At 34.7% G+C, this 64195-nt stretch overlaps 4 protein-coding genes and 1 long non-coding RNA gene across 7 annotated transcripts; 3 read left to right on the forward strand and 2 right to left on the reverse strand.

Annotated features, from left to right (window-relative positions):
• The first annotated feature begins 8157 nt into the window (after positions 1-8157).
• LOC112016751 (beta-glucosidase 11-like) lies at positions 8158-9354 on the forward strand. The gene is made up of 4 exons (XM_024049245.1): positions 8158-8218; positions 8354-8428; positions 8518-8605; positions 9129-9354. Exons 1-4 carry the CDS (start codon positions 8158-8160, stop codon positions 9352-9354), a joined length of 450 nt encoding a protein of 149 aa, XP_023905013.1.
• Positions 9355-19860: 10506 nt separating this feature from the next.
• Positions 19861-24360, forward strand: LOC136067628 (G-type lectin S-receptor-like serine/threonine-protein kinase At4g27290). 3 transcript variants are annotated; one of them, XM_065773780.1, is made up of 7 exons: positions 19861-21429; positions 21567-21680; positions 22692-22852; positions 22953-23163; positions 23290-23527; positions 23602-23752; positions 23834-24360. In XM_065773780.1, the coding sequence occupies exons 1-7, from the start codon at positions 20133-20135 to the stop codon at positions 24125-24127; spliced, it is 2466 nt and encodes an 821-aa protein (XP_065629852.1). In that variant the 5' UTR covers positions 19861-20132; the 3' UTR covers positions 24128-24360. The 3 variants fall into 3 exon arrangements, with proteins under 3 accessions (XP_065629852.1, XP_065629850.1, XP_065629851.1); XM_065773778.1 differs by having other exon boundaries at positions 19863-21429; positions 21555-21680; XM_065773779.1 differs by having other exon boundaries at positions 19864-21429; positions 21555-21680; positions 22695-22852.
• Positions 24361-44991: 20631 nt separating this feature from the next.
• On the reverse strand, positions 44992-46581 carry LOC136067643 (uncharacterized). The gene has a single exon (XM_065773810.1). It carries the CDS (start codon positions 46579-46581, stop codon positions 44992-44994), a length of 1590 nt encoding a protein of 529 aa, XP_065629882.1.
• An 87-nt stretch (positions 46582-46668) lies between these two features.
• On the reverse strand, positions 46669-48336 carry LOC112012875 (uncharacterized). The gene has a single exon (XM_065773811.1). It carries the CDS (start codon positions 48334-48336, stop codon positions 46669-46671), a length of 1668 nt encoding a protein of 555 aa, XP_065629883.1.
• Positions 48337-50569: 2233 nt separating this feature from the next.
• Positions 50570-53606, forward strand: LOC112012870 (uncharacterized). Its single transcript, XR_002883032.2, has 2 exons — positions 50570-50764; positions 52718-53606. It is a non-coding gene; the product is annotated as an uncharacterized LOC112012870 (long non-coding RNA).
• Positions 53607-64195: the final 10589 nt, after the last annotated feature.

Genomic DNA, 64195 nt, shown 5'->3' on the forward strand with positions numbered 1-64195 from the left:
GAATCAACCTCCAAGTTAGTCTCAATGAGAGCTAAGTAAATGTATTCTTATTATCCCTTCTGTTACAATCATTTCAGTCTTTATACTAGTTATTGTCTTACTGTTGGTACACCTTATTACAGCACACACTCCAACTAACAATGTACAATACTTTGATGCTTGCTCTAACTGATTTGCTCTAACTGATTTTGTACAAGTACCTGCTTGCTCTAACTGATTTGCTCTAACTGATTTTGTACAAATACCTACTGCACACAATTATCACAGCTATGATGTCTTGTACCTAACAGGATCACTGGTCTGCCAATGTTTACAAGGATTCAAAGCCTAAATTACCGGGAAAATGGAGCTTAATGGACTGGTCTCAAGGTTGTGTACGCAATAAACCTCTGAGCTGCCATAAAGATGGATTTCTCAAATTTGTTGATTTGAAATGGCCAGATACTACGTATTCTTGGGTGAATCAAAGTATGAGCCTCAATGAATGCAGGGCCAAGTGCTTGAACAACCGTTCATGTATGGCTTATACAAACTCAGATATCAGAGGAAGTGGTAGTGGCTGTGCCATGTGGTTTGGTGATCTAATGGATATTAGACAGTTTCCTTCTAGTGGGCAAGATCTATACATCAGAATGCCGGCTTCAGAGCTAGGTATGAAGTTAATTTTGTAATAAACTTCTTATTGAAGCTACTTATTTATTGTTTCCATTACACATTTCATTCTGATTTGATTTTGTTTCAGTTTCATATCCATTAGCTCTAGTTTAACTACATTTTTCTTTGCTGTGTCAATTTCAACCATGAAGGGGCAAGTCATGTTCATAAGATAAAGAGAGCAGTGGTAGTTGCTGCCACCCTTGCTGCAGTTTGTGGAATGATCTTAGTTGGCCTTTACATTTGCAGAAGCAGAACAAACTTAAAAGGTAAAATAACTTTACCCTGCAAACAATTGCATACATATGGTAGTACTCTCCTATGGAATCACTTGATAGGCCTTTTGCTTTTAAACAGGATCTCTTTGTCAATATGCGAAATCTACTTATTTCCATTTGATAATACAAAATTTGGAACAAGGATTGGTATGAGGTATACTACAATCATGTTAAATGTTTCAGTGCACTCCAAAAGAATTTCACAGACTAAACAGTGTCATTAGACTAAGCAAACTTTGGACAATTTTTTGGGTTCTAATTTCGTGTCAGAAGCAAATACACACAAACAAGAAATAAAAGCATTCACACAATACAATATTTGACATGGTTTGGCCTTTTTCATGCATACACTCATTTGTATATCAACCAAAATCCATTGTTAATGACATGGGACACAACAACACTTAATTTAACCACACACAAAAACTAATATGCTCTCACAAACAACACTCACAATTCCAAAGCTCTAATTCTTCCAATTATGCTCTCCCACTCCAGAAATAGATATATTTTTAACTCATATACTCTTCAAAAAAACTCATTCCAAGATCTTCAAAGACTCTTCTTCTCTCCCCATGTAAGAGAACCTAATGGACAAATGACACCAAACCCTTAATATATATGACTCCCACTCTGATTCCTCATTGGGTAAGGAATAGAATGTTACTTCTTTGCCGAGCAATACCAATTTCTTGAACCACTAATTACTTGTCAAAAAAGGTAATTCCTTATCTGCCATAGTCTAGCCACTCCTAAATGCAAATGACCTTACCATTAGGATGCCCTTGACCTATTCATGCCACGCACGCACAACTTTGGACACCGTTCCTTGGCCATGCAAAGATATTTATTATAGTACTACCCTAAGAAAATGTTTAAATACTAACTATGTCAATGTTTAAGATTCAGAAAACTAAAGTGAGAAAAACTTTGGGATATACAACTCACGTGCACTTGCTTCACGCTCTAGTGGCATTGTGCCAAAGTTTTAAAAACCAAATTGTTCAAAGAATTAGAAAAGGAAAAGGTCCAAGGTTTGAGTTTGGTCGAATCTTAATGATATATAATTTACTAGTTAATTAAAATACAAATAATTGTGTTATATTTGTTAAAATTATCAAAATTGACTGAAAAATATCTAAAGAAATTTAAACAACTTTCAAATGAATTTTAGCGATTTTTATTAGGTTAATAGAAAATAATAAAGCTAAAAAAAAAAAAAATTGTTTGGTAGTCCTTTAAGAATAAAGCAGTTTCATCTAAAATAAGTCCATTTATAAATAGATTCATAAATATCACGTTGAAATACAAAAGCACAATTCTTCAATCACAAATAAATTTAGTTAATACAAATTCAATGGTACTAATATATTGAGAGAGAGAGAGAGGTTATATAATAAAATAAAAACCTTTTAATCCTGTAAGAGAACAATAAATATAATAGTTATTCAATTAAAGTCACAAAAAAAACAACTGCCTTATGGTACGTGACACTAATTTAAGGGCAGATGCCTGAGGTTTGAATCCCCACAGCGTGTGCCCTTTGTAAGTTTTCTTAGAAAATTGTTACTACCTTGAACAAGTTGAACTATGTACGGTTCAACGGTGGTTAGGGTGGTTCACTGATTTTGTTTGGTATGCAAGGTTTCTATATATATATATATATATGTGTGTGTGTGTGAGTGTTTGTGAGATGGGTTCAAGTTACATCAGGTGTAACTTCATAAGAGTTACACATTTTATAGACCATTGATTACTATTAGATTTAAAGGTCAAAAAACACTCATAGTAATGTCATTATTACTCCCTAGAAATTAGTGATTTAGGTATTAACTCTTATTATTAAAGAAAAAGAAACTACAGCATTGGTTCGACTCCATTGAATGATAAAAACTTGCAACTCTTTGTTTCTTGAGAGAATCCTAGTAGTTTTATAAAATCTTGTGATCCATAGTTCAAAACCACATAGCATTTCTTCTAGTTAGTTGACTGTAGATCAAATATTCAAGGAGACACCTTAATTGGAGCGCACCAAAAGGTTCTAGTTAATTTAAACAGACCTGCCATTCATGAGCGAAACCATATAGGAAGAAACTCAAAGTTTTAAAGCTAATGTGAGTAGCACCAGTGAATTATCGATTTGGAATGTAGAGTCTCGGTAGAATGGTTTTTTTCAAGACTACAAAACACATTCTTTTCTAGTTGATAGCCTTAGTGGGAGTAGGTTAGTCATATAGGCCCTTTTCCTTTAAAGAGTTATCCATAGGTTTTCCACTTCAGAATCATATTATGTGTCTTATGCATTTATTGTTTTGCTTTATGACATGATCACTTATTCTTCTTTGGTTATTGATATTGACGTTTTGGATCACCTAATTAATTTATTTGATTTGAAATCAAATAATAATTATGTTGTATAATTAACTAGTTGATCTAGACGGAACTTAACAAGTGCCATACTCTTATTTCTTATGTATAATGTGAAGCTCATCTTGATCTTAGCAGAGAAAATGGAGAATAATGTGATGATAGAGGATCACTGGTCTGCCAATGTTTACAAGGATTCAAAGCCTAAATTACCGGGAAAATGGAGCTTAATGGACTGGTCTCAAGGTTGTGTACGCAATAAACCTCTGAGCTGCCATAAAGATGGATTTCTCAAATTTGTTGATTTGAAATGGCCAGATACTACGTATTCTTGGGTGAATCAAAGTATGAGCCTCAATGAATGCAGGGCCAAGTGCTTGAACAACCGTTCATGTATGGCTTATACAAACTCAGATATCAGAGGAAGTGGTAGTGGCTGTGCCATGTGGTTTGGTGATCTAATGGATATTAGACAGTTTCCTTCTAGTGGGCAAGATCTATACATCAGAATGCCGGCTTCAGAGCTAGGTATGAAGTTAATTTTGTAATAAACTTCTTATTGAAGCTACTTATTTATTGTTTCCATTACACATTTCATTCTGATTTGATTTTGTTTCAGTTTCATATCCATTAGCTCTAGTTTAACTACATTTTTCTTTGCTGTGTCAATTTCAACCATGAAGGGGCAAGTCATGTTCATAAGATAAAGAGAGCAGTGGTAGTTGCTGCCACCCTTGCTGCAGTTTGTGGAATGATCTTAGTTGGCCTTTACATTTGCAGAAGCAGAACAAACTTAAAAGGTAAAATAACTTTACCCTGCAAACAATTGCATACATATGGTATACCAAGAAGTCTGTGCCTTGCATTTTGATCAACAAATCTTTACATTCACCCTTAGTTCTGATCAATTCCCCATTAGCCACCCTAACCTCCAAAATCCTTGTAGTATCTATAGCCAATTGCAAGGTTTTAACCAACACAAAATCAAGAAAATTATGAGAACTTCCAGTATCCAAAAGTATCACAACCCAATGCCCTTTAATCTGACCCAAAACCCTCATAGTTCCTGGTGAAGGGCTGCCCAACAGAGCATATAAAGTAATATCAGCTTGATCTAACTGAAAGTCTGCATTATCCCCAACTTCAACAACTTCAACTTCATTAACCTCATGCACTTCTTCTATCATGAACAGCTTCAGACCTTTACACTTGTGTCTGGGCTGCCATTTCTCATCACAATAGTAACACAGCCCCTTTTTTCTTCTTTCTTCCATTTGAGTTGAAGTAATCTTTTGTATAGGAACTCTTGCCTTAGACTCATTCTTACTGTCAGATTTTTCCATTGGTTGTTCTTGCCAATTGCTTCTACTAAACTCAGAAAATGGCCTATAGACCTTCTTGCAAGTGGACAAATATTCTTCTTGAATTTTAGCTAACCCAAAGGCAGCATTCAGAGTTCTTGGATTTTGCATCCTCACTGCCAATCTAACTTCATCTCTTAAACCACTCAAAAAACAACTAAGCTTGTGAGATTCAGATAAGTTTCTAATTCTGTTACTTAACATCTCGAATTGGCCCTTGTAAGCAGTCACAGTGGTAATCTGTTTTAACTTGGTTAAAGCTTCCATGGGATCATCATATGATGAAGGTCCAAATCTAACTTGAATGGCCCTGACAAAGGTCTCCCAAGAATCCAAAGATCTTTCACAATCTTGGAACCATATCAATGCCTCATCATCAAGATGATAAGAAGCATTCAAGATCTTTTTTCCTCAGGTATTTCATAGTAACGAAAAAATTGCACAGCCCTAAAGATCCAAGCAGAAGGATCACCACCACTAAATCTGGGAAATTCTAACCTAATAGGCCTAGGAATTAGAGCACCGACCTCAGGTCGTGGATGGCGCATAGGCTGTTGCAGCACCTCTGCTTCAGGACATCGATTTTCTTGGTGATGAGCTGTTCTTTCTCCTTGATTAACTGGTTGCTGTACTGCTGGTAACCTCTCTTCCATCATAGCTTGCATTCCTTTGAAATTGCTATCCAATTGTTCCAATCTTCTTGAAATAATCTCCATGGTAGAAGCATGATCATCCAATCTCTGTTGTACCAGCGAAACAGAGTCACTCAACAAAGAATATCTGGTTTCTTGCACCATGGCTGAACCGGCTCTGATACCAAATGGTAGAGTCCTTAGTAATTCACTCTCTAATTCTCTTACTCACTCAATATGGTAGTTCTTCGAGGGAACTAGTCCTCGACTGATTCTTCGAGGGAATCAACCTCCAAGTTAGTCTCAATGAGAGCTAAGTAAATGTATTCTTATCATTCCTTCTGTTACAATCATTTCAGTCTTTATACTAGTTATTGTCTTACTGTTGGTACACCTTATTACAACACACACTCCAACTAACAATGTACAATACTTTGATGCTTGCTCTAACTGATTTGCTCTAACTGATTTTGTACAAGTACCTGCTTGCTCTAACTGATTTGCTCTAACTGATTTTGTACAAATACCTACTGCACACAATTATCACAGCTATGATGTCTTGTACCTAACAAACTGTCATGTGAGATATCCTGTGGAATTCATTTGGAGACACATCACAGAAAATAACATTTAAAGCTTTACTATTAGCATTGGTTGCCGCAAGAGTTGCCTTATCCCAAGTAGATTTAGCAGTCTTCGGTCTAGTCCAACCTACTTCAACCATATCCCAAATGGTGTCATCAATAGAGCATAGAAATGCCCTCATTCTAACTTTCTAGAAGGCATAATTATTACCATAAAAAAATGGTGGAACATTTAAGGATTGAGACCTATCCATCTCAAAAAGGGTCAAGGATCACACTTAGGTATTTAAGTCACAGCGAGTGTACCCGCTCTGATACCAATTGAAAGTTCAATATGTATATAAAATACCGTTGAACATTTAGACCCCAAATTACAAATTATCAAATCAAGTTTATAATCAAACAATTAATATGCGAAAGATGAACATAAGCCAAACACAGAATAGATAAATAATCTAAGCCAATTATAATCACATCCACAGCAGAAAATAAAAGGCAAAGATAAAGGAAGAGAGATGCAAACACAAGGACAACACGTGATGTGTTATCGAAGAGGAAACCGAAGCTATCGGCGTAAAACCTCTTCGCCGCCCTCCAAACGGTCAATAATCCACTAAAAAATATAGTTGGGATATATGAACAGCAATAGACCCTCCAAGCCTAATCTACCCAGGTACCTAAGCCCTCCAAGCTTCTTGCTTCAACGAGGTTGTGCCGAACCTTTTTCTTTTCTAGCTTATCGGATTCCGCTACTAAACCATAGCATCAACCAATGAATATTGGTTCCTTCCAAACTGCTTCCCTTAGCACCAAATGTACCTTCTCACAGACGTGGGTGTGATGAGAAAAGGATTTGGTCAATGACCTCTCAAAGATGTATCAATGGAAAGGAAGAGAGTAGAGGAATTTGTAGAGTCTTTTAGTGAAGATTGGGGATGAGGCGATCTTGTTTTTCTCTAGGGTTTCTCTTACAAAATTCTCTCTAGAAGCTCTCTCCATTTCGTGGGTATAAGGGTCTATATATAGTGGTGTGTGTTTGGAATACGAAGAGACAGTTTTTGCCAAACAGGATAAGTTGGCGGCTTGGCCTCGTGGCTTGTCCAAGTTGCGAGTTCAAGTCGCGAGGTAACAGCCTGGCCAGCTTGGGACTTTTGTCCTGTAGTGCGACAGCTGGCATGACTTTTCACCTTCCTGCATGTTTCTCACGTGCACAGCATTTGGCGACTTGCAAGCCGCAAGTAAGTTATGAGTCCTAGCCGCGAGTCTTTGCTTCTTTGTACAAAGATGAGCAATTCTTCACACTCTCTTCACACACTACCCTTACATGAATCCCACATAAATACAGGGTTATTAAGTGCTAAATTACAAGTAAATTGGCACGGAATAAAGCCAACAAAATGGTTGATAAATTTCAACCTTACAGGTGCCACGTATACGAGGCTTTAAACTTGTTGGGCATTGGGCCTTGGGACCTTGTGTGCGCATATGAGTTCTATTGGGCTCACAGCCTTGGCCCCAATTAAGCCTTAATACCCTTCCAAAACTCAAAGACCCCAATGATAACATTATGGCACGAACTACAAATGTGATTTCCTGCCGATCAACTCTAACCCGGCTGGGAAGTGCAAATCTCCTTGGAAGGAGGATTTATAGGTGCTCAGTATTGCCTTTGAAAGTAACGCTGCTGGGAAGATCTCTTGAAGTGAGGAGCTAGTTCCAATGCCACTCCCACAACACCCAATTCCCAACTAGACATCCACTTAACAATAATAACATTGGACCACCTATACCAATAACCATAAGAGTAATCATAACTCCCCACTAATTATAAGGCAATAAATAAGAGAAGCTAGAGAGAAAAAAGGGCTGGTTGAAAGGTTTACAAAGAAACTAAGGGCAAAGAGAGAGCAAGAGTGTATCAGGCTAGCGAAGTGATAATAGAAAGAGAGAGAGTGAGTTAATTCAAAGGGAAAGGCAGTTTCGTTGAGTCTCTATATAAGGAATTACCCAAAATAGGAAATCCAAAACCCATGTTACAAATAGATTGTGAGCCCAAGTGAGGATTGGCCCATCAACCCCTCCTTAAGTGCGCATAGAAGTAATGGAGATGTAGCTGTGGATCAATATCACCGCTACAAGGTACATGAACTGATGAACATAACATAAAATTTGATTATTCCAATTATTGAGCCAAAATAATTATCACAAACCGGAAAGGAACTTGAAATATTTTTGGTATATATATATATATATATATTTATTTTAGGAAGATGTAGGGATTATGAAGGAGATGAATTTAGATGCATACAGGTTCTCAATCTCATGGTCCCAAATTTTACCAAGTATGATTATTTGCATTAATCTTTACTTTGAGATTTATGAGGTAACATTGAGTATACATCAGAGACTTGAATCAATATAATTATGCGACCCTTTTATTTTCCTCAAATTTTTATCATGGGGTCTAATTTCAAAAGGAAAACTTAGTGGGGGTGTAAATAGGGAAGGAATCAAGTACTACAACAACCTCACCAATGAGCTTCTAAGCAAAGGTCAAGATGCAATCTTAAAATTCCATCATATCATCAACTTATTTTACTTTTATAATTTATGATTTAATTTTTTCTATTAATGAATGCAGGTCTAAAGCCCTTTGTGACAATTTTTCTCCGGGATCTTCCTCAAGCCTTAGAAGATGAGTACAGTGATTTCTTGAGTCCCCACATTGTGTAAGTGATTGAGTCACCAAATAATTTGCACATTTTCTCCATCTATTTATAGACTTTTTACATATATTTATCATATCATAATTATGATTTAAATGACTCCCATTTTTAGGATGAAAGAAAAAAAAAATATTGACGACCCATAAGGATACTAAGTGAATTTAATTATTTAACCATTATTTTATCACTCTTAGAGTTTAATTAATAATTAAATGGTAACGCATTCTTTTATGGTATCTTATGTGTATGATTTGGACTCCAATTCTCTTTCCAATGTTATCTATCTATCTAAAAAAAAAAACTATTCCTCGCTCTTGTTTGGTCTTAGATTCACCCTTGTTAAGTGGGGCACAACGTGTGGGTGGAGCATAACACAAGAGATTGAAGTAGAGATAGGTTTAGTCTCAATGCCGTGATAAAATTAATAAATTACAATTTGTCTCAAAATGTTAAACTACTAAGAAAAAATTAAATTTAATTATTTACCGATTATTCTATCATACACATCTAAATGTCTAATATTTAGTGATGATTTTCGAGACTATGCAGAACACTACTTCAAGGAATTCGGTGATCGAGTAAAGCACTGGATCACACTAAATGAGCCTCAGTGGTGGTGGTTTTGTAACGGGGCAATTTACACTAGATCGATGTTCTGCTTGGCAAAATCTAAATTGCACTGGTGGGAATTCAGGGACAAAGCCATATTTGGTGACACACCACTAGCTACTGGCTCATGCAGCCGCGGTTAAAATGTAAAAGCAAAAATATCAGGTTCGACTTATCAAACTTAAACATAATGAAAGCAAATATTTCCATGTGCAATGAGTATCTATTAGACCACATGAATATCGATTTCTAAATATGATTAACTGAAGTTTTTAATTTATTCGGTAAAATTTCTTATTATCAAATAAAATATTTGAGGTTTAAACCCTATCTACACAAAAAACCAAATAGTGTCTTAGTCGATAATAATAGCAATCAAAATGAAATTGAGACCATAGATTAAAATTCTAATGTATCTATAAAAAAACTTAGATAAATATAGATAATCTCACGCATGAGTTTTGAGTTTCTTAAAAAAAAAAAAAAGTTAAAAATGCACATGCAGGCAGCACAGAAAGGTGTTAGAGGGATAACACTAGTGAATTACTGGATGGTGCCATTCTCTAATGCGAACGACAACCGTAATGCGGCACAACGTGCCCTTGATTTCATGCTGGGATGGTAAGTTCTGCTTGCTGGTTTTCATTTTTCATTTTATAATTTAATCCTTGTCCTTTAACAAACTTAAACATTTCTATCTACAAAACAAACCCAAAAAGAACTTAATTTCTTTTTAAATTCTAATAAATATACAAAAGTTATCTAATTGGATATATATATATATATATATTTTTTTTTTTATATACTATTATCATTTTAAAACTTGCTCCATACTCTTTGGACTTTGGAGGAATTAATTTATTTGATTTGAAATCAAATAATAATTATGTTGTATAATTAACTAGTTGATCTAGACGGAACTTAACAAGTGCCATACTCTTATTTCTTATGTATAATGTGAAGCTCATCTTGATCTTAGCAGAGAAAATGGAGAATAATGTGATGATAGACCAAAACATTGAAGGCCAAAGTGAAGACATGGAGGTCCCATTCTTTACCCTAGCTACCATAGTCATTGCCACTAACAACTTTTCAAGCTATAACAAGCTTGGTGAAGGTAGCTTTGGACTTGTATATAAGGTAACTTTGCAGCAAGCTTTTTTAAAGATCACAAAAAATAAAAAAGCAATTCTCACCATATTCAACTTCAATAAAATCAATTTGAAAATGTGAATTTTCAGGGTACATTAATAGATGGAAAAGAAATTGCTATCAAAAGGCTTTCACAGAAATCAGGACAAGGATTTAGTGAGTTTAAAAATGAAGTTATACTAATTGCCAAATTGCAGCATCGAAATCACAATGTAGAATTAGGATTGGGCTTATGTTAATGGGCTAATATATCTCTAACAAAATGAATCTTCTTCAACCAAGGAAATCACAATCACATTGTTGGAAGCTGGCTAACAATTTTTTGCCAATATCATACAACATTGTCAATGTAGAATTATATTCATCATCATTTATTGTTAACTGTGTTCCTACTCTCAAGTAAGCCATGTCCATTTTGAACAGTTTTTAGACCCCTTAACGCAACTGGATTAACCTAGTTAATTAGCCAAGTGATCAACTTAGTCAAATTATGCCAATCTAGGTTATCACAATCAAACAATCATATCAAGTATATAGCAGCGGAAATATAAATAACACAAAGATATGATGACTGAGGAAAACCAAACCGGTAAAAAACATGGGGAGGATTTAACCTAGCTATTCTCAAAGTAAACTTGAATCCACTATCTTGAAAGAATCAGAGTTCATACAATAAGACTTACAAGCCCCCACGCTCGACTTCTTATTGCTACCCACCAATAGAACTTACTGATACGACCACGTGCAAGCTCCGAGACCACGGACTTCTTCTTTCTTAGATTCTCCAGCAAGTACAAGTACACTCGCTTGTGTATCTTTAACCTCTTATGGCAACAACTGAGTGATCATCAACGTCTTGAAGAAATCTCCTCTTGATAATCCTAAGTTTGTGTGAAGGAAAGCTCCTCACAGATCTCACAAGAGATTCACATAAACAGCAATATGAGCAATCTCTAAAACGTGACTAGGGTTTGCCTTATATTCCTAGGGCAAAAAAATAAAACCCTAAATGTTTTAAGAGTTAGGGCTGAGTTGGAAATTCTGCAAAAAAAAACGCATTTGCCCGATTTTTGATTGATCGAGCCTAAGCTTCGATCAATCGGGCCAGGTCGAGAATGCACAGTGAATTCTACATCAGCTCGATTCCAACTTTACATAAACAACACTATTTTAAGCAAGTCTAAACAAGACTAAATAACTTGTTTTGATCATGGTTTGCAAACAATACATATTAGAGTTCTAAATACATTAAATCCTAAATATTTAGAACCTAACACATTTTATTCAAATGAAGGTAACTTTTTTCTTCTTTTTGGTAGCCAAGTTCATTAAATGAAAAAGCCATGTCCATAGGAGATGCCCATTGCATTTAAAAAGCATTAATACACTAGGAGGGTTTTAAGAATATAACAAAATATAGTTTTAGATTGGTCCCTTTTCGTGCTAGGTCATATCCACACCTATTGGTTTCCTTGAAGCAATGGACAATCGTGGTTTACTATACTTAGGGTCTATTTGGGATCCAGCTATTTTGCTAAAACTGAAATTTTTTTGCTATAAGAGCATTTGCAGCAGTGTAGCTAAAATGCTATATTTTAGCTACACTAACCCCAAAATCGTACTCACAGCAGTGGAGCTAAATCTATAATTTTTAGCTCCATTGCTACAGTGCACATCTATAAATAGATGTGCACTGTTCATCAGAGCTAAAAAATTATATATTATTTTATTAAATTTCTCTCTCCTCTTTGATTAAAAAAATACTTTTTCTTTCTTTTTTTTCCTCTCTCTCTCTCTCTCTCTCTCTCTCTCTCTCCGGCTTCTCTTCTTTCTTCCTCTTTCCTTCTCATTTTTTTTTTCTCTCCCTCATCTACTCTCTGCTTCATCATCGTCGATCTTCATCTTCATCGTCATCGCCCACGTTGCTGTCCACTTCGCCGACCCATCTCACTGCTCACCGAACGCCGACAAGCCTAGTCCTCCATCTCACCGCCGATCCAAGCTCCATTACCGACCTAAGCTTCATCGTCGATCCAAGCTCCACCGCACCGCCTTCATCGAACTCAAGAGCGCCGCAGGTTTGTGTTTGATTTCAAGTGGTTTGAGTTTGTGATTTGATTTTGGGTTTGTGGGTTGGGTATCGGTGAGTTTGGCAATGGGTATCGGTGGCTGTGGCAGTGGGTGTAGGCGGTGGTGGATTTCAGTGTGTTTTGCAGTGGATTTTGATGGGCAGTGGAGTGGGTTGGGTTCTTGATGGTGGTGGTGGTGATTTGTGTGGTAGTTTTTGGTTGGCAGTGGTTGTTGTTGGGTGGTTGTGGGCGGTTGTTCTTGGTTGGTGGATCGGTTTGTGGTGTTTTTATTGGTGTGAGATAGATTATTTTATTGTAATGGATATATTATTTTATTATGGTGTTTATATTATTTTATTGTGTTAAAAACTAAAATAGATCCACTGCTGCAGCACGTGTGTAAGTAAAATAGATAAAGTAACTTTTATTGATGCTAAATAGGTAAAATTATAGATCCACTGCTGTGGATGCTCTAAGTACTGTAGATAAATGTAAAAGTTAGCTAAAATAGTACCGTAGAACTCATAAATAATACCAAAAAGAGCAAAGAGACCTATGAATAGTAGTAAAAATAAATTGAATAGTAAAATAAGCTGGCTTTTTAAAATGGAGCCAAACGCACACTTAGTTTTGGTTATAAGCTCCCTACAATTAGCCACAATTGAAGATAGAACATTATTAGCATACCAACTACGTACAATCCTTGCATCATGTTCCACTTCAACAACCTGCGACTGAATACATAATTAAGACTATCTCTAGAAAGACCTCGATGATATCTAGTTTTGGCAGTTTAACCACGTTCCTCGATGATCTCTAATAAGACCTCCAACTTCTGCTAGCTCTGGATTTCCTAGGGACAACCAATCTTTGTTGAGCTTAAACCAATTGAGTTCTAGCTTGTCCCACTTGACGCTGTTGGTCCACTTTGTACTAGTTGTTTAGTAACAATGGCGGATATGAAAGTAGTAAAAGCAAAAGTGGAGAGAAAAGAACGTAAATTTTTTTAATGTATTAGCTTATTGTTTTTTTTTGAGGAAGTATTAGCTTATTGTTAGTCATCATTTTATCTGATCACATTGTCATTACCAGCAATTTGTAGCTTATGCGACGTTCGCATGAGAATATTCTATTACATCTCATATTGGACAGGTCCCCCTATACCAATGTGGACCCATATCAGCTCCGGTTAAACAGTTGGCTCCCCGAAAATCGTCGATCTTTTTTAGAGACGTGGAAATTATTAGCCCACGGGTCAAAGTTGAGGAAGGTTTTGTCACTGACACAGGCATAAAAGTCAATAGCGGCCGGTGCACGTTGATACTCGATAGGGATATTTGTCCAAATGAGAGCTCCGCTATAAGGTTTTGTCTTCAACTTATAATATGGAATCAAAGTTTTTAAGAACTAGCAATCAATTAGCACACGTCTGTTACTCTTACATGTCTTTTCTTTTTTATCAAGGTCCCCACTCGAACTTGACAATATTGGCGCTTTAGTTTGCATTTATCTATAGCTTAGTTACCATAATATGTGGGAAATTTGGTAGTAATTAGGGGATTTGCAAAGAGTTATGGTACAGCAATGGTGAGACAAGTCTCTCAGCTGTCTGTAAGCCTAGATCAAACTTCACACCTAGTCAAAGTTCCTACTGGCCCTGCTGCCATTAAATACGGAAGCAAAAACAAATAAACAAAAATCTGGCTCCCAATTAAATGTGTGATGAGCTACATTTTTATTATGAAAAATGTTAATTAGGTTCATAATATTTTTACAATAATTTCATAATAAATTTTAGGTATTAAGTTATTATTGGTGGGACAAAAAAATAATGTGCCAATAGTGATTCAGATTAGAATCAGTAATTGCATGACAATCAAGATTTATTCTGAAAATTGTTGTGTTGTAGCATTTTTCTTTATTTATCTCTTTCAATCAGAAAATGTAACATAATACTGCTATATAATTTCTAGGATAATTCTTATTTTTATTTTTTTTGGATAATTCAATATCTTGGGAGTGCAAAGTATTCCACTTCCACATTCTTGTCAAAAATAGTCCGCCAAAAAACAAACTACAAAAAATGCGACATCTGCAAAAGAGAGTAACAAATTAACAATACAGCAGGAAATATTTGTTCACAAAAAAAAGTGTAGTTTTCTAACAAGCCAGTCATTGTTAATGTACCAATGCTCAAAAGAACAACCACATGCCTAAATCAAGGCACGGCCTTCTATGATCTAGTCTTTGCTCATTATAAGAGCATTTACATTCAGTCTTCTATATGCCATGTGTTGGTGTATTTTAGCATAAAGATACAAAATAGCCCATCACTTGATCTTGCAAAATTTTGCAATTGCAAAAAAATTTGCAATTGTACTACAATGCCATCCTAAATGTATGATGACATTGTAGCATAATTGTAAACCAAAATATTTTATTTTATTTATTTTTACCTTTTGTTTTCTCTTACTTTTGTCTCTCATTTCTTCTATCTCTAACACAGCTCCTCCCTCCTCTCTCTCTCTCTGAGAGCTTGCGCTAGAGCTGGGTTGGATTCAGAGTGGTCCCGGCATGGCGATCGGTGTGGTCACAGCATGGTCACGGCATGGCGAAGATTGGCGTGGATTGGTGGAGATCGGAAATCGTGGTGGTGTGGGTTTGGATTGGTGGGCTGTGTGGGTCAAGTGGGGTTGTGGTGTGGAGATTGGTGGGTTCTCTTGGTTATTTGATGGTGGTTCTTCTAGGTTTCGGTGCTGTGTGTGGCTTTGATGGTGGCTCCGTTGAAGGCTTTGATGGTGATTTTTTTAAAATTGGTTTCTTGGAATATGTGGTTTTTTCGTTTGGTTTGAAATGATGGTTTGATAGGTTTTTTATAGTCTGGTTTTGGTTTGATTTTCCGATGGGTGGTGCTAGGATATTTGGGAGTGGCAGTGTGTTGTTAGGTGGCATGGTGGCAGCTATTGTGATTATGGTGGCTGATGTGGGCTATTGTGGTTGTTGTGTGTGTTTTTTTTCTTGGTCCTTTTGGTTTGTGGTCGATGCAGTGGTTTTTGGTGTGGTTGTTTCTGGATTTCTATGGTTTTTTTTTTTGGTCGGTGCCTAGAAGTAGAGGGAGAAAGAGAGGAAAAGGAAGAGAGAGAGAGAGAGAGAAATAGTAAAAAAAAATTTAAATAAACTAAAAAAAAATAGAGTTTGAGATGCTAAGTGTGTTGTAAAATAGTATGGTATAAATAATAAAATAACTCTTGTGTGGCGTTTGGTACGGGAGAATCCACATTATTTCTGGCATCCAGATTCCTAGGAATGTGATTCCTAGGAATCACATTCCTAAGAATGTAGCTATTTCTATGTTTGGTTTATTTCCAGGAATCTTAAATGAATTATTTATTTTTCCAATTTTATCCTTAGATTTGAATGTGAACTACCAAGTCATTTAAAAAAAAAGGTTAAAATTGTCAATTTATAAAACATACAATTTCCTTTAAGCTTGGGAATCTGGATTCCCACCTGTTTTAAAGGGAATCCACATTCCCACTAAGAGGGGTTTAAGGGAGGAATCCAGATTCCCCTGGCATCTGATTCCCTAGCATCATTTGCAACCAAACATGAGAATCTTTAAACATTCCTAGGAATCCTAAAATATTACCCTGTACCAAACGCCACATTGGTGTTTGTTTGGCAACAATTATTTTTGCCAACTTATTTTACTATTCAGCTTATTTTTGCTACTAGTTATGGGGTCCACTGCATTTTTTGGTACTATTTATGAGTCCTCATGTACTATTTCAGCTAACTTTTACTTTTATTTATAGTACTTTCAGTAAAAAAATTTCAGTTTCAGTAAAATAAACTAATCCCAAACAAACCCTTGATATGGTAAAATGAGATTTTTTTTTTTTTTTTAAACCAAACGTTAGTGCTCGCAGACCTAACTTTAAAATGTTGGCTAAAGAGCTCTAAGAACAAGAGGCATTAATGGACATCTTTGCTTTGTCTCACTTGGTATATTGTAGAGAATCTGACAATAAGTGTCTGTTTGGCAAAAATTATTTTTGCCAACTTATTTTTGCTACTATTTATAGGTCCTACTGCACTTTTTAGTACTATTTATGGATTTCACTGTACTATTTCATTAACTTTTATCTTTATCTATAGTACTTTCAGTAAAAAGTTTTCAATTTCAGCAAAATAAACAAATCTCAAATGACCCTAAATTGCATCATATTGGATGGACCAAACTTCACTCCTAGTCAAGGTTCCTACTAACCCTGGTCCCATCAAATGCGAAAGCAAAAACAAATAATAGACAAAAATCTGGCTCCCAATTAAATATGGCCATATTTATTTATTTATGACGTGGCCTCATTTATTTATGAACAATGTTATGTTTACAATATTTTTACATAATTTTATACTAAATCTTAGATATTAAGTTATTACTATAAAAATGTCATGCATATAGTATATTGTGGTGTACTTTTATGTTAGAATTCCTTTTTCTTTTGTGTGTGTGTTTATTTCTTTAAAAAAAAATGGAAATTGTCCCACATTATTAAGAAAGTGTGTTATGTGTAGTATAACTTTCACCACCTTCTTTTAAAAGTTACCATAACTTTTGAGTGAAGTTATAGGGTCCGTTTGGATACCACAAAAACTAAACTCTATAGCAAAATAATTTTTAAATGTATGAATAGTACCGTGAGATTCTTTTTAATGAAAAAAGTTGCTAAAAAAAGAGGTTTGTAGGTCCCATAAATAGTGCACAGGACCTACTGGTGTGACATAAAGCCACAGAAAAAACACGCTTAAAAAAAAAAAAAAATTGAAATGCAGACGCAGACATGCCAGACGTGAATCTAAATTGATACATAGTATACCTTTGTGTTTGTTGTGTGTAAAACTCTCTCTTCTTGTGTTTGTTTCTTAAAAAAAAAAATGGTAATAATGGATCTACCAATATTCCTTAATATTTCATAATTTCAAATCTTGGTGCTCATCTTTCCACTCTTGTCAACCAGGGGCGGCTTGATGCATTTGGGGGCCTAACGCGAAAACTAAAATTGAGACCTTTTATATATTTAAATATAATTTTAAAAAAATAATATTACTTAAACTCTACTATCTTGTTTTAGATGCAAAATTATTACTAATAAGCATGAACAATGTAGATTTTTTCTTTTTTTTTAGAAAGTCTTTAGACACAAAAAAATAATAATAATAATAATAATAATTGATAAAACTTTCACACCTGTTGATATGGGAGATTGATAGTAGTGAGTAAAAGAGGCTTGATGCATTTGGGGGCCTAACGCGAAAACTAAAATTGAGACCTTTTATATATTTAAATATAATTTTAAAAAAATAATATTACTTAAACTCTACTATCTTGTTTTAGATGCAAAATTATTACTAATAAGCATGAACAATGTAGATTTTTTCTTTTTTTTTAGAAAGTCTTTAGACACAAAAAAAAAAAATAATAATAATAATAATTGATAAAACTTTCACACCTGTTGATATGGTAGATTGATAGTAGTGAGTAAAAGAGTAATATATGGTGGACCTAAGTAAAAACTAATAAAAGTATGTCAACTCAATTATTGTAGAAAATATTATGAATTTTTTTTGTGTATTGCTCTCTTTTTTTAGATGAGCTATATTCACAATATTTTTCACCGCAAATCTTAATTTTTAAGATATTATTGGTCCTAATTTGAACTCACTACTAAAATTATTTATTTTGTTATCAATAAGTAAGAGTCTTTAATAATTTATTACTTAAAATTTATTGTAAAAATATTATGAACCTAACATTTCTACTTGATAAAAAAAATATTTTACATAATGGTTAATATTTGATCTTAATTAAATTAAAAATTGGGACATTTTTTCTACTTAAGGCATTAGACAACCGCATCAATTACTTACCTGTAGAGTCGGCACTGTTGTCAACCTTTTACAATCTCGTTAGAAATAGTGGGCGCGAGGACAAACTTCATAGAATGCGACATCGCAGAAGAGAGCAATGACAAATGTGGAAATTAATGCGAGCAACGACAAATGTGGAAATTAAGGCGACATCGCAGAAGAGAGTAACGACACATGTGGAAATTTTTGTTCAAAAAAAATGTGGGGTTTTCTAATGTACCACAAGACTGGGTCAACGCATGACCTTCCTTGGTGTAGCCATTGCTCATTATAATGGGCCTAACTTTAAAATGTTGGCTAAGACTAAGAGCTCTAATTAAGAACAGAAAGCAATGGGCATCTTTGCTTTTGTGTTGTTGAGTTCCAGTTTGCTCCCTTTCTTCTTTGTACTGTCGTATGCTGCTGACAGCATTAAAGCATGAACAATGTAGATTTTTTTTTTTTTTTAAGAAAGTCTTTAGACAAAAAAAAATTTGATAAAACTTTCACATCTGTTGATATGGTAGATTGATAGTGGTAAGTAAAACAGTAATATGTGGTAGACCTAGGTAAAAACTAATAAAAGTATGTCAACTCAATTATTGTAGAAAACATTGTGAATTTTGTGTGTATATTGCTCTCTTTTTTTAGATGTGCTATATTCACAATATTTTTTACAGCAAATCCTAATTGTTAAGTTGTTACTGATTCTAATATGAACTCACTATTGAAATTATTTATTTTGTTATCAATAAGTAACAGCCTCTAATAATTTGTTACTGGTTCTAATTTGAACTCACTACTGAAATTATTTATTTTGTTATCAATAAGTCACTACTGAAATTATTTATTTTGTTATCAATAAGTAAGAGTCTTTAATAACCTACTACTTAAGATTTGTTGTAAAAATATTGTGAAAAATGTTGTGAGCGTAACATTTCTACTTGATAAAAAATATATATATTTTACGCAATGGCTAATATTTTATCTTAATTGAAGTAAAATTTGGGACATTTTTTCTACTTAGAGCCTTAGACAACCGCATCAATTACTTACCAATAGAGCCGACACTGTTGTCAATCTTTCACAATCTTGTCAAAAATAGTGGGCGTGAGGATGAACTACATAGAATGCGACATCGCAGAAGAGAGCAACGACAAATGTGTGTTGTGCAAATAGCACCCCAGGACTCAAATCAATAATAGTAAATAATCAAAAATTAAATAACAAGCACACACAAAGAACACAAGAATTTACATGGTTCGGCAAACTGCCTAGCTTTACAAGGACAACGGAGAAATTTCACAATAAAAATAGGAAGATACAATAGTGCACAAGAACACTCTTGAGAAACCCAAATCTCAATACACCATAACTCTCTCTCACCCACAAGACAAGAAAATAGTATTCTTTCTTCTTATGCTGCTGCTGTTAGGTTTTTAGGAATTGTCTCTCTCACACGGCTGCCCTTCATCTCAAACCTAATATATATACTTCTATATATATATATATATATATATGTATATGTCATAGGTCGGCAACACTAGGAGATACATTCCTAGCTGTATTCGGTCACCTTGACCGACTTACAAGCAATGGGCTTGGACTTCAGTGGCAATTCAAGCCACCCATGTCAACAATTTGGAAATTAATGCGACATCGCAGAAAAGAGTAACGACACGCGGAAATTTTTGTTCAACGCATGACCTTCCATGGTGTAGCCATTGCTCATTATAATAGGCCTAACTTTAAAATGTTGGCTAAGATTCTCTAATTAAGAACGGAAAGCAATGGACATCTTTGCTTTTGTGTTGTTGAGTTCCAGTTTGCTTCCTTTCTTCTTTGTACTGTCGGATGCTGCTGACAGCATTTCAAAATCCGAATCCCTCAGTGAGGGCATAACCTTGGTCTCTAAACATGAAAGCTACGCACTGGGGTTCTTTAGTCCTGGTAAGTCCCGTAACCGTTACTTGGGAATATGGTATAACAATATCCCAGTTAGAACGGTTGTTTGGGTAGCAAATCGGCTCAATCCAATAAACGACTCGTCTGGCATGTTGATGGTAAACAGTTCAGGCAGTCTTGTTCTTCTCAGCCAGAATAGAACAGTTGCTTGGTCGGCAAATTCAACAAAACAGGCCTGGAATCCAATAGTCCAGCTTTTAGATTCCGGAAATCTAGTATTAAGAGAAGAGAACGAAGAAGACCCAGAAAATTATTTGTGGCAAAGCTTTGACCATCCTTCTGATACTTGGCTACCGGGGATGAAGCTTGGATGGGACTTAAGGACTGGTCTGCAACGGCGCCTAACTGCTTGGAAAAGTCCAGATGATCCATCTCCAGGAGAACTGAGTTGGGGGATTGAACTTCATAATTACCCTGAGATAGTCATGAACAAAGGCACCGAGAAGTTATTCCGGACAGGACCATGGAATGGCCTTAGTCTCAGTGGTGCACCAGACTTAAAGGACAATCCAGTTTACACCTACGATTTTGTCATCGACAGCGATGAGGTGTACTTCATATACAATATGATTAAAAATTCTGTACTCTCAAGAGCACTTTTGAACCAAACTTCGTCCTTATATGAGCGCTACATATGGGTCTCGGAAGAAAAAAAATGGAGACTGTACTTATCTATGCCAAAAGACAATTGTGACGGTTATAATTTATGTGGTCCTTATGGAAATTGTATCATTGGTGAGTCACCAATCTGTCAATGTGTAGAAGGATTCAACCATAAGTCACCAGATACATGGAACCCAGATGAGTGGTCTAAGGGATGTGTACGTATTACCCAATTGAGCTGCGAGGACAAAGATAAAATTGGGTTTGCTCAATTTGTTGGGCTCAAAATGCCAGATACCACGTATTCCCGGGTGAACGGAAGTATGAATCTTAACGAATGCAGAGTCAAATGTTTGAACAACTGTTCCTGTACGGCTTATGCAAACTCAAATATTACAAATGGAGGAAGTGGCTGCGCCATGTGGTTTGGGGATCTAATTGATATTAGACAGGTTGCAGTTAATGGGCAGGATGCTTATAGGCAGGATGTATATATTCGAATGCCTGCTTCAGAGCAAGGTAATAGGCCTATGGTCTCTATTGCTCTTTAATTTATATATTTACATGCCATTGAAGCTTTAATCTTTGTTGTTTCCATCTATTTTATTGCATTACTAAAATATTTTTGCTTTTCTTCTGCCAAGTCAATCATAAAGAGGAGAAAGACAAGCAAAAGATGAAGGTGATAATGATAGTTGTGGTTGCAATTGCGGTCGTTTTTGGGGTGCTCTTGATTACCTACTGCATAAGCAAAAGGACAAACTTCAGAGGTAATATTTCTCTCCGACCCACTTTGGAAAAGATATTTCAAGATTTTTTAATTGAACTTCTAGAAACGTACAAAGCAGTTAATAAGATGTAAAGCTACGAAGTTTAGCCATTTGATCTTAAGAAATATAGTAGTAAGGCTAAAATATGTTGTGGCCTAAAGTAGGGGGACCAAGAGGCTGACTCAAGCTAGTAAATATAGATGGGCTGAAATTTGCTCCCAAAAAAAAAAAGATGGGCTGAAATGGCCCATTGAACGAGAATCACAAAAAATAATCTAAATCTTGTTTTGATTAGGATTATAACCGTATATGTAAACACCAATTTATACTATTTTATGCAAGATTTCCAGTAAAGTTGGAAAGGCAGAAACTAGCACAATACTTATAGTGAAAAAACCATGCCTTTCATCCATGAGCTTTCTTGAGAGAATCCTAGTAGTTTTATAAAATCTTGTGATCCAAAGTTCAAAACCACACAGCATTTCTTCTAGTTAGTTGACTGTAGATCAAATATTCAAGGAGGCACCTTAATTGGAGTGCACCAAAGGTTCTAAGTTAATTTACACAGACCTGCCATTCATGAGCGAAACCGTATAGGAAGAAACTCAAAAGTTTTAAAGCTATTGTGAGTAGCAGCAGTGAATTATCGATTTGGAATGTAGAGTCTCGGTAGAATGGTTTTTTTCAAGACTATAAAACACATTCTTTTCTAGTTGATTGCCTTAGTGGGAGTAGGTTACTCATATAGCCCCTTTTCCTTTAAAGAGTTATCCATAGGTTTTCCACTTCAGGATCATATTGTGTCTTATGCATTTATTGTTTTGCTTTATGACTTGATCACTTATTCTTTTTTGGTTATTGATATTGATATTTTGGATCACCTAATTAATTTATTTGATTTGAAATCAAATAATAATTATGTTGTATAATTAACTAGTTGATCTAGACGGAACTTAACAAGTGCGATACTCTTATTTCTGATGTATAATGTGAAGCTCATCTTGATCTTAGCAGAGAAAATGGAGAATAATGTGATAATAGACCAAAACATTGAAGGCCAAAGTGAAGACATGGAGGTCCCATTCTTCACCCTAGCTACCATAGTCATTGCCACTAACAACTTTTCAAGCTGTAACAAGCTTGGTGAAGGTGGCTTTGGACTTGTATATAAGGTAACCTTGCAACAAGCTTTTTTAAAGATCACAAAAAATAAAAAGCAATTCTCACCATATTCAACTTCAATAAAATCAATTTGAAAATGTGAATTTTCAGGGTACATTAATAGATGGAAAAGAAATTGCTGTGAAAAGGCTTTCACAGAAATCTGGACAAGGATTTAGTGAGTTTAAAAATGAAGTTATACTAATTGCCAAATTGCAACATCGAAATCTTGTTAGGCTTTTGGGATATTGCATTGAAGGGGACGAGAAAATGCTAATCTATGAATACATGCCCAATGGAAGCTTGGACTCCTTCATTTTTGGTTTGTACTTCATGAATTTTTTTTACCAAACTTCATAAAATTTTTTATTGTTATTTAAAGAAATGCCAATTTCTTGTTTCATATTCAAGTTAAACTTAGTATTAACATAAGTGAGAAACTTTTCAGATCAAACAAAAGCTAAAGTTTTAGGTTGGTCTATGCGCTTCAACATTATCTGTGGGATTGCGCGAGGGCTTCTATATCTTCATGAAGATTCTAGATTGAGGATTATACATAGAGATCTCAAAGCAAGTAATATTTTACTTGATAGTAAGATGAATCCAAAAATTTCTGACTTCGGTATGGCTAGAATCTTTGGTGGAGATCAGATTGAAGGAAACACAAATAGAGTCGTCGGAACTTAGTACGTATTCTTAACATGTTTTATTGTTGATATTTTTTAATCAAAGATTTTCATGCTTAATGATGTGTTTGCAGTGGTTATATGGCACCCGAATATGCCATTGATGGCCTATTTTCAGTAAAATCTGATGTCTTTAGCTTTGGAATATTGTTGTTGGAGATAATAAGTGGAAAGAAAAATCGAGGCTCTTTCCATCTAGACAATACTCAAAACCTTGTTGGACATGTGAGTTCTCAAAAGATTTCATTCTCTGTCTTATTACATATAATGATACAAATAATGATAAAGAATTTTAAAATGTCTTAGGCATGGAAATTATGGAAAGAAGGCAGACCTTTAGAACTGATTGATACTTGCTTAAAGGGCTCTGTAATCCAATTGGAGATTCTACGTTGCCTTCATATTAGTTTCTTATGCTTGCAACAACATCACAACGATCGACCAAATATGCCATGTGTGGTTATGATGTTACATGGTGAGAGTTCATTACCTGAACCCAAAGAGTTGGGTTTCTTTGTAGGAAAAAAATCAACTTCATCAAGCAAGAACCAATCATCCTCAACCAATGAAATTACTGTTACCATGTTAGAGGCTCGATAGTCAAATATCATATCAATTGCATTTTATAATATATCTTATGAGTGATATTTACATCTTTATATTTTGTATCATACACATTTGTATTCTCCATTATGGGACATAAGTCTTACTATGAGAGACTGTGTCCCCAGCCCGTTTTGAATTGATTGCTTTGGGCCAAATTGATGTGAATGGGTGAAGTCATATTATTGCCTCTCAAAATGGAGATTCTACTGATTACATTTTTCTCTTTAGATTAAGGATTTTACAATGGAGCCACTACTTATTTAATTATTGGAATAAATAAGAAAACCATAATTGAAAAATTCATCATTTTATTGATATGAGAATGAATGTACGTTGATCATAGGAAATTACATGGCTATGGTCCTAGATACAACTTAAGATCAAATACATGGCTTTGTTTCTTAGTTACAATGTAAAGATTGAAAATTACATGGACAAGCATTTGATCTACTAACTCTTGATCTAAGCTTAGAGGTTATATTATAAGATGGAAAGGTGTTAGGCACCCACCTTGCCCAGTAAATCGGTCTTCTAGACTATAGCGGCCAACATTTATGTCATATCATCCAAAATATTATCAATCAATTACTTTGCTTGAAATTAATGTGTGTACATATGAGAAACCCTAATTTTATTTTTTAATCATTACATTTGGATTAAAAAAAGTAGCTTCTAGTGAATGTGTGTGAATGGTGATGTCATTGTGCGAGACCGCAAAGGTGCCCTAAAAAAAAAAGAGATTTTGAGTACTTTTTCAAGACACCTCTCTTTTTCGGTAAGTGGTGTGGAGTCGTCACTTACTTTTTATACTAAAAAATAAGAAAAAAATTAAATACAACTTTACATGACTAAATTGTTCCATTCTCATTGATTGAATAAAAAAATACAAACTTGATAAATTAAGTATTACATGACTTTGGGTCCTAGTTACAAACCACCAAAGATACATAGGCTTTTGCCCTAGTTACAATCCACCCAAATTAAAAAGCAAAGATAAAACCTAGGTCCACCTATCCAAAGACACTAAATTTGGAGGTTAGGTTACGGAATGGGAAGGTGTTAGACACCCATTCTACCCATACATAGTCTGGTTTTTTAAACTCTCATGACCAATGTACCCCTTTATGCATGATGTGAATGATATGTATACATGGAACACTTAACTAAACTAAGCCACATAAATTTATTTATGAATGCATCCTTTTCTTTTTCAAAAAAAATTCTAGATCTGTTTTTGTGAATAAAAAAATTGGTTTTTGATTTGTATGTAAAAAAATCAAATCTATTTTGAAACAAAGTAAAAAAAATTGGTTTTTGGTTTGTATGTAAAAAAAATCAAATCTGTTTTGTAGATGAAAAGTGTTAGGTTCTAAAGATTTAGGAATTTATGTATTTAGAACTCTAATTTGTATTGTTGGCAAACCATGATCAAAACAGGTTAGTTAGTCTTATTTAGACTTGCTCAAAGTTCGTCTTTCATGTAAAGTTGGAATCGAGTGGCTGCAAGATGCATTGGTACATTTCGGCCTAGCTCGATCAATTGAAGGAAAGACTCAATCGATCGAATCTCGGGCAAAATGTTTTTCTGCAAAATATTCCAGCTTAACCCTAGCTCATAAAACGTTTTGGGTTTTCTGTTTTTACCTTAGGTATATAAAGAAAAACCCTAGCCACGTTTTTAGAGTTGCTCCAGTTGAGTTGTTGCTCATACTTTTCTGTTTTGTGTAAATCTCTTATGAGATCTAGAGGAGTTTGCCTTTACACAAAGCTTAGAGTTTTCAAGGTAGAGATTACTTCAACATCTTGATGATCAACTCGATTGCTACCATTGAAGTTTAAAGAATATTAAGCATGGCTGCTTGTAGCTGATTGGAGAATCCAAGAAAGAAGGAGTCCGTAGATTCGGAGCTTGCACATGGTCGTGTCAGTAAGTTCTACTGGTGGGTAGTATTAGAAAGTCAAGCAGGGAGCTTGTAGTCCTTCTGTATGAACTTCGATTCTTTTGCATAGTGGATTCAGGTTTACCTTGAGGATAGCTAGGTCAAATCCTCCCCAGGTTTTTACCGTGTGGTTTCCTAGGTGATCATATCTTGTGTTATTTACTTTTCCGATGCTTTATATTTTTTATATGATTGTTTGATTGTTTTAACCTAGAATTACATAATTTGACTAAGTAACAACTTGGCTAATTAACTAGGCTACTTAATCTGGTTGTGTTTTAAGGGGTCTAAAACCGCTCAAAAAGATCTCTATTTGTAGAAAGCTTTAAAAAATCAGATTTGTTTTTTTTTTTTTTATGTGAAATAAAATAAAGAATTTTTTTTTTTTAAAGAAGAGAACTACATTCATGAAATAAACCTATGCTACTTGCATCAAACAAAACATTACTACTCATGACTTTCTTTTTTTTATTTCAAATTTTGCTATGTTTATAAAAAAAAAAAAAAAAAAAATTAGATCTACATCTAAGAAAGATACAAATCAGTTTAAAAAAAAAAAAAAATTAGATCTACATCTAAGAAAGATACAAATCAGTTTTTGATGTTAAAAAATTTCAGATTTGCATCTAAGGAAGATACAAATTAGTTTTTGTGTTAGAAAGATTCAGAGTTACATCTAAGGAAGATACAAATTAGTTTTTGATTTTGAAAATTTCAAATTTGCATCTAAGGAAGATACAAATCAGTTTTTGTGTTCGAAAAATTCAGATCTGCATCTAAGGAAGATACAAATCTATTTTTTGGTTTTTGAAAAAGATGTAATGATACGTAGTGTTAGGACATATGTGAATCATGTTAGGAACATATGTCAATATAGAATTAGCTAATCTTTTGACAAAACGCACTTTACTTGTAATTGGATAGATCTATGATGTGTTTAATGCTTCAAGAAACAATGTTGTAAGTTCAAGTGTTAAAGCCATGCAAGTCTATCCAAGAATCAAGTGAAGAAGTGCTGGATTTTAAAACTCAACAGCTAGCTCAATAGCTAGAGTCTATTAAGGTTTGAAAGGCTGTATAAGTCCGATACTCAACAGCTGCTCGATAGATAAGGTATCTATCGAGATTTAAGAAAATTAGTTTTTCAAATCTGATTTCACTCCAATCCGTGTATAGATGTTTGGGCTTTATTTTCTCACAACCCTAAACATATATAAGTATTGTTTTAAGAGCCGTCACAGCTGATGCACCTTAGTGCAAAAGTTTTTCACAAGCATATTGTGAATCGAAGACATCTGCCCTAGTTCATCTTTCTCTTGAAGAAGCTGCTACATTTGTACACCGTAGGATTTTGTAACCTAGGAGTTTCGTAATTTTCATGGTGTTGATGAACTGAAGAACTTTGTAGCCAACATCCTTCTCAAGTTGGTGTGTAAGTCACGTATAAGGATCCGCGCATCGAATTAGTTAGTTCCGTACTGGGAGCCGTGCATTGAAAATGAGAGATTGTCACTACAGAACAAGTCCAATTGGTTATTGGGATAAAGTTTCAACTATAGGTTGGTATAAAGTGTTAGGATTCTTTTACTTGTAACCGCTTGTTGTGATAATAGTAAATTCTCGAGAGTGATGACCTTAAAATGACCCAATGGAGTTTTCACCTTGTAGAATTTTCCAATTTGTAAACAAATCACCGTGTCAACTTTATTTTCTACTACATATTAACTTAATTGATGATTTGTTTGTACTACCACACGTATTGCATGTTAATCAGATTAATTAATTAATTAACTTGGCTAATTAATTGGTTAATTCATCACAAGGGGTCAATACATTCTTGGCCTATCAATTTTCAAAAACCCAAAACCTAGGTCTAAAATGCATGAATGCATGTAAATGAGAGGGTTTAGAACACTTACCAAGTGGATCTAGCTTGGATTAGGCTGAAAAATGAGTGGGTAGAGTGATTTGAGTGAGAGAAGAGTGTTTAGGACTAGAGAGAGAAGGAGATCTGTCGAGAAAGATATAAGAAAAGTGAAGTCTATTGAGAATCTATCAAGCACTAAATCTCGACAGAAGTGGATCTGTAAAGGTGCTGTCAAGTATTTCCCGACAGCAAAAGATTGATCTCGATGGATCAAAGATCTGTCGAGAAGCTATCGAGCAGACAGAAGGCACACAATTTTGGCTCGATGGATCGAAGAAGCTGCCAAGATTCTATCGAGAAGAAAGCCAGAAATGTCGATGGATTAAGAATCTATCAAGATGCTATCAAGAAGGCAGAGAGCACAGGAAAATTGCTCGATTAAGGAATCTGTCGAGAAGCTATCGAGCTTGAAGAAAAGGAGTTTTCAATGGAGAAAAGACATAAGGATTGAATGCAGCAAGCAAGCTACTCAACCAAAGATCCAATCAGTATATTAAGCTCTCAAAAAATCTTTCAACATATGTGCAAAGCATTCATAGATCCAAAACACACACACACACACACACACTAAACAAGTCTAACCAATTTTATATTTCAAAAACAAATTAAAACAGTTTAGTAAGTATATATTAACATTGTATTTCTTGTGATGGCCAAATCATATTATACTTACACATATATCAAAAGTAGCAAAGAGTTTGCGTGTTGTGTGTGAAAACATAGCAAGTGCATAAGTATCTCATATTATGAAGATTCAAGACTAGAGAAAATCACTTACACTCACACACAATCAAAACTGCTTGATGGGGACTATCACCTTCGAGATACATTCTATAACTCCCACATCTCCTAGAAACACGCTTGCAATCATATTAAAAGCATTTTGATTCTTTTTGCTTTTATTTTCTTTGCATATTTTTCTTTTTGAGCACAACATTGCATGGGCATATAAGAGAGAGAAAAGAAATACCCATTTATGTAAGTTGAAACATCCCAATTTTATTGTGCCTAAGCACACAGATGTTATTCATGATTGGCAGGCTTTAGTGGTAAGATGGTTATTTATTTCTTTCTCTTAGAATTTTCTAGTCCTTCCCATTAAAAAGAGTGATATGAATATGGGATATAAGAGACAATCTCAATCGTACTCATCACAAACACAAGTCACAAAGTTCACTTGCTTAGTTGTGCATTGAGATGCTCATCTAAGTTACAAGAGATACAAAATTTAGAAAACTTTGTTTCAATGGCCATCCAAGGTACATAAGTACCAATATACATAAACACACTGTTTTTTTTTTTTTCAATTTTTCATTTTTTTTTTTTTTATGAAAAGCAAAATAAAACAAAGACTAAAAACAACCAAACAAAAACATAAAGAAACACACAAAGCATAAAACTAGACAGACTCAAAAACAAGTAATGCAAAAGAATATAAAGGGAGAGAGAAACAAACGTGACAGAATCACTTTGAGCTTTTTTCCTTCCATACTTTAGGTTTTGAGGAAGGACCTTTCCTTTGTGCGAACCTTTGATCTGAAGGTGAGGGGGAAGAATTGAAACCGTTCAAGTTCAAAAGGAACATGAGAGCCTTGAGAAGATCTTTAAAAGGAGCAAGAAAGGATGGAATCTGATCCTAACCACCAGATGATAACACACTATTGCTATGTTGAGTGGTTAACCACTTATAGCAATTTGCTCCACAATGATGACAAAAATGCGGCTTCTTCTGTTGAGACTTTTTGTTGTTTTCCTTCTTAGTCCTAAGGTTTCTAATCTCTTTCTTTTCAACCTTAGAGGGTGTTCCTAGAATAGATTTTCCTTTATCTAAGTTCTCACTAGCTATTTTAGTTTTAGATTCATTGTTCTCAGAATTAACATTATCAGCAGGTGAGACAAACACAGTTGTACTAGAGGAGGCAATATTAGGAGAAGAGAAATCATACCCCAAACAGGTCTTGTCAAAAGCAGCTTTCTGAATGCTTAACATTTCATCGAGTTTTGCACTTGAGGTCCTCTCCAATTAAGCTCTGACTTGAGACAGCTCCACTTAAAGCTTCTTGGTCCTTTTAGCCAAGAAATTTTCCCAAATCGCAATGCTCCAATGGTTTGATTTGCTTCATCAACCTTGGTAGAGAGCTTCTCTCGATCTAGTTCCATATCACTCAACTTCTTAGTGGTTAGCCTATAAAATTTCTCATGCTTCTCGGAAACCTTATACAACTTAGCATAGGTTGTATGGATATCATCTTAATTGTCCATTTTCTCAAACTTAGGTTCCACCAAGTCCTCTTCTTCATCCACTGCTTCTATGATCCTCTCAGTAGGATCCACTGTGGTAGTGAAAGCACTCAAGATTCCCTTGTCACCACTGTTATCTGACTTAGTCTCAGGCTCAATATCACTCGAGGTAGCAGCAAAAGCCTTGCTTTTCCTAATCGACTTGAGATATGTTGGACATTCTTGTTTCATATGTCCAAAACCATGACATCCGAAGCACTTTGGTCCAGAGGGAACAGTATATTGACCGCCATCCTTAGCATTTTTCTTCCCTCTATCTTGATTTTTGAATTGTGAAGAACTGGATTGCTTACAGTCCTTGTTGAAAGCTCACTTAGTGTGTAAAACACTTGTGAATGTTTCGACCCCAAAAACAAAATATCCAATACAAGCTTATATTCAAAAAATTGATGTGTGGAATGATAAATATAAGCAATACCCAAATATGCAAACTACTTTAAACCATATTTTAATCATAACTCAGCAGTAATTAAAAGCAAAGAGTAAAGGATAGAGAGAAGTAAACACAAGATAACACCGGCACGTGTTATCAAAAAGGAAACTGAAAAACTCGGTAAAAAACCTCTCCGCTGCCTCCAAGCGATAAAATGATCCAGTAAAAAATCAGTTGGGATACATGAATAGCAATAGACCCTCCAAGCCTAATCTACCTGATGCACCTAAGCCCTTTAAGCTTCTTGCTTTAACAGGGTTATTCCTAACCTTGTCTGCTCTTGAACTGCTTCCCAAAAACCATGAACCTTCTCACTGCTCTAAATGTGGTGAGATAAGGATTTGGCTTAAGATCCTCTCATGGGTATGACAATGGAAAGGATGAGTGTAAAAGAATTTGGAGAATCAAATGTATAAGATTGTGGATGAATCAATCTTGTTTTTCTCTCGGGTTTCTCTCTCAAAATTCTCTCCGGAAGCTCTCTACATTTCGTAGGTATAAGGGTATTTGTAGTAGGGTATGAGAAGGAATGTGAAAAGTTACTTTTCAGTAAAACAGGGTGCACTGGCAAGTCACTCACGACTGGGATGAGTCAAGAGTTCCAGTGGTCAGATAATAGATAGGTCATACTATACTTTTTGTTCTGTAGTGAACCAGCTGTCCTAACCCTTCAACTTCTTGCATGCTTCATACGTGTGCTATACTTTGGTGAGTCAGCACTGCGAGTCAGTCGCAAATCATATCTTGTTGCACACTCTTGATCAATTCCTCACTCTCTCACACACAACCCTTACATTATTCCCACCTATATACAAGATTTCTAAATGCTGAATTATAAGAAAATTTGACACGAAATAAAGCTAACAAATAGTTGAATAAATTCAAATTTACAATCTCCCCCTTTGGTTATTCTGTGACAAAACCCTAAAACAAACTCTAGACTTAAAAATGTAAATTGAGAATAGTTGCCATAACTCACTCACACCTAATTCTAGATTTGTGAAGCTCTTGAACCATACGAACAAGTTTCCTAAAAACAATATCACAAAATGCACTCATTAAGTTCATTGTAAGTAGAAAACTTATAATGCATATGGAGCAAGCACAATATGATCAAGCAAGTATGAATATGATAACGAAGCATGTCTTGACCATACAAAAACAATCACTATAAATAGTGACTACAATGAACATTCACACGATGAATGAACATCTAGACATGCAAGTAAATAAGCTCAATTATAAGTATCATTTGCATGTCCAACACTCAACCGATGCAAGAACACTAAAGCACGAAGCATTAGGTTTAGATTGCATCAAAGATACAAGATCCAACAAGAGCACAAGAGTACTAAGCTACATCAGCAAAGGTACATAAAAACATAATCAAGTACACAACATAAGCTTAAACTATGAAATATGAACATAGACTAGTAATAGCTACAAAGAAAAACTAGAAAAGCTTGTTTTTGAATTTCTTGCTCTCCCTTTGATTTAACTCTCTCCCCCTATCATAGCTCTCTCCCTATCATGAACACCAATCTCCCCCTTTTTGTCATGGAATAGCTAGTCATCATCTTCTTCTAGCTTCCTTTGGATTTGATCCAATTGAGTTTGGAGAGAGGTAAACTTTGTTTCAAATCGGGTGTGTTAAGAGTGCATGATAGATGTGAGGCCGGACAATTTTGTGCTAATGTCTTGCGCGGAAGCCATGATGTTGTCCAACTTATCATCATAGGAGTGTGAGCTAGAGCTTGTATCACCTTGAGAAGCATTATTCTCTTGCTTGACATTCTTTCAGCTATGGCCTATTATAGCATTGAGAGTGGTAATGTTGATTGGTCTTTGCTTTGATTGAGAATACTCATCTTCCATAGTGGGTACTCCTTTTAGCTTCAATATCTTTGTGATGAGGCAACAAAATGGAAGGCAGATCCTAGAGGCCGTCCTCTCAGAAGTTTTGACCAAAATGTGAAAGATATGAGAACATATATCAATTTCTTCATTAGTAATCAAGTCATGAAGAAATAGAGCCTGACGAAGATTCATATGTCTGGTGCTTGAGAGAGGATAAAGATTATGGAACATTATTGTTGTGAGCAACCTTAACTCGGGAGATAACGATGATAGACCCATTGATTTCCCATTTGAAGACACATCCAAGTTTTCTCCGAAAGCGTCTTGAAGAATGTCAAGATCCGGTTCCATTTCATCATACATCGATGGTTTTGTAAACACTGGTCGATTGATGTTCAAAATGAGAGCAAGATATGAAGGCGTTATAGTAAAGTCCTTTCCTCTCACCCAACATCGTAGCTCTTCCCCATCAAAGATAGCATTTGCATAAAACTCTTTCACAGGCTCTTCATAAGGATCTTCAAGATTCAATAGAAGGCCGTTCCAATCCTTAGAAGTGATCCATTTAGGAATGTTTGTATCAAGAAGAGTAGCTTGCTCAACAACCTGTTCAATTACCATAGAGGCATTTTGGAAGTAGCTAAAATATGCTTGAAATGCAATATAGGATCTGAATCGGGTGTCATCGAAAACTCCAGCTAAAGATCGAGTTTTCTTTGACTTAGGGGAGAAACTACTGAGGTCAATGACTGGTTCCTTCCCTTTGCTACTGCTTCCTTTCACTGTTGACTTTTTGAAAGGAGACATCTTCAAGCAATATAATGAAATAGCAAAGAGCAAGATTAAAAAAAAAAAATGGCAACAAACTTGATTAGCTACAAGTTAGTACCAAAAACATACACTACGAATTAAACCCTAAAAACTGAAATTTAAAGAGCAATTCAAAAAAAAAAATTTGACATGTGAAGATGCTAAACATCAAAGCATAATATAATCATGGCAGTGGAGATACAACATGTCAAAGATTGTGTGTGAATGCATCATATAAAAAAGTGTGCATATAAGGCATGAAAACAACTAATGATTATGTGGAGATTGAAGATGAAAATGGAGGTTTTTGGATTGAAAATGGCAGTTTTGAGAGAGGGATAGGCAGAGAAGACAAAGAGAAAAGCACGTGATGCGAGGGAAACTGAAAAGTTTTGAAAAACTATTTGAGTTTTAACACTATTTTTTGCAAAACACACATTTTTCGTGACTCAATTGACTCACGAGTGAGTCGCCAAACTAAGTTGCCAAAATCCCTTAAACCCAAATTTTGAGAAATTTCTCTAAGTCTTTTTTGCAACTGGGACTCTCACTCGCCAGTAAGTCATGAATGCCTCTGGATGGACTCGCGAATGAGTCACCAAAATGAGTCACCACAAAGTTTAAAACCCAGATTTTGAAAAATTTTCTAAGTCTTTTTCGCGACTTGAGCTCTTACTTGCCAATGAGTCACAAAGCATTCTAGGTAAACTCGCGACTTGCGAGTAAGTCGCCAAAAGGCAGAGTTGAAAATTTTTGAATTTTTGTGACAATTTTCGAAACAAAATACTTTCCAAAAACAACTAAAATACTCAAAAATATTTTTGGGTTTGATCAACAGATGTTTGAGTATGTATATCACATTTAATTAAGTACAATCACACAAATGAATAAGGCATTCACAAAACATAGACATGTGTGATATGGGTGGATATCAAATATGAGATAGTCCTTAGTCTAACGTGAAGTTTCAATGATCAATTCAACCAAGTTATACACAATTAGTACTAAGTAGAGTGACCTATCTCAATTTTAGAAATGAACATGTATGACCTCCCACATAAACTTGATTACATATCTTTGAAGCTTTTCATTTAGGAACCTTGTGTCTACTTTCCCTTTTGTTGCTGACCATGGGGGACCAGTTTCCAACTAGAGAGTTTGGCTGGACTGAGAGTAGTGAGTCCAAGGTCAGTGTTGGTCCCTTTATTAAAGATTCTAAAGCTTCCTCCCAGGCCAGTGAAGACAATGAAACACCTTTTACTCAGCATGGCCCTATTCTTGAAGCTGATTTTGAAAATATCAACATGCAAAGGGATTTCTAGGGTCAGTGTGCCATTGGGTTCATCTTAGACTATAGGAAGTTCTCTGTTCATCATCTGCAGCTAATAATCAATTTTGCATGGCGGAATAGAGGTGTTGTTTCAGTAGTAGGAAGAGATTCCTTCTTTTATCTAATCCATTTTGAGCTCTTAAAGGATCTTAATCACTTCTGCTCGAAAGGACCATGGGTAGTGGATGGAGCTTTCCTAGAATTGAAGAAATGGAGACCAAATTTGGTCCTGAATAGATTGCAACTAAACTATGTCTCATTGTGGGTTCAATTACACGGGTTGCCCCTAGAGTACCAGTACCTAGAACAAGCAGAACATTTGGGTCAGATTATGGGTATCTTTGAAAGGGTTGATTAGGAGGATTAAATACCTAGAAAAATAAGATTCATGCACGTCAAAGTTTGAATTGATCCATGGATGCCACTTACTGCAGGTTTCATATTGCGTCTTGATGATGGTTCTCGGACTTGGGCACAATGCAGATATGAGAGGGTTGATAAACTTTGTGTCCATTGCGGATTGATTGGTCATACAAGAAGCCAATGTAGTAAGAGTATGGATGAGATTGAAAGGATGCTTATCTGTCAACGACATCGAATTCAATGCATTCACCAAGTTAAGTTTGGATTGATTCACTGGAGCCACACTTTCACAATGAACTTAGACCTTTCTACAACAGAAGATGCTGCTAGACAACCCAAGTAAGGTATGGGAATTTGCAACCTTCTCACCATACACATACTCACAACCCCCTTGACCACCCTAACCAATATCAACATCATTCCAACACCTCTTCTCATTCCCAAGAAGATAGTCACCAAGCTTTCCCAGACCCCAAAACACCTAACATCCCTAATCCTAATAGTCTTCACCCTCCCCATCCTCTCCCTCCTACGTCCCAGTCTGAAAATGAACATGCAACCCTAAACTCTGCAATATTTTCCCTATCTTTAGGTAATCCCTCAATCCCACCCACTCCCTTTAACTCCCCAGGTTCATCCCCTGGCCATATCCATAACTCTGACCTTCCCCCCAATCCCACCCTTGACTAGGTACCTCTTAATTCCTCTAACCATTCACATAACCCTGATAGCACTGTAACTTTTACCCTACACCCACCATGGGTACTCCCAACAGATGCTTCTCTCCGATGGACTTAGGTTGCAGAAAATGGTCCTTTTATCTTGAGGCTCCAGAACCCTTTATTGAATCTTTGGTCCAAAGGGTTAATTGAGACAGATTTAGGTTTGAAGAGGGTAGTCCCAGTAATGGGCCTCAAATTAAAATATCTCAAGCTATGGGCCAAGATCATACATGGACTCAATACTTGGTAGAACCTGAACCACAGGTGGAAATTGCACATAGCCACACTGTCAGCTTGGATACTGGGCTCAACAATATCATAACCACAGACCCTACTGACTTTGGCCCAAGCCCACCTTCCCCAATTTCAGTTTCTTCAGACCCAGGAATTTTAACTAGCCTGCATTGTGAGGAATGGCTGAAAGGAGATCATGTGCCCTCTAAAAAGAGAATCAGATCAAAACTTGGGAGGCTAGGAAGAAACATTTGCCAGAAACTCCTCTGTGGCTTCTTTTCAAAGGAAGGTGGCAACAATGCCTCCTTTAAAAACTCTTGTTATCTTAATGCAATTTGTGACTATTATCTTGCTAAGGAAACTTCAAAAAATCCACGTGAGTGCTAGGAAGCTAACCCAAATCAGCTTCCCCTACAACCATAAGGATCCTAATTTGGAACTGCAGAGGTTTGGGCAAACCCTCTGCAGTTCTTCAATGCCAACAAAAAGCCCAAGAGTTTAAACCTGATTTTATGTTCCCTATGGAAACAAAGATAGTACAAGGTAAAGGTAAGGAAGTTTGGACTAGGTGTGGTTTTATTGATGGATGGGAGGTTCCTAAAGTGGGTCTTAGTGGGGGTCTACTTCTAGTCTAGATGCCTAGACAAAGTCTTAAGGTCACTTTTGATTTTGCTCTCCTTATTCACATAGACCTCCTAGATAACAAGGGTAAACCTATCTCAATCACCTTTGTGTATGGTCACCTTGATCAAGCTAAGAGGGAGGAGGTGTGGCAACTTTCCTCCCTTAAAGCCACTGCTCATCCCAATTGGCTTTGCATTGGGGATTTCAACCAAATATTGTCAAAGGATGAGAAATTTTCTTTCACACAAGGTAGTATTGCTGGTGCCAACCTATTTCAACAAGTCATTTCAAATCTACATTTGTGTGATCTCACTGCCACAGGGCAAAGGTTTACCTAGATGAATAATAAAGAGGAGAATGGTTTGGTTACAGAAAAACTTGATAGGGCTTTTGCCAGTATTGAGTGGATTAACTTATATCCTTCATACTCTATTAGAAATCTTCCCATCATCAGGTCAGATCATGTTCCAATTATTTTGGATTTTGACTACCAAACCCCATTTACGAAAAGGCCTTTTAGATTTGAACATATGTGGACTACCCATCCATCATGTAAAGATATGGTCCAACAGGCCTAGGTTCTTAATTCACATGGTTCTAGAGCAGAACAATTAAGAAAAAAACTCTTAAGTATTAAAAGGAAAGCTTTGGAATGGAACAAAAATGTGTTTGGGAAAGTTGAGAGAGATATTAAACTGAAGCAAGCTCAGCTGCAACAAATCCAAAACTCCATTAACTTTATTAAGGATGTTATGAAGGAAAGAACTCTTAGAAATGAATTAGAGGACCTTCTAAATAGGGAAGAATTGATGTGGGCTCAAAATGCTAGAACTAGATGGATTTTCCAAGGGGATAGAAATACCAAATACTTTCAAACAGTTGTAAGATAGAGAAGAGCCAGAAGTAGAATCCTCCAAATTAAGGATAACCAAGGGAGTATTACAAAAAATCTAGGGGAAATTAAGATCATCCTGGCAGACCATTTCAAGACCTGTTTTGAGAGTAAGAACCAATCAAGTTTTGATAGTATAGTTCAGGAACTTTAGTCCTTTCCCATTCCTATACTATCTGCTCACCATCATAGCTCTTTCAATAGACCCATTACAGCTTCAGAGATTGAAGAAACTGTTTTTCAAATGGGCTCTCACAAAGCTCCATGACCTGATGGCATTCTTGCCTTTTTCTTTCAAGAATTTTGGAGCACAGTTAAATTAGATGTCATCAGCACAGTCCTGGCTTTCTTCAATTCTGGGTCTCTTTTTAAACCTCTCAATCATACCTTCATAATCCTCATGCCAAAAACCCATTTCCCTGATGAGGCCTCACATTTCAGACCTATTAGTCTTTGTAATGTAACATACAAAGTCATATCTAAGATCCTAGTTAATAGGCTAAAACCCCTGATGGACAGCATCATAACTCCTTATCAGAATGCTTTCATTAAAGGGTGGAACATTACTGATAACATCCTTATTGCTCATAAGATCCCTTAAGAAGAAGAAGGGTAGGAAAGCTAGCTTTGGAGTGCTTAAGATTGACATAAGTAAGGCCTGTGACAGGGTCAACTAGACCTTCCTTAAGGCTATTTTAACAATAATGAAGTTTGAGGCAAAGTGGATTAAGTGGATAATGGAATGTGTCTCTTCTATTCGCTACACACTGTTTGTAAATGGTAATTTGACATCTACATTCAAACCTTCCCAAGGATTAAGACTGGGGGACCCCTTATCACCCTACCTCTTCCTTTTCTGTGCTAACATCCTATCCATTTCCTTATCACAGGCTAAAAATCTAAACAAATTCAAGAGGTGAGGGTTGGAAGAAATGGTCTCTCTTTCTCCCATCTTTTGTTTGTTGATGATTCACTCCTCTTCTTCAAAAAGGATGACAAATCAATTGAAAACATCCAACTCATCCTGGAATGGTACTACTCAATCTCAGGACAAAAATTAAACCTAGCCAAATATGATCTATATTGTTCTTATAATATGCCTACTGTTGGTCAGGAAGGCCTTGCCCAAGCCCTCCATGTTAACTTGGTTCAAAATCATACCAAGTACCTTGGGATAAATTTCAAGCTTAGAGGTAACAGATGTGCTGACTTTCAATTCTTGGTTGATAAACTCCAATCCAAACTCCAAAGATGGAAAGCTAGATTGCTATCCCAAGCTATCAAAACCACCCTTATATCCTCTATTCTCCAATCTCTTCTCCTTTATACCTTATCTTGTTTCAAGGTACCTGACAACATTTGTAACAAAATGGACTCTATAATCAGGTCCTTTTGGTTGGGGCATGATCAAGCGAAGAGGAAATTGCACCTACTGAGTTAGGACAAAGTTTGTCAACCAAAAAGGTTAAGAGGACTACGCCTAAAGAAGTTCAAAACCATGAATCAAGCAATGTTATCCAAACAATTTTGGAAAATAAACCACAATCCCTAATCCCTCCTAGCTAAAACTTATAAAGCCAAATATTTTCCTAGATGCTCCATTCAGGATTGTTGCCCTAAGCCACACCATTCCTAGTACTAGAAGAATATCATCAAACAAGACAATCCAGCCTTGAAGGAAGGAAGATGGTGGATTGGTGATGGTTTTGATATCCCTCTTCAACACAAATACTAATTCCAATGCTCATATCTAAACCTGGAGGACCCTAGGCTGCCAACTGGCACAGTTGGGGACCTAATTGACCACAACACTTCCTCTTGGAAATTTGATCTGGTCAGAACCCTTTACCCTCCTCCTCAAGCTAGTGATATCCTACAAATCCCTATCCCAAAAACAAACTCAGTCCGAGACAAATTAGTGTGGAAATATTCCAATAATGGGGAATATCATGTCAAAACTGCCTATGAGCTTCTCAACAATGGGACTTTGAACATACCTAGGCTCCCTCATCTAAATCAGGAAACTTGGAATAAGGTTTGGAAAGTGAAGGTTCCTCTTAAAATAAACAATTTTGTTTGGAAGTTTGCTTGCTGACTCCTAAGTGCAAGAGATCGTACCAATATAATTTTCGGAGTACCGAGGTCTACATACAACAAAGTACTCTTATATCTACATATTTAGCCTTACTTTTTATGTTATTTTGTGACTGATTATATAATATCTTTGTGTTGCAGGTAATTAGAGCTTTACATGCAAAGTGGGGCTAGGCCAATTGAATCAAGCCAACTTACATCCAGCCAAGCATGAATTCAAAGGAAGACCAACCCAATTAAATTTAAGTCCAATTGGAGTAAGGAATCAAAGGAAATTTGTACCAAATTCAAGTCCAATTCGGATTAGGATTCCAGCCTGCATATCAGTTAGTATTTTTGGTATAACTTTCGGTTCAAATGTCCAATCAAGATGATTCAAGTTAGGTTGGAAAGTCAACTTAAAGGGCTACAACTTTGTGGTTTACCAAGAGCCCAAATTCTAACGTTAAGTGGGCCAAAATTGTCGGTTACATGAAGCCTAAAAATCTGGGATCTTCTCCAAACGGGAATTCAACTTATAATTCCTTGACCTATTTAAAGGCTCTTTAGGGAAAAATTTAGGGGGCTGAGGCTAGTGCTAGGGCTAAGGGCTAAATGTATAGAAAGTGCGGCTACTTTTTTGGCGCTAAATGTATAGAAAGTGCGGCTACTTTTTTGGTTTTCTTCCATAATAGTTAGTTTTATTTTATTTGTCTAATTTAATGTTTAGTATTTTATTTTTGTGTTTTCTTTCAATTATCATAAGTAGCTAAATTTATAATTAGGGTTGAGGATGAAACCTTGTTAAGGATTATCAGTAATTATGTGATTTGATTTTTTTCCCACAATAGTTATTCTTTAGTAATTTAAATTGTTCTTACTTCATATCAATTGACTAAGATGAGATTCTAGATATGAGTTCAATTATGTTTTTCTCATGATTTAGGATTTGTCTTAATTAATTGAATGCTTGGTTTATTAATTCTTGATTATAAAATTGGATATCATTTGTGATTTGTCTGTCAATGGATACAATTTATTATTTAATTTTTAGAATTGGATATATCTTGTGATTTGTTTGGCTACGGATATAATTGATGATTTGGTTTTATACTTAAAAAGCGAAGAAGAACATGCTTTAGATTTTTAAACATAAGTTTTAATGATGATATTTTCCATGATAACAAGATTAATTTCTAGATTATCATGCAGTGGTTGGAAAAAATTAATGATCATAAATATATGCTGATATGACTTACAAGGCGAATTCCAAAACCTTAATTCCTTTCCCTTGATTGTTTACATCTTTTTATTACTTTATATCTTTTGCTTAGTTTAACTATCTGCTTAATTTTATTATTTGCTTAGTTTATATAATTTCAAAACAACCAATTTTTATTAAACTAGATTATGATTAATTTGGTTAAGATTTGATTTAATTTTCCTACGTTCATTCAAGTTCATGTGGGTTCGACCTTGTTCTTATCAAACTATACTTCGGTACAATTCATACACTTGCGAGAACTTTAAAATTTCACAACGAGGTCGAATCACAAGGAGCAGGATAAATTTAAAGACAATATAATTAAACAACAATTTTTGTGAAGAAGAAAAGTATTTTTGCTTAATAATTGTTAACAAGAATAATAATAATAACTTATTTAAATCAATAATGTAAATACCAAAGCATTGGGGTGTTTCCCTACATCGATATGAAATTCTTTGTGATCTAAGAAATTATATATTTCGTAATTGATTGTTCTTTTACAATTAAATACTTATGATTCGGTTGAACTAAGATAATTCAAGAACGCATGATAACCTAGATTAATAATGCAATTGGAAAAGTTTTCAGAAAAAACTCATTCACTTTAAAACCTGATTTCTGTTTGAAACTATCAGAAATTCATCTAAACAATAAGAAAAACATGATTGAAGTTATTGAAAGCATGGAAGAACTAATACATCAAAAGAAATCTAATTGAACAATTAAATATGTTGTTGATAAAATCCTAGAAAGAATCACATTGAATATTCATACTATATAGAAGAAACATAATCTCTATACTTAGCAAAGAGTTTAGGCTACCATTAGAGAAAGAAAAATACAAGGTTTTCTCCACCAAATTTGTTCTACACAGCCTCCCTTCAAAACCCTAATGTAAAAAAGTGTCCAAAGAAAATAAAACTTTTAATATTTTAATTTTCATCCAAGTTTACAGTAGTAACTTGTGAGTTAATTTCTACCTTCAAAAGTTGAGAATTTCGAAAAACTCAAAACTAGAAAGTTGTAGATATTTAAGTGACGGTTCCAACCCATCTAGCTTTGTCAATTGGATTTTTAACAACAGAGATACGTCCAAAATATTGATAAGTGCTCAAACCTGATTTTTCCTTTTCAGATTCTGCCTCTTTGATTTCTTTCCTTGTTTGAAGCTTCCAAACATAGTAGACAACTCAAGCACTCCAACTACACCTCCTTATTGTCCTTTAGCTCCTCTTTAATTCTAGTTTGGCCTCCATTCTCTCACAGACTTTTGTAAACTCATCTTTTTCACATGATTTCTTGAAAATAGAAAATTACACCCAATGAATGACATCTTATTCAAGAAATTATGTAAAGATGAATAATAAGGACTAATGCAAATCATGGCTTAATTATACAAATTAAGCATAGTAATAAAGAAATAACGCCCACATAAATATATAAAAAGTATACATTTTAAGACATTATCACACCCCCCAACTTAAATCTTGCTAGTCCCTAGCAATCCACAAAGCACCCATGTCTATTGAAAGTGAAAAATTAAAACTAAAATACAAGCCACTTTCGTAGGCTACACGATTACACTTCCCATGTGTAGCAAGTCTTTGAACCCCTAGGTCACCCTTATTGGATGAGTTTACTCTCGTGAGGGTCTGCAGTGACTCTACCCACAAAAGTCAAAGGTTTCTTGAAAATTCCTGTAGAAAATGTTAGTCTACTTTATTATTATATCATACAAATGAACTTTCAATTTTTTAGTTGGGATACTATTCATCATATTAAAGAGTTTTCACTAGCTTCACTTTTGGAGTGTGTGTGTGCATAGCCCATCCAATCAAACTAACTTTTCCAAACATGCATAGACTAAAAATAATCTAAATTAGAGCATCTACTCCAAAACCTCTCTTAAGTTATCAACACTCTAAAGGAACACATAGAAGTAATGGCTTTTTTTTTTCTCTCTCTTCAAATCACATGTGAACAAAAAGGAAAGAAGAAGTTTTAAAAATATCACATGTGTAGACAAAAACAGCCACTAAAACAATGGAAAAAGATCTTTCGGAAAGGATGTTGAATTCCTAGAAACATGAGGTTAATACCATTCTCATCCCTAATTTTTATCCCAAACACATACCAGCCATGCACTTTTAGGATCAAGTAGGACTTTAAGCTCAGTGGTAGTATAATCTTATGGCTAGGTAAAGGCAAAACTGCTCTCCTTGAAATATGAGATATATGAATCAAATGCAGAAAATTCAAGCCAAACCCAACTCATAATAATAACAACCAACTTGAATCAAAATAACATTTACTCAACCATATAACTCTTCTGAAATACATGAAAGATGTGTAAGACCAATGATTTATTGATTGATTATGTATGTGATAAGCAAGAATGTATTGACCCACAATGGTAATTCAATTAATTAATTAATTAGTCAAGTGAATTAATTAATTCAATTACATGCAACAAGCGTGGTAGCACAAATAAATCACCAAATAACTAAGTGCAGCAGAAATTAAATTTAACACAGGCGATTTGTTAATGAATGGGAAAAACCACTGAGACAAAACCTCATTGTGTGATTTTAAGGTCACCACTCCCGAGAATCCACTATTATCAAAACAAGCAGTTACAAGTAAAAGGAATCCCAGTACCTCATACCAACTTATAGTTGAACTCTTACCCCAATATACAATTGGACTTGTAATGTAGTGACAATCTCTCATTTCAATGCATGACTCCAAGTACGTGATTAACCAATCAATGCATGGATCCCAATACGTGACTAACACACCAACTTGAGAAAGATGTTAGCTACATAGTTCTTCAGTTCATCTAACAATGAAAATCAAGAAGCTGCTTGGTTGCAAAACTCTTGGCACACAGACGCAGTAGCTTCTACCAAAAGATGAACTAGGGCAAATTGTCTCTGGTTACATTATGCATGTAAAATCACTTTGCATCATGTTGCATCCTTTTTTTTATGGCCCTTAAAATAATCCTTATATATGTCTAGGGTTGTGAGAAAAGAAACTCTGCACAAATATACTTGGATATACGTGAAAACAAATCTGAAAATTTAAATTTCATAATTCTCGATTGATACAGCTTCATCGAGTAGCTGTCGAGAATAAGGTCATTAAACCTCGATAGATACCTATCTGTCAAGCTATCTGTCGAGTTTTAATGAACACACTTCTTTACTTGTTTCTTAGACAGATTTGCATGGCGTCAATACTAGACTTGAACTCTTGTTCCTTGAAGTACTAAACCGACCCTAAATCTACCCAATTACAAGTAAAGTGCATTTTGTCAAAAGATTAGCCAATTACATCAAAATTGCCCTAACAGTATGTCTCCTCTTTGTTTTTCTTTTCTTTTTTTATCTTTCTTTTCTCTCTTTTTTTTTTTTTTTCTTTCTTCTTCTTTTTGATTTTTTTTTTTTTTAAAAAAAGAGAGACAATGGTGGTATCTAAATGCATCAATTGCTCAGAACTTGAACACCCAAGAGAATACCCATAAATAAAAATGTATTCTGGTATTGTAGAAGTATTTCTCATGGCTTAAATGATGGTGACAATGGTTAGTATAAAGGTGGGCTGAATATTTGTTTAGCTGATGACAAAAAATTGGTGGTCTTTGGCTCTCATCTCATAAAATTCCACATAAACGAGCATGCCTAAGGACAAAAATAAGTAGGATCATGGTGTATCTCCACATAATGTTTCCAATAGTCAACCAAAAAATATAAAGATATTTTACAAAACTTGAAGCATATGAGAGAAATTTAAGAGTTCAAACAAAGATATAATCTCACAAAGAAAAGAAAGGCCCAAGAACTCTCCATATGGATTAAGTTTCAACTTATATCTTGCTTGTCCATGATCCATACATATCCAACATCCTACCGCCTGCTAACTCGGCTATTGTGCTCAAAAGTTTCCAATTATACTATTCATGAAAGAGTCTTAATATAGCAAATAGTATAACCAACTCAGCATTATTCATTCCATCACATGATATAAAAATAAAGCTTATAACTCTTCTGCATTCAAATTAAAGTTTTTTTTTTTTTTTTTTTTTAGTCTATTTTAGCTTTGTCCACCTCTATGCCTCTAGAAGACACTACATGCCCAAGAACAATTCCTGAAGTGACCATAAAATGACACTTTTCCCAATTAAGAACTAAGCCTTTTTCTTCACAACGGGCTAAAACCAATTTTAAGTTATTAAGACAATCATCAAAAGAGTCACCAAAGACAGACAAGTCATCCATAAACACTTCCAAAAATTTCTCAACCATGTCACTAAAAATACTAACCATGCATCTTTGAAAAGTGGCTGGTGCATTACATAGCCCAAATGGCATTCTTCGAAAGGCGAAGGTACCAAAAGGGCAAGTGAAAGTGGTCTTTCCCTGATCTTCTAAGGCAATCTCTATCTGGTAATAGCCTGAATAGCCATCTAGGAAGCAATAGAACATATGGCCAGCTACCCTTTCCAATATTTGGTCAATGAAAGGTAAGGGGAAGTGGTCTTTCCTAGTTACAACATTAAGCTTCCTATAGTCCACACACATTCTCCAACCTATAACTAATCGGGTTGGGATCATCTCATTGTTTTCATTCTTGACCACAGTCATTCCAGACTTCTTAGGAACCACCTGTGTTGGGCTTACGCACTTACTATCAGAAATAGGGTATATGATACCTGCATCTAACAATTTAATTACCTCATTTTTAACAACATCTTTCATTGTTGGGTTAAGCCGACGTTGGGGTTCTCTAGAAGTCTTACAATCATCCTCTAGGTAAATTTTATGTGTGCAAATCAATGGGCTAATGCCCTTGATATCAGCTATGGTCCATCCTAGGGCTGATTTGTGGTCTCTTAAAACATTCAACAACTTACCTTCCTGTTCCTCATTTAATGCAGAAGAAATAACTACAGGAAAAGTTTCACCTGGACCCAAATATGCATGCTTAAGACCACTGGCCAACGGCTTAAGTTCTAGCTGTGGTGCCTCTTCACTTGAAGGCACAGGCTTTTTGTCACTCTTTGGTAGCTCCTCAAAGCGAGATCTCCATCCTTCATTAATTGCCATCACCTGTTGTTCTTCCAAAACCTGTGAGGAATCCAACAAAGAACAAATTTCAGATAAATGAATATTGCTTTTTAAATCATAAGAATCAACAGAATTATTAAGAAGAGCTTCAAGAGGATTAGAAAAACAATTTTTATTAAACTCTTCTTGAACCACTGCCTCAATGAGGCTCACATAAGCACAGTCATCATCTTCATGTGGTTGTTTAGCCACATGAAATATGTTTAGCTCCAAAGTCATGGAACCAAAAGTGAGTTGCATCCTTCCATTCCTGCAATTAATTAAAGCATTAGCTGTGGCAAGGAAAGGTCTACCCAAAATAATAGGGGTATGAGCACTAGGATGTAAAACAGGTTGGTAATCTAGAACAATAAAATCAACTGGATAATAAAAGTGTTCAATTTTTACCAACACATCCTCAACCATCCCCTTCAGCTCCCTTACAGAGCGGTCAGCTAGCTGTAAAGTTACTGAAGTAGGTTTTAACTCACCAAGTCCAACTTTTTGATATACACTGAATGAGATCAAATTAATACTTGCCCCAAGATCTAGCAATGCATGCTCCATGATGTAATCTCCAATAGTACAAGAGATCGTAGGACAACTTGGATCCTTATACTTTGGTGGGGTCTTATGTTGAATAACTGCACTTACCTATTCTGTTAGGAATGCAGTCTTCTTCACATGATGCTTTCTCTTGATGGTGCATAAGTCCTTAATTACCTTGGCATATGCAGGCACTTGCTTGATAACATGCAATAATGGCAAATTTATCTTGACTTGATGCAAATGCTCTAATATCTCAGATGTGGTGTCCAATTTCCTAAGTAATTTTAAGGCTTGTGGAAATGGTGGAGAGATTGGGCATTGTTCAATGTCATCAAGCCCAAGTGACTCAGTTTCATCCTTCCTTTCTTCAACTGGGGTCTCCTTAGAGTTCTTAGTTATTAAAGGAGCACTTTTATCAATCTCTTTACCACTCCTCAAAGTGGTCACAACTTTTACTTCATCATGTTTATCCTTAGAGCCAATTTTTAGATTTTGATTGATGGGATTGGGTTGAGTTTGGGAAGGAAACTTCCCTCTCTCTGTCCCACTCAATGAATTTGTAAGCCTTGTTATATGACTCTTGGTCTCTCGTACCTCTTCATCTAGCCTAGTGAGCATGGATTCAAACTTTTGATTTTGCTCACTTTGCCTTTGAATGAAAGTACTAAGTGCATCCTCCAAGGAAGGTGTAGATGATGATGCATGTGGTGAATTAAAATTCCTTGGAGCAGGAGTATTCAACACATTGTCACTCTTATAACTCAAATACGGATGGTTTCGCATATTTGGGTTGTAATTGTTAGAATATGAAGAATTATTTGGCCTGTATGAATTAAATGCATGTACTTGTTCTTCTGGCACATTTAAGAATGATGAAAGTGATGCACATTCATTTGTAGCATGGTTTATCTCATGACAGATTTTACACACCTCCATTGGGTCCTCTCTAAAGGTAGCACTAACACTCTTACTTCCTTTCATTTTGAGTGCCTCTATTTCTTTAGTTAACATGCTGATTTTTGCACTCATGTTATCATCTTCCCTTAACTTGAAAACACTTCCACTAGAAGTGGTAGTGTTAGTTCTAGTCCTATCAGTGGAGTTCATAGGGCTAGGTCCAGTCCATGTGTTTGAGTTTTCAGCTATCTCATCAAGATAATCCATTGCATCTTTGGGTTCTTTTTGTAAAAAGTCCCCTCCGCATGAGAGTTGAACAAACTGCCGGTCCCTAGGTGTAAGTCCTTCATAAAAATAGCTAACCAACCTCCAATCTTTATACCCATGAGTTGGGCAGAAATTGAAAAGATCTTTGTACCTTTCCCAAGCTTGGTATAAGGTCTCATTTTCTCCTTGGACAAAACTAGCTATCCTTCTTTTTACTTGCTGGACTTTGTGGGGAGGAAAATGTTTCTTAAAAAACTCTTTGGCCATCTCCCCCCAACTACCTATAGACCTAGCTTTCAAAGTGTAAAGCCAACTTCTTGCCTTATCCTTAAGAGAAAAAGGAAAGAAACGTAACTTAGCAGTCTCAATAACATTTTGTGCATAGAAACTACTAATTACCTCTTCAAAAGCTCTAACATGGACATAAGGATTTTCATTTTCTTGTCCTCTAAAGTCAGGAAGTATTGCTAATAAACCTTGTTTCAGTTCTACATGTGGTGCATTAGGTGGAAACATGATGCATGAAGGAATAGAATTTTGTGTGGGATGCAACAATTCATACATAGTTCTTCTATTCTCCTCATGATTATTACGTGTTTCATCACCCATGATTAATGAAGAAGGTGAAGGCAAAGGTGTGCCAAAAAGATTACCAAAATAAGTTTCAAAAATTTCTAATCTGCCTCTCTCGTTTCTAACCCAAATGCTCATGCAACAATGAATGCTAATCAAATAAAATAAATTAAAAACAAACAGAAAAATAAAAACAAAATAAGGAAAAAAATTGGAACGAAGTTACCAATAGAAGAATTTCCACTGGTTGTGCTTTGCTCCCAAAAATTTCCTCTGAACACGTAGCAACTCCCCGACAACAGCGCCAAAATTGCTTGCTCACTCCCAAGTGCAGGAGATTGTAGCAATATAATTCTCAGAGTACCGAGGTCGAACCACAAGGAGCAGGGTAAATTCAAAGACAATATAATTAAACAGTAATTTGGGTGAAGAAGAAAAATACTTTTGCTTGGTGATTGTTAACAAGAATAATAATAAAAACTGATTTAAATCAATACTGTAAATACTAGGGCATCGGGATGTTTCCCTATATCGATATGAAATTCTTTGTGATCTAAGAAAATATATATTTCATAATTGATTGTTCTTATACAATTAAAAACTTATGATTCAGTTGAACTGAGACAATACAAGAACGCATGATAACCTCGATTAATAATGCGGTTAGAAAAGTTTTCAGAAAAACCCATTCACTTTAAAACATGATTTCTACTAGAAATTCCTTTAAACAATAAGAAAAACATGATTGAACTTATTGAAAGCATGGAAGAACTAATACATCAAAAGAAATTTAATTGAACAATCAAATATGTCATTGATAAAATCCTAGAAAGAATCACATTGAATATTCATACCGTAGAGAAGAAACATAACCCCTAGCCCTAGCAAAGAGTTTAGGCTGCCATTAGAGAAAGAAAAATACAAGGTTTTCTTTTCCAAAATTCGTTCTCACCGCCTCCCTCTAAAACCCTAATGTCTAAGTGTCCAAAGAAAATAAAACTTTTCACTATTTAAATTTCCGTCCAGGTTTACAGCAGTAACTTGTGAGTTAATTTCGGCCTTCAAAAATTGAGAAGTTTGAAAAACTCAAAACTGGAAAGTTGTAGATATTTAAGTCATGGTTCCAACCCATCTGGCCTTGTATCAATTGGATTTTTGATGAGAGAGATACGCCCAGAATACTGATCAGTGCTCAAATCAGATTTTTCCTTTTCAAATTCTGCCTCTTTGATTTCTTTCCTTATTTGAAGCTTCCAATCATGTTAGATGATCCAAGCACTCCAGCTGCACCTCCTTAGACATTTAGGCATGGTCCTTTAGCTCCACTTTAATTCTAGTTTGGCCTCCATTCTCTCATAAATTTCTGTAAACTCATCTTTCTCACATGATTTCTTGAAAGTAGAAAATTACACACAATGAATAGCATTTTATTCAAGAAATTATGTAAAGATAAATAATAGGGACTAATACAAATCATGGCTTAATTATACAAATTAAGCATAGTAATAAGTAGATAACACCCACATAAATATATAACAAGTACACATTTTAAGGCGTTATCAGGTATGTGTGGAGGAGGTTAGCTTTGGGCCCTATCACAGCAGGCCCAGCCCAGAAGCTAGGATGATGGGTCAAAGGAACGATCACCCGAGGGAGTCTTTAGGTGGTCGGCTTAACATCGACTAGTTACAAGGGAAATCAGAATAAGGTGTGAACATAGTGGGGTCGGTAATCGAGAATTGATAGTGCCTTTGGGAAATTCGTTGCCGAACACTGTTTGACATTTAGAACAAGTTCCAAGAGAATCCTTTGAAGTTGTGAGGATTCCTTGGGATTCCGATGGACGTGGGAATATGTGTGAGATGGGAAAATAATGATGATAAACCCACTAATGAGAGACTATAAAAGGGTAAGGAGTTTAACACAAGAGGAGGTTGGAAAATATGGGGAGTGAAAGATTGAGAGGGAAACACTGGGAAATACAAGGGAACAGAGGGAAATAAGGAGGGAGTATTGGTAGTAAGATTTAGCTAAGAGGAACCAGGTGAAGTTTGAGGCCCAACCTGTAGGGTCGTGATATAGCCCACATATAAATTAATTGGGACCCAAATACTATTACTGAAAGGGTTTTTGGTGGCCACAGCAATTGTGATGACCCAGTTGGTCAGAAAAAAGAAAAAAGAAAAAAAAAGAAAGGGTCAGATTTTTAGCGGACCACACGTGCCCCACCTAACCCCCTTCCCTACCACTCATTAACTTATCTCTTTGGTCTTTGGCCGGCTCATTCATTTCATTTCTTCTCTTTTCTTTTTTTCATTTTCTCTCATAAACTCCTCTCTACTCTTATACCCTCTCTCACCGGTACTTCCACACCACCACCACCACCATTTCCACCATCATTTTCCAGCAAGATCACCGAAAAATTCTTGGGAACCTATAAGCACCTTCACATCCTTTTTTTGAGGTAAAAATTTATAATCTTTTTGGTGGGTTTTACATTTTTTGCTTGAGGTTATTTTTATCTAAGTTTTAATAATGTTACCCATGTGATTTATGAGCATTGAAAGTGATATTTATGTGTTTTTATGTATGGGTTTTTGTATTGGTGGAGTTATTTGATAAGTGGATATATGGTTTGTGCTAATAATGACTACCTAAGGTTTATGTATAGTGGAAAATTTAGGGGTTTTGAGTTATAACATGTGATGGTTGGTAAATTCAATTTTTCCATTGCTATTGGGTTTATTTAGAGTTAGTTGAAGTCCTAAATTTCTTGTCTTGGAAGATATTTTGATTTTGCTTTCATGGGTCTCTTAATGATGTAGTGTAAATTTTATGGAAACTAGTCATAATGTTGGAGATGATATTAAATGAGTTAACTTTATAAATTGGAGTTTAAGCATTGTGAATCAATTTGTTGAGAAACTTTGGAAGTAGAATATATTATTATTGATGAGGTTAAATACTAGGCTTGCCTAATTAAGTACTTATTTGGCAATTTCTAAATTGTAGCTAGATACAATTTTAAGCTTTATGCTTATTGTGTTAAGTTTGCTTGATATTGTTGAGATTTTAGCTAATCTCCTTTGGAGCTTGGAGAATTAGGCCTTTGCAGTTGCTAGTTAAGTAGCTTTTTAATGGGATTTTTGAAAAATAAACATGTTGCATAAATGATATTTTTGGGTTAGACACACTTTTGGAAACTACCTATGGAAATTATATTTCCCTAAAACTATTGTGTCATGACCTTAATATATGTATGATTATATATGAAATGCATCATATTTGGTATTGCATTTAGGGAAATGCATGAATTGTTGATATGGAAAAAATGAGCATCTTTTATTTAATCTTTGATAAGAAAATCATTGATTTTATGGTATATTGAAAATTTTAAAGATGCTTATTGTAAGGACTCAATTTGGATTGGACTCAGATTAGGGATGAATTTCTAACCCAACAAGCCCAAACAATAAATTTGTAGAAAATGGGTGAAAGAACTAGTTCTATTATGTAGAAAAGATCATAATAACTACTGAGTAAGGAACTTTTAATACAAACAAATTGAGAAAAATTGTCTTTGGTCTGGTTTTTGGGGTTTCTAGGGTGTTTTCTTTTTGATTAATAGGGTTACCAGTCTTTCATCTTTTTCTCTTTCTGGGTTGTTTTTTTCTTCCGTCCCCTTCTTTTAGGCCACCTTACCATTTTATATATCACGATCGTCATATCATTTTCACCAGACACGTGTAGGTTAGATTCTAGGAACTTTTTCCTGTCCCATCCAACACCTCCTAGAATCTTCAACTATTAACCATAAGGCTGCTTAACTACTGTTCAGGTATCACCTCCATATTAATGCAGCTAGAGAGTTAGCTGGAAAGTATTTAATGTGGAGGTAGCAGCTTTAGAAGATATTTGTTATCTCCCTTTGTTTCTCCCTTATCGCCCATTTGTTTCTCAATTATAATACAACCTTGTGGGGTATATATCCAGAATGATAAGATAATTGAATCTACCTTGGACCTTTATGTCCGAGATGGATTTATCCTCGGACGTATTTTGGACTATCACATACAATTTCTATCTCTTTTTCTTGTACTATTCCCATCGTGTTCCTATTTGGCCATCCTCGGATGGACTAACGTCCTCGGGCTGGGCCATTGGGCCATTGGCCCACCTTTTACAATCTTAATAATATATTTTTGGATAATTGACCCCACACTTATCTTGTCCAGTATTATTTGGGAAATTGATAGAAAATCTCTTGACAAGAATAAAGTTGAAAACCTTACAAACTTTGTAGAAGTTAGATTATTTAAAGTTTTCTGAAACTGCTTGGATATAAACTATGTGTTTCAAAGTAATGTAACTTGTGAGTTTATATGGTTTTAACGCCATGCCATGTGTGATTTTCTAGTGATCACCCGATTTGGTTTCGGTGGCTTTTCACTTTGGATGACGCGTTCTTCCCTGCTGTCCATGGGGGGAAGAGGTTCCTTGATTGTGTGTGGGTGAGATTGTTGCCCATGGGGCCAAGAGACCACATGCAAGAGAGGTCCTATTTGACACGCTCTTTCTGCTGCCCATGGGGGGAGAGAAAAATCTTGAGGGTATTGGTGAGGCTGTTGTTTATGGGACCAAGAGTCTGCATATCAGAGAGGACAATATCATGCCAGTTGTGAATGGGTGGATTCCCTGATCAGTCTATGTGGTAGTATGGTATATTTGTGATAAATTACCGTATGTTAGATTTTATAGCTTTGGAAATTATATTGTTAGTGCTCACAGATTATAGTATATAGTTTCAAGGTATTTACTTTGAGAAACTTTGTGTTTCATTATTAAATCATTCTTGTCATATTATTATTATTGAAGATGAAACTTACATTTCTCCCACCCCCATTAATTATACTACTTACTGGGCTTTAGCTCATCCCAATTTTTCACAGTCTTACAGATTAATTAGCTATATCATGAGAATGGAGCTTGCCTTATTGGTAGTGATTGGAGTTTTATGCTGAATTGGAAGACTTACATTACTAATGGTTGGTGATTCGATCTAGTTGTTTTTAAGGGAGCTTGTAGTAGTTAATTTTATTAGAAGTTGGGCTCTTGAGGCTTATTAGCCCAAGAGTTTTGTTGGGATTGCATATTTTAGAGAACTTTGGGATTTTCCATTTAAATCATCAAAGTTTTGTTCTATATTCATGTATATGTGGAGGGACATGATTTTTAGTTTTGTTCGTAAATGTATTATAGAGCTTTGACTTACTTTGAGAATATATTCAATGGAATTATTATGATAATTCTTGATGTCGGTACTTGATATGATTTTTGTGGATTGAATTGTCAAAAAGGAAAAATCTACAGGTAATTTGAGACGTCTTTCTCATGGTTTGGACCCTTTGGAGTTTTGGGTGTGATAGCAATGATCCTCACACATCTGTTTCTATATATCATACGTTTTAAACGTGAACATTCTTAAAAAATATGGACATCTCACTTAAAATGATAGAGATTAGGTGTTCAAAGTAAACACTAACGAATATATATATATATATATATATAGGGAAGCTTTTTCCTTCTATACGTGTCTGCTACAAATCGAAACCCCAACACAATCACACTCTTTTAGTACCCTGCCTAATATAGATTGTCATTCAACTTAGATTCATTGAAACAAAGAAAGTACATAGGGAAGCTTTTTCCTTCTATACGTGTCTGCTACAAATCGAAACCCCAACACAATCACACTCTTTTTGTTTCTTGCCTAATATAGATTGTCATTCAACTTAGATTCATTGAAATAAAAAAGTACATAGGGAAGCTTTTTCCTTCTATACGTGTCTGCTACAAATCGAAACCTCAACACAATCACACTCTTTTAGTCTCCTGCCTAATATAGCTTGTGCTTAAAAAAAAAAAAAAAAAATATATATATATATATATATATATAGTAAGTGGACATACAAATCAGCTTCCCTTGTGAACCCTTATTTGCTGATGTATATATCATCGGTGAAACTATGCTTACGTGATTGAAGAAACATATATACTTGAATTTCTAGGAAGTTCCAATATCATCAGGTATCAAATTACGTTACGTAGATTGCCCAGGAAAGATACGTAATGGAATTGAAGATGACACAGTCAGTAATGAGCTGTATCCATTCATCAAATTTGTTTAATGAAATATTCGAAAAAGAGAGCACAAGATCTTGTGATCAGTGAGGATATTGGAATATTACCGAATAGGATAATAGCAGAGATCAACCAATATTAAAGTTTTTCAGCTGTACGGGTCACGTAAGGATACAGAAAACTTGTCCTATTAGTTACTGTATGAAAGATTAATTATTAAGCTTATACTAGATAATCTTGATGACTTTTGGAATTTTGAACTACAAAATGGAATAAAATTCTGTATCACTCTTTTAGTGTTTTACTTTATGTTCTGCCAACTGTAGTATGCGGTGTATTTGATTTTTTTTTTTTTAATTATTAAATTTAAACTATGATTACTTTACCAAAATTTTTTTTGTATGTGATTGATATAGCCGAAAGTTGAACACTTAGAATAGGATATCCTCATTATCTTATGAAATCCTCCACTAGTCCCACATGACAAAATTAGGTTAAAAGGTATTGATATTGATGTAATTGGGTTGGATACTTGGATATGAATTTGTCAAGAGCTACCAAATATTGAAGAACGACTAAAGATAGAAATTTCGCTTATGCAAAACACGTCTCACTCTAGTAAATCACTAAGGTGGAAATAATAACAAAGGCAAAAACTTAGCTTGTACTTCGCCTGACCAAATCACTGGAGTATATAAATCATATTATACACAACTTTTTTAGAACAAGAAAGGCTGCCATACCAAAGCCAAAAATTTCAAATCTTGAAGCTTTTTTCCTAACCTAAATAGATTAAAGAAGAAAATACATTGTGTGCTCTTAACATACCTTAGAGCTTTTAACCCTTCTTGAAACTATGAAGTTTAATTCCAATGAATTAATGTACTTTGTTGCAAAATTTTGACGAGTTCTTTAGAGTGCTAGAAATTTTGGTTCAACTATGCGATGTTTATTCATGGGAAGATAACTAAAGAAAGATTCCAAAGTTTTGGGATTACTATGATAGAAAGGCAAATAAAATATTTGCAAAGGTTACGTATAGAGTCTATAACTACTATGTGAGTATAGACTATTATAAATGTTTCTTTATGGTGATTTTTCTAATGAGATTGGATCCGAAGATGGTTTTTCCATTTAAGAGGTTATGCATTGATTTTCCACTTTGCTATCAAATCTTGATGTTGCATGTTTATTATTTAATTATTATTGCTTTTGTGATTTAGTAGTATACTTGTGGTTATTATAATTTTCTTGAGATATTTGTGTGGATATTATAATAAACTTGTGCAAAAATGTCATTACCTTTGCTTCATAAGTTGTTGTGGTCCAAATTAATAAGAATTTTCCTTTTTCACGCAGTACTAGAGCTTTTAGAACACACGCGCGCGCACACACACACACACACATATATATATTTATTTAATACAGAGAAGTCTAGCCTGTGCATTGCCCTACAAACTACAAAGTAAGGCAAAGAAGAGCGAGGCTGTAGTTTAGATAGCCTAAACTAGACTTTAAATGATTAATTGAGCTATAGTTAAGGACAGAACTCAGGTTTATAGGGAATTTTTTTTTTAAATTATATCCTAATTTAATGACATACTTATGATATTATCTTAATATAATATTGTAAGATGTTATAAAAAAAAATTAATTAAGCATTTTAATATATTTAGTATTGTATCTTTTTTTTTTTTTGAGAAAAATATATAACAAGTTAATGAGAGATGATGTCTCATTTATTACTTCAATCACTTAGAAAAAAAAATAATTATAACAAAATGTATTTATTGTATTATAATTTTTCAACATTATTTAAAATCTAATATACATACATATTATTAAGCATTTAGATTATAGGAAAATCTCAGTAAATAGAAAATTATAATAAAAAAATGAAAATATTGATGTTCATTCCGATAATATTTAAATATGGAACAAAAAAATGATTAATTTTATTGTCATATATAGTTATATATTAATTGATACACCTTAACAAAATAAGCAATTATGTTGTCAACAAAATTAATGAAGTTAAATTACATTAAAGTATTTTGTACAAATATATTCGGGAAAATGTATAATACATGTTTAATACGTTTTTTTTTTTTTTTTGGATTAATGTTTAACATATTTAATTATAAAAAACATGTATTTTTAGAATATTTTTGTTTCATCAAATATACGGTAGCTTTTTAGAAGCATGCATACGTACGCATGTTTACTAACTATGTTTTGGAGAAAATGACTCTAACATCATATCATCTTCTAAATGGTTGATCGGTAATGCAACTTAATTTAGTCATTAATAATGTCTGATCTTCCTTAAAATACTAAGGTCTAATTTGTACTGATGGTGCTCTCTCTCTCTCTCTCTCTCTCTCTCTCTCTCTCTCTCTCTATATATATATATATATATATAATGCAATTGTATCTCTCTCTCTCTCTCTCTCTCTCTCTCTCTCTCTCTATATATATATATATATATATAATGCAATTGTAGTACTATAATGAATCATTATTTTAGGGGTGACAAAATTGAACACGACTCGCAAATTCGACATGACACGACACGAAATTAGTAGGTTATGAGTTGAGTCTTAAGGGGTACGTTTTATATTCAGGTTGACATAACTGACCTGTTTAATAAATGATTTGAGTTAGTATTCAACATATGAAACTCATTTAACTTGTTTGACTCATTTAATTAAACGACATTTAAATATACCCTTTAAACTCTAGATATATAAACTTATTAGTTGTTGTGATTTATTTTCTTTGACATATTGTGATTGATTATTTGTGATATTGAAATATGCTTTAGTTTTGAATAACTATTTGTTATGCACGCAATTATTTGTTACTTCTGAATTTTATATTAAAAATATTTTTTTTGTTTGTTTTTTCATAAGTTTTTTGCTTTCATTTTGATAATATCTAATAAACAAGTTAACACAATTAACCTGTTTAATAAATGAGTTGAGAAATCTTGACCCATTTAATAAACATGTCAGGTTAGTATTAACCTATATAATCGAATACTCATCAGTTGACACGATACGAACCCGATACGCGAACATGAATTGCCATCCCTAATTAATTTCCCAAGAAATGCCCACATTAATTTTTTTTTTTTTTTTTTAATAATTTCTATCCCTCAAACTTTTCTTCAGACAAGTGATAATGATGGATTAGTAAAGTAGGGGCTTATATTTCCAATCAAATCACTAAGAGAAACATGAGGACCTAAATACTGGTGGATATTCAACCTTATATTTTTGGTGTTACTGGACCAAACCTTTCAAACTTGGTTGGATACCAGGGGATGTCTAACATTACTTGAGTCATTTCCCATTAGATTTAAAAGCAATAAAGATTTAGTATACAGATCAGTGATACTTTAAAGAAGAGAAAATAAGCATATATATATGAAATTGTTACGACTGAAACTTAATTAGCTGCACTAGACGATGATGCCACCTGAACCCAGTTGCATCTCCCACTAGTAAAGTTCGTCAGGTAAATAAATTAATACAGTTTTTAAGTGTCGGGTCAAAGACTAAGGTCCTTTGCTCAAGTTTTTTTATTTTTATTTATTATTATTGCAATTTAATTTAATTACAATTTGTAAGTTCTTATGGATGCAGCTAGAAGAGAAGATTTAATTGTCAGTCTGCAAGGATTTTTATGGTTGCAGTGGTAATTATAACTTGAGAATATTTTTTAACATAGTACCAGAAGTACTAGGAAAAAAAAAACATGTTTTCCTTGAAGGCCATGAAGAGATTCTTGTACTCCATAATCAAGGTTTCATTGATACCTCTCTCATCTGAAATTTTTATTTTTATGTTTTTGACTTCCATATGAAAAAATCACTACCAAAAAAAAAAAAAGAGAAAAGGAAATAAATGGCGAAGTGGTGGAAGTGGTAGGTTATGGTCATATATAGGAGGTGAGAAATGGGGGAAGAAATAAAGAGTAGAGGCTATGATTTATTCTAGGACTTAAGAATCTTTTCTTCCCAACTTTGTTATATAGCTTGCAGGAGATTGGTGGAAAGTGTTTTCTTCAGGAAAAAAAGCATTGGCAACTCTTTCTTTTATTTATTTATTTATTTATTTTATGAAAAAGCATTGACAACTTGATATATCATAATATTTATATACTTAGTCATGCAACACTAGTGCCTAAGTTTTCTATCTTTATGTGTTTTTTTAAATTTAGAATTCACATTTGTTTTGTGTTTTTATTAAATTCAATTTGTTTGAGGGTTTGCATTTTCATTTTATAATCCCTCCCATCTTATCGTTTGAGGAGGACAATTTGACCTACTGAAGCATACATCGTGGTGCAGCGGCTTCCTCGTGCTAGTATATATAAGGGATAAAAAGGATTTAAGTGGATTGTATCATTATATAAAGTGGGAATATTGTGTTATTATCACCTTCCACTAGGTACTTATTTAAGGCAATTCCAAATGTATGGTAGGCAAAAAGAGATCTGAGTGCAAATTTGGTCATGAAAAATCTATCTGGGTACTCTCTCTCTCTCTCTCTCTCTCTCTCTCTCTCTCTCTCTCTCTCTCTCTCTCTCTCTATATATATATATATATATATAATGCAGTTGTAGTACTATAATGAATCATTATTTTAGGGGTGACAAAATTGGACACAACTCGTAAATTCGACATGACACGACATGAAATTAATAAGTTATGAGTTGAGTCTTAACGGGTTCGTTTCATATTCGGGTTGACACAACTGACCTGTTTAATAAATGATTTGAGTTAGTATTCAACATATGCAACTCATTTGACTTGTTTGACTCATTTAATTAAATGACATTTAAATATACCTTTTAAACTCTAGATATATAAACTTATTAGTTGTTGTGATTTATTTTCTTTGACATATTATTGTGATTGATTATTTGTGATATTGAAATATGCTTTAATTTTGAATAACTATTTGTTATGCATGCAATTACTCGTTACTTCTGAATTTTATATTAAAAATATTTTTTTGTTTGTTTTTTCATAAATTTTTTGCTTTCATTTTGATAATATCTAATAAACAGGTTGACATGATTAACCCGTTTAATAAATGGGTTGAGTTAGGGTTGAGAAATCTTGACTCATTTAATAAACATGTCGGGTTAGCACTACAACAAAATGTATTTTTAGTGACGAAAATTAGTGAGGAAATATATTTTCGTCACTAAAAATATAGTTTTAGTGACGAAATAATAATGAAAAAAAATTATTACATTTAGCGACGAAAAATAAATTTCGTCGCTATTGTGATCTGAAAAATAAGATCCAAGGAGGGAAGCTTTGGCGCCAACTTAATTAATCTATAGTGACGAAATATTTCGTCACTAAAAGTTGAAATTTTTAGTGACGAAATATTTCGTCACTGTAGGTATTGCTGTGGATAGTTTTAGTGACGAAAATACTTTCGTCACTATAAGCAAGTATTAGTGACGAAAATAGTCGTCACTAAAAAAATAAAGGTTTTGCACTTATATGTTTTTAGCGACGAAATCACATTTCGTCACTAAAAGTATGCTTTAGTGACGAAATATTAATTTCGTCACTAAAAACAATAATAGATTTACCCTTATATGTTTTTAGCGACGAAATCATATTTCGTCACTAAAGCATACTTTTAGTGATGAAATGTGATTTCGTCGCTAAAAACATATAAGTACAAAAAATATGAGTATATTTTCAGCGACGAACTCAAATTCGTCGCTAAAGGTATCCAATAGTGACGAATCTGAGTTCGTCACTAAAAGTTTTGTAGAACTCAAGCGCCAAACGAAAAATTGTAGCGCCAAAGTATATTTAGCTACAGCGACGAAACGGTTCGTCACTAAAGGTATTATAGATAACACTATTAGTGACGAAAAGGATTTCGTCGCTGAATATAACATATAGTGACGAATTGAAGTCGTCGCTAAAAATAAATTATAGTTAAAAAGTATATTATCAGCGACGAATCAAAATTCGTCACTAAATGTATCCAATAGTGACGAATCGGAATTCGTCACTAAAGGCTTTGTACTTATTATGTTCAGCTCCTTTTTTTTTTCTTTTCACTTTTCTCTTTTCTGGTTTTTCTCCCTTTCCCTCACAGCTCATCTGAGAAAAACACATACCCACAAAAAAACTTAAATTCCTCACGCTTTGTATCTCAGAAAAACACAACGAGGAATGCTAAGAAAGTGTTGAAACTTCGCATTCAATCCCAGATGCACTCAGCGACGATCCAAGTGTCGCTTCAGCGACGCACCGGCGACGGTCCCAGCGTCGCTTCAGCGACGCTCAGGCAGCGACGGTCCCAGCTTCGCTTCAGCGACGCTTCGACAGCGACGCTCCGGCAACCGTCCCAGCGTCGCTTCAGCGACGCTCAGGCAGCGATGGTCCCAGCGTCGCTTCAGCGACGCTTCGACAGCGACGCTCCGGCGACGGTCCCAGCGTCGCTTCAGCGACGCTCAGGCAGCGACGATCCCAGCGAAGCGCTCCGGCGACGACGATCGCAACGTCGCTTCAGGTTTCAGCGACGATCCAGCGGCACTTCAGCGACGATCCAGCAGCGACGATCCCAGTGAAGCGCTCCGGCGACGACGATCCCAACATCGCTTCAGGTCTTTTTTTTTTTTTGTTCTTTCTCCTTTTGAGTTTTACTTCAGGGTTCTTTTTTATTTATTTATTTGTTTTGGTGGGTTTTGCTACAGGCACAGTATTTGTTAGTTTTGTGCAGTTTCAAAGAGCAGCTTCAGCAATAGCTCACTGGGAAGTAAAAAGGTTTTTCTTCTTTTTGCCTTTTTCAGGATTCACTTTGTTGTCTATATCCATTTTTTTTAGTGAGTTTAATAGTCATAAGGTGCCTTTTTTTTTTTTTGTTTGGGTATATGAATATCAGAATATGATTTGAATATCAAATGGGGTTTTTGTTTAGTGAGTTTAATAGTTACAAGGTGTTTTTTTTTTTTTCTTTTGTTTGGGTATATGAATATCAGAATATGGTTGAGTATCAATGGTGTTTTATTGTTTTGGTTGGATCAGGTAGTCTTATAGTAGGTATTTTGGAACATATATTTAAAAAGGAGGGTTGCGAGGCATGTATCGCGGGCTCTCCCAGACTATGATTGCATTACTTCCCAACTGGTCGGTGAGTGTTCTACCTTATAGTTCTAGCTTTTTACCTCTGCTTGTTATCAGTTTCTTGACTAGAGAAGTCCCTCTAAAAATGAAAATTTCTAATTAGTTTTGTCAAGAATCTTTCTTTGTGTAATTGGGACTAAGGCTTTGTTGGGGTGCTAAATTGAGCAGTTTGAGGAAATGTTATATCTATAAATTGTGAATTTGTGTGATCCAATTCATTTTTCTACACGATGCATTGAAAAAGGGAACCATAGTAGTCTATAGTCTATACACATGTCGCTTAAAAAATTGCTAGATATGTGTTTTAACAACCCAGATGATTTTTCATGACCAAATTTGCACTCAGATCTCTTTTGCCTACCATACATTTGGAATTGCCTTAAAAAGTACCTAGTGGAAGGTGATAATAACACAATATTCCCACTTTATATAATGATACAATCCACTTAAATCCTTTTTATCCCTTATATATACTAGCACGAGGAAGCCGCTGCACCACGATGTATGCTTCAGTAGGTCAAATTGTCCTCCTCAAACGATAAGATGGGAGGGATTATAAAATGAAAATGCAAACCCTCAAACAAATTGAATTTAATAAAAACACAAAACAAATGTGAATTCTAAATTTAAAAAAACACATAAAGATAGAAAACTTAGGCACTAGTGTTGCATGACTAAGTATATAAATATTATGATATATCAAGTTGTCAATGCTTTTTCATAAAATAAATAAATAAATAAATAAAAGAAAGAGTTGCCAATGCTTTTTTCCTGAAGAAAACACTTTCACCAATCTCCTGCAAGCTATATAACAAAGTTGGGAAGAAAAGATTCTTAAGTCCTAGAATAAATCATAGCCTCTACTCTTATTTCTTCCCCCATTTCTCACCTCCTATATATGACCATAACCTACCACTTCCACCACTTCGCCATTATTTCCTTTTATCTTTTCTTTTCTTTCTCTTCTTTTTTTTTATTTATTTTTTTGGTAGTGATTTTTTCATATGGAAGTCAAAAACATAAAAATAAAAATTTCAGATGAGAGAGGTATCAATGAAACCTTGATTATGGAGTACAAGAATCTCTTCATGGCCTTCAAGGAAAACATGTTTTTTTTTCCTAGTACTTCTGGTACTATGTTAAAAAATATTCTCAAGTTATAATTACCACTGCAACCATAAAAATCCTTGCAGACTGACAATTAAATCTTCTCTTCTAGCTGCATCCATAAGAACTTACAAATTGTAATTAAATTAAATTGCAATAATAATAAATAAAAATAAAAAAAAACTTGAGCAAAGGACCTTAGTCTTTGACCCGACACTTAAAAACTGTATTAATTTATTTACCTGACGAACTTTACTAGTGGGAGATGCAACTGGGTTCAGGTGGCATCATCGTCTAGGTGCAGCTAATTAAGTTTCAGTCGTAACAATTTCATATATATATGCTTATTTTCTCTTCTTTAAAGTATCACTGATCTGTATCTAAATCTTTATTGCTTTTAAATCTAATGGGAAATGACTCAAGTAATGTCTAGACATCCCTGGTATCCAACCAGTTTGAAAGGTTTGGTCCAGTAACACAAAAATATAAGGTTGAATATCCACCAGTATTTAGGTCCTCATGTTTCTCTTAGTGATTTGATTGGAAATATAAGCCCCTACTTTACTATCCATCAGTTATCACTTGTCTGAAGAAAAGTTTGAGGGATAGAAATTTTAAAAAAAAAAAAATATAAAATTAATGTGGGCATTTCTTGGGAAATTAATTAGGGATGGCAATTCATGTTCGCGTATCGGGTTCGTATCGTGTCAACTGATGAGTATTCGATTATATAGGTTAATACTAACTGACATGTTTATTAAATGGGTCAAGATTTCTCAACTCATTTATTAAACAGGTTAATTGTGTTAACTTGTTTATTAGATATTATCAAAATGAAAGCAAAAACTTATGAAAAACAAACAAAAAAATATTTTTAATATAAAATTCAGAAGTAACAAATAATTGCGTGCATAACAAATAGTTATTCAAAACTAAAGCATATTTCAATATCACAAATAATCAATCACAATATGTCAAAGAAATAAATCACAACAACTAATAAGTTTATATATCTAGAGTTTAAAGGGTATATTTAAATGTCGTTTAATTAAATGAGTCAAACAAGTTAAATGAGTTTCATATGTTGAATACTAACTCAAATCATTTATTAAACAGGTCAGTTATGTCAACCTGAATATAAAACGTACCCTTAAGACTCAACTCATAACCTACTAATTTCGTGTCGTGTCATGTCGAATTTGCGAGTCGTGTTCAATTTTGTCACCCTAAAATAATGATTCATTATAGTACTACAATTGCATTATATATATATATATATATAGAGAGAGAGAGAGAGAGAGAGAGAGAGAGAGAGAGAGAGCACCATCAGTACAATTAGACCTTAGTATTTAAGGAAGATCAGACATTATTAATGACTAAATTAAGTTGCATTCCGATCAACCATTTAGAAGATGATATGATGTTAGAGTCATTTTCTCCAAAACATAGTTAGTAAACAATGCATGCTACGTATGCATA

Source organism: Quercus suber, unplaced genomic scaffold, assembly GCF_002906115.3.
Source record: "Quercus suber isolate HL8 unplaced genomic scaffold, Cork oak 2.0 scaffold_80, whole genome shotgun sequence".
Lineage (NCBI taxonomy): Eukaryota > Viridiplantae > Streptophyta > Magnoliopsida > Fagales > Fagaceae > Quercus > Quercus suber.

What these genes read in the sequence shown, in the direction of transcription:
- LOC112012875 (XM_065773811.1), bottom strand. Translation starts at nt 48,336, where the DNA reads ATGGGTGATGAAACACGTAATAATCATGAGGAGAATAGAAGAACTATG.
- LOC136067643 (XM_065773810.1), bottom strand. Translation starts at nt 46,581, where the DNA reads ATGGAGCATGCATTGCTAGATCTTGGGGCAAGTATTAATTTGATCTCA.
- LOC136067628 (XM_065773778.1), top strand. Translation starts at nt 20,133, where the DNA reads ATGGACATCTTTGCTTTTGTGTTGTTGAGTTCCAGTTTGCTTCCTTTC. An exon ending in AATGCCTGCTTCAGAGCAAG is followed by an intron (nt 21,430 to 21,554) that starts GTAATAGGCCTA and finishes TCTTCTGCCAAG; the next exon opens with TCAATCATAAAGAGGAGAAA. An exon ending in GCTTTGGACTTGTATATAAG is followed by an intron (nt 22,853 to 22,952) that starts GTAACCTTGCAA and finishes GTGAATTTTCAG; the next exon opens with GGTACATTAATAGATGGAAA.
- LOC112016751 (XM_024049245.1), top strand. Translation starts at nt 8,158, where the DNA reads ATGAAGGAGATGAATTTAGATGCATACAGGTTCTCAATCTCATGGTCC. An exon ending in CAATGAGCTTCTAAGCAAAG is followed by an intron (nt 8,429 to 8,517) that starts GTCAAGATGCAA and finishes TAATGAATGCAG; the next exon opens with GTCTAAAGCCCTTTGTGACA. An exon ending in TTCTTGAGTCCCCACATTGT is followed by an intron (nt 8,606 to 9,128) that starts GTAAGTGATTGA and finishes TCTAATATTTAG; the next exon opens with TGATGATTTTCGAGACTATG.